Source organism: Maylandia zebra, linkage group LG7 (genome assembly GCF_041146795.1).
Source record: "Maylandia zebra isolate NMK-2024a linkage group LG7, Mzebra_GT3a, whole genome shotgun sequence".
In the NCBI taxonomy this organism is placed as follows: domain Eukaryota; kingdom Metazoa; phylum Chordata; class Actinopteri; order Cichliformes; family Cichlidae; genus Maylandia; species Maylandia zebra.
The window spans coordinates 60,207,695-60,267,484 of record NC_135173.1 but is presented as its reverse complement, the minus strand read 5'-3'; the positions used below and the strand labels follow the sequence as shown (position 1 = coordinate 60,267,484).

Genomic DNA, 59,790 nt, shown 5'->3' with positions numbered 1-59,790 from the left:
CAGAGTTGTATTACTTAAAACAGCTGCCTCTGAGCTATGCTGACTATATGAATGACCAGACAGTACTCTAATTATAGTTAGTGGACTTCAAATATTGAAAAATAAAAAATTTAGGACCACCCTCAAAACCCTCATCAGAAATGCATCAGAGTGTTTTAATTTCATTAAAAAAAAAGATGGCAAAGTGACACAAAGGCACTGGATGTGAATGTGATAACCTGGCCGTGTGGCTTTAGGGCCAATAGCTCAGTGCAAGGCTCTCTTTAAAGTTTTAGACTTTAATATGTTCAAGAATCTGAGCATGAAAAGAAAAACCTTAATGTAGTCAAACTTTTCAACTCAATCTACAGTTTAATTCACCGTGAAATTTCTGACAAAAACGCAGGTCAGGTATTTTGAATCATCCGATACAGGTGGCATTTATAACTCTTTTGAAAGCTCCGTGACATGCAGTGCTCAGGCTGTTTACTAAAGGCTCTTATATCTAAGAAGTATAGAAGCATAGGTTTGCAAAGTTGCATCTGACAACAGGACAAACAACGGGACGTCTGGAACAATGTCTTTGGACATTCAAGACCAAAATGGAGTGCAGCATGTGATGCAAAAAATCAGAAACAGCACCAAAGTATTCTAGAGGTGAATGTGAGATCATCTGTCCAACAGCTAAAGCTTGTCCAAAATTAGGTAATGCCTCAGGAAAGCAACACTGTAGAAAAGGGTGAACTCAAATGTCTGTACAATGACGTGAGAGATTGATAACATTATACAGAGAGCAATTACTTCAAGTTCTTGCTGCTAAATGTGGTTCTACTAACTACCAAATCATAAAGTCTACTTTCACATGACTGTATCGAATGAAATGTCAGCATGTAAAAAGGGGCTGAACAGCATTAATTTCCACGTTAACAACAGACACAGTGGGCTAAAGAGCTGCATATATTACAAATAAGGATTTGGTAGAAACAAAAAAACTAAAGCTAAAGTTGAAAATAAACAAAGCTAAAAAATATAAAATAAACGAACCTCTGAAACAGTCAAAAGGAATGATAACACATGTATTTTCTATTCACAGATTATTTATAGTTTTGATTGATTGAGTTTTGCTTTTGATTTAAAAAACCTATAACATCTTTATCAGTGACCTCTAGCATGGTTAGTTGGATTTAAATCTTTTAAGCCAAAATCTTACTTATTTACAGTTATAGGAGAAGCTCCACATTTATCATACAGATGTGTGTCAGGTGTTGGGAACATTACTTTCAGGAGAGACATTCATGAGCTATTTTTACCAAATAAATCTCTGTTTGAGCCTCAGAATTAAGTTGCTGCATCCTATTAAGTAAATTGGATCATCAGTATAACTAATTGGTGTAAATCAATAAAATCCTTTAACATGAGGCACTACACTGTAGTTGGCACATACTGATTTGTTAACCCTGCATAGACAAGAAATCTGTTCAGGGTGCACCCGGCTGTTTTACAGCTACAATATCATGTTAACAATGTAAAAAACCACAATAATGATAAATAAAATTGAAAATAAACAAAAGAAAACAATAAGACCTCTGGCTTTTGTGAATAATTTATTTGAAAACACTCATCTATATAAAGACTAACATGTCAGCTCAGCACAAAACTGGGTTTAATGAACTGAGAAATGAATGTGAAAGGACAATTCTCCCAGTGACATGTAGCTGCATGTCATTTCACCAGCCTGCTTTTGATAATAATTTGAATCCTACAGACCAAAACCTGCACATTTTTCCCCCAATGAGAAATTGCCTATTTAATCATAAAGAGCAGTAACCACTTATCATAATTATAACTTTATTGTAACATCATTATAACATTTTGTAGCAGTTTTCCCCCCAGTTGGTGAGTCAGCCAGTAAAGAGCTGACGCATGGCTCAGGAGTGTATCTCCCATCAGTAACTTATGTCTGTTTTTGAATGTGTGCATGTGTGATTGATGTGTTTATGTGCACACAATAGATGACTCCAATCATGCTAGTGCCTGGGTGTAACACAAGAGTCTAGGTTGGAACATCCATTCTCAATCACTTATTTAATTCACATGAGCTATATTTAAAGACATCATAAATAAAATAATAGGGTTTCTTTCATCAATGAATAAATCATGACTTTTATCCTCCTATATTTTCCTATTTCTTACTCTTCTGTAAAACATAGTTGGCTGCCTTGGTCTTCATTACAATGGTTTATCACAGTCGGCTAGACGTATGAAAGAGTGTGTTTACATGCACTGCAGTATCCTTTTGTTATTCAGTCTGCTCAGCTGTTCACTTATTGAGTTTGTTCAGTAGCTGGAAAAAATGGCATTCTCCCTTGCATTCAAAGGACTAAACATGACACAAGATTCAGCAGTGTTTAGTATCCTGAGGGAAATGCACTTGGCTAGAACAAGGCAGAAAATAGTGCAGGTTACCGAACAACATGTTATGATTCTGAAACAAAAGAAATCCCGGCATTTTAGGAAATCATGTTATATATCATGTTCCCAAATGAGAATATTAACAAATGGACTGATGAATTTATAATTTGGAATTATCCATTTGATTTAAAAATGTATGGCTCAATAAAGTCTCCCATCTAAGATGGAGTATCATGTTTTATCTCACACTGACAGCACCAGTGTGCTCTCTGACTGAAATTAAACATATGGGTTAAGGCAAAGCACTGAAGTTGCTTTCCATAGATTGGCTCTTTCACACAACTTTAATATTACTTTTGTTACTAGATATCAATGTTAAACTAAAACTATTTGCCTATTATCTCATTTCTCAGTTTTTTGCATATTTGTTAAACTTAAATCTTTAATATCATTAGAATTTTTTTTATATTAGTCAATTGTACAACAAATAAATACAAAATGCATTTTTTAAATCGTGATTTTATTCATTATTGGGAATAAAGCTATCCAAGCCTACCTGGTCTTACATGAAATTAAGTAATTCCGCCTCCTGGTTAAATCATGAATTAACTGTGATTCATTTTTTGGAAAGTGAAGGTCAATTTCACGAGCTACACCCAGGCCTAGGTGAAGTAAGCTAAAGATATCAAAAAAACAAATTATCATTCTACAATCTAAAGAAACAGCTGAGAAACAATGGCATTTATATCTATCAGTCTAGAGAGGGTTACAAGGCAATTTCTAAGACTTTGGGACTTCTGTGAACCACAGTGAGAGCCAGTATACACTAATGGAGAAAATGACAGTGTCTTCTAAAATTACTCCAGAAGCACATCAGTGACTCATCCAGGAGATTACAAAAGAACCCAGAACAACATCTGAAGAACTCCCAGCCTCACTTGTCTCATTTAAGGTCAGTGTTCATGATTCAACAGTTAGAAAGACACAGGGTAAAAATGACATCCACGGGGACTCCTGACCAAAAGAACACAAATGCTCGTCTCACATTTGCCCAAAAATATCTTGATGATCCAAAAGAGTTTGGGGGAAAATATTCTGTGGACCGAGGAGAGAAAATGTTTGCTTTTTGGAAGGTTTATGCCATGTTATATCTGGCATAAACCTGAAACAGCATTTCATAAAAAGCACATCATACCAACAGTCAGACATTATATTATACTAATCATTTTAACATTATATTAATCTGAAACACACCAGCAGGTCTACCTCTGAAAAGTTTTTATTACTGTTACGGTATTTGTACACAGAAATCATTTAATTTTTCTCACTGAAATATGATACAGATGGACCAATTAGCAGATAGCTCTCCCAAAACTGTCAACATTATCTCATGGTCCTTGGGAGAAAAGTTGTTATGTAAATCTCATCAAGGCACACAAACCCCATCTTACGATGAAGATGGGATTTAAAGCTGTGACAAAAAAACAAAAAACCCCAAAAAACCTATGTAAAAGGAGTAAACAAACTAAAAGGTCATGCCACAGTGGCAATCTGTTATATGCTCTTTATGGTGATGTCATGTAGCTATTCTTGTAAATCTACTATTTAAGCTCAGCTTTAACTAGCACCTGGGTTGCCTCTCTGGGAATTACAAATGACTGATGATGCACTGATATGATTAAAAACAAGTGGAAAAGTAAGAAGACGTCATGGTAGAAACTATAATGCAACACACTGTAAAGTAAAACCTTTATAAAACAATGAGCTGAACGGCCAGAAATCATATTCTCATCACAAAAATATATATTTACATTTACCTTTTGTTGTCAGATAAGAAGGTTGTGTCATTTTAATTTGCAATTTCGTTTTCATCTCTTTTTTAGCTGAAGAGTAAAGTTCATTCTGCGTGTGCCTGAGAACAGTCTGATTTTAGATGTAAAATCTACTCCCAGATGGTGGCAGAAGGAAGTACTTAGAGACTGTACCCAGGGATTGTAGATACATCCTGCCTTCTGCGTTGTCTTCAGCTCAGTCTCTTCCTGCAGGTTTAAACTAAATTCCAGTGTTTAGGCAAAAGGTACCAAAAAACGCAAAGATGATGTCTTTGTTTTGGATTATTTACACAATCCTGGCAAGGGACTTATGTTGTTCAACCTTTCATCTTCCTGAAGTTGTGATTTTAATTAGATAGGGCTTCCAAGTTAAAGACTAGTGCAAAGGAATTTAAGGAGAGAAATGTGCTGCTTTCAGCTTTTGTGAGGACTGCAGGGATACACCTGTGTGCAGTGGCGGTCTTAGCCTGTTTGGCGCCCTGGGCGAAAACTTCCTCTGCCATTATCCAATAACAAATCTGCTTACCTGTTTCTTTTGCTCGTTTCTCCTCCTTCTCTTTTCTCGTTTTTCTAAACTGAGGAGCTGATGGCTTTGAACTTTTCTAGTCCATCTTGGTTTTAATTTTGCACTCCAGTATGAACACCCATCCCCCAACCCAAGGATCACCACAACATAACCTAATAGACCTACACCTTAGTTCACAGATTCACTTTGTCTAAGGTGTATTTCTGGGATTTCACACAACCCAGGATTCAAATCATGAATCCATAATGGGCTTGGATTTACAACATTATGAATGAAATGTGCTCTATTTGGAAGCAGCTCTCCCCCCCTTTCAACGGCTTGTGTGTGAGACTTTAAATCAACAAACTGTAAATTATAATTTTTAAATTGTTATTGATCCGTTTACCCCTCGTCCTAAAGCGTATATTTATTTTCTTACTCTTCTTAGAGAACCGGCTCTTTCGGATCTTTCGGCTTGGCTCACTAAAAAGAGCCGGCTCTTTCGACTCCGAACCGGATCTTCAGGTTGTTTTGTTGCTTTAATTGATTTATTATTAACAATAATATAAAATATGCACAAAAGGAATTACTAATGTTAAAAAAAGTGGTTTTATTTATATATGTTTATATATAAATATATGTGGTGGCCCCCAGAGACAAAACACGTACAAACTCCAAAACGCATTTCTAGCGTTAACTGAACTTCCAAAACAGAGCTACTAGATCACTTAAATTACACAATTGAAAGCATGTGTGTATTGTTTGTGTATTTATACACAAGCACTCATATATATTCAAATAATTAAAAATTGCTTGTATAGCCTCTAGGTAACAAAAGCTCTTCTGTTGTCTTTTGTACGTGTTTTGGAGTTTTTATGTGTTTTGAAGTTTGTACGTGCTTTTATGTATTCACTCCACATAAAATGTAATAAATAAATCATATAATACAAAAAACAGTGGTTTTAGTCACAGTTCAACTTTTAACTATTTTAATTTTCAGCTTTTTCCTTTTAAACAAATTTAAAATGAAACAACACAAAACACTGCAAACCACAACACAATTAAATATAAATTAAAATATGAAAACAAAAAGAAGATGCATATTCTCTGTCATATAGGCCTGCATGAATAAACTTTCTGAATCCTTTATCATCCACAATAGTTGTGGATGATTACTATACCTTTCTAAAGTGACGTTGTTCTCCCCGGCTCTCTCTCTCTCTTTCCCTCCCGCTCTGTTCCTGTGCTACTGAGAGTGTAACTACCGCCCCTCCCCCCTCTTCCCAGCGCAAAGCACAAGGCTTGCATGCTGAGTGAAGCGGGAAAAAAGTGCGAGAGAGGGTGAGAGAAGGTAAAAAAAAAAAAACACAGCTCACGATAAGGAGTCGGCTCGTGTCGTTCACGTCAAAGACCCGGCTCTAAGAGCCATTTCGTTCGTGACCGACACATCACTAGCATATAGAATTTCGAAAAAACAAAACATCGGTGCAAATTATAAGTCTGTATCATAATGTCTGGTGTTTTCGTGTTTGTTGGTTTGTTTTTATTTTGCTTTATTTTGCGAGTTGGTTATTAGATGCTGCTCCTGCCAGCCGAGAATACCCCTCCGCCCCGCCCTCTCCTCACTGTGCCACAAGCAGCGGGTGCACCTTGCAAACGGAGGGCGCCCTTACTCCCAGCAAATGGGCGATAGACAGTGCCTATGCCATCCCCAGTATGCGCTGGCATAATGTCGGGGCAGCATGAGTACGAGCAATTTTTTTATTTTGCCGATGGCCGTGATTTACACACACAAGGGGAAACCGAACTAAACATCAATACTATCTACGCACAAAATAACCTAGCTAAACCTAAAATACCCCCCTAACTGACAAGCACATGGTTGGTTCTGAGTCTTCAGGCCTTGGCCACACCTTTTGCCCAGACAGGAAACAGCCAACTCCCCAAACCAGGAAACTTGAAAAAAAGAGAAACCTAATTAATATAACAGAATACATCTTAGAAACCAAACAGTGCTCTTATGTGTGTGTTTTGTAATATCACTGTAGTTAATGAATTATGTTACTGAAATACATGTTTAGCTGCAAAACAAAACTAAGGTGAGTGTGTATGGCGTTATTTTTGTGCCACTATTCTGAGCGCACGTAAAAAAAATTTGCAGGTGCAAGTGTTGCATTTTGAGGAGAAATTTATTTTGAGCGAAGAAAAGCTAAATTTGAGTAAACAAAATTCATTGCTGCGTGCAAAAAATGTATTTCAGTGTTTTCCATTATCCATACACACATTTCTGCCCGTGCACACTCTTTCTGTAAACCTTTATAGTTGTGCCACAAAACCAGCCAATCACAGACTTGGATGCAAAAAAGTCTGATTGGCTGTTTTGGTCTCCAATTAGCTCGAAATGATGAAATGCAATATCCCAGAATCCATTTCGTCCAAAACTCAAACGAGGCAGTGGTGGAGGAACACAGAGTGGCAGAGTTTGAAATATTACTCTTTCTGGGTCACGAAATAAACTTTTAAGATATTTTCATGCGAGAACGGTGCTGTGTAAACTTCAAATATCTGCTCGATTAACAAGGCATGCATATTTGCTTATGCTTTGGGTCCCCTCGAACCAAATAATCATTGTATGAATCTTTCAGCTTACCTGGAAATTGTTGCTCATGCCCATCCCTTCATGACCACAGTGTACCAATATTCTCGTGGCTGCTTCCAGCAGGATTATGTGCCATGTTACAAGTTCTTGAACTTGACAGTGAGTTCACTATACTCAAATGGTCTCCACTGTCAAGAGATCTCAGTCCAGCAGAGTGCCATCAAACCTTTGGGGTTTGATGGCACTCTGCATGGAACTAGACAGGCATCCTGGACATGCAGCTGACAAGTCTTCAGTAGCTGTGTGATACTATCATACCAATATGGACCATCATCTAAGAGGGTTGGTTCCAGTACCTGGTCAAATATATACTGTGAAGAATTAAAGACATTTTGAAGGCAAAAAGGGCTTCCAACCTGCTACTAGTAAGGTGTACCTTCTGTACAGGTGACTTTATTTAGGATTTGATTAATTTGTGATTAATTTAACATTTTCCTATGATTGCTACTTATGGCCAGTGATCTACACACTTTTCTAGTACAGATGTGTGTATAAAGATTTAAATGCTCCTGATTAACTGATGTGGATTTGCACCAGTTCCTCAGTATGATGGGGCGCTTGTGTGGCTGCTGTATTATTCACATTGCTTTAAAAGCATGTCAAACCGATTACAGGAGTTTTAGTAGAAATATCTTGTACTGTCCTACTACCTCAGGAGTAACATGTCAGCTCAGCTGCAGGGAAAACCTCCTATCCTGTATTCAACTGGAGGAGTTGAATGCTTCCTGTACTGGAATTCAGCCAAAATTTTAAGGCTGTCAGTTTAAATAATTGTTAAGGTTAAGTTCTGTAGTTATATTTTATTGGAGCTCTTATGTAACAGGCTCCGCATACATTTTTCTACTGACATTTAAAGCTTTTCAGTTACTTTTTTAGTCAAGTCAAATCCTATTAGCTCTCCTTGATGACATAATTTAGCCGGTGACTTATAAACCTCAATCAAGCCACAATAACTATTCCATCCTCAACATATTTTATCAGTATGTTTGGACTTAAGTAAACTTCAAAAGTCCTTTATTTGGTGTTGACATTTAATTCCCACAGAACTGAATAAGGCTGAAAGCCAGTTACATTTTCACTTTAAATTCATGTCAGCGAGAACCGTAGGTCAGGCTGTGTTTTGTGCAACAGTCCAGAATTACTTCTGCATCTCTATGGAGTGGAGGATTTCTGTAATGCTGTTTTATTTTACCTATTGCCACCTATTTCTTCAGTCATTTTCATTATGCAAATGGAGGAAAGACGTTATCCTGTAAATAACAGCAGCTAAGTTCCCTTCATCATCTTTAGCCCACTAAAGCTACAGTTAAAAAAACAAAACATTAGACCCCTTGCTTGCTTTAGCCTAATACTGCAGGCTAACATCAACTGATTCCAGTTTTTGAATGTCTCCAAAGTAACTTCACTAAAGCCTTAAATTGCACACCGTCTCACTCTTGTTGGGATTTGCAACCATCGTTAATCCTTCTTACACTTCGGCTTGCGGATTGAAGGTGGGGGAGCAGGAAAAGCTGGGAGTCCTTGATAAAAATGGCCAAGCTGGTACGCAAAAGGTCACCACAACAGGATGTATCAAGCAACTGACAGAATAGCGAAACACTGCATAGCTGAAATAGGCAAGGGGAGGTCTGCATGGTATTGTACCACTCTCAGTCACTCACACAAAATCATGTCAAAGATGATTTTATCTTAAGATATTTTATTAATATTTTCAATTGACAGTATCAGCCAAAAAACAAACACTGAAAACCAAAATCCTTTCATGGCAATGATACACAAGAGTTTTAATTGAACAAGATAGTTTCAGGAAAAACAGAGATGGAAAATTAATATCAGCTCCATCACAGATTATAAATGCAATCAATTCAAACACATCTGTCTGCAGTTTTCTTTGACTATATTGTATCTAATGCAAAGTTGAAAAAGCAAGGGAACGAAGGGGTCAGTAAAGCTGGGGTTAAGGTATAGCAGTTATCATCAGGGCATTTTGGTGGCATTAGGGAGACTTTTGGTCAGTTGCAAGTCACGCACAGCATGGGCAGGGATGAGGTCAGAAATGGAAGATGTGGGAGGGTTACTAGAGAGAGCTACAGGGATTCAGATGGGTCATGATTATTAGAGGTAAGGTAGCAAAAAACAAAACAAGGTTTAGAGAAGAAGAGCTGTTGGTGCTGACAGTGCACTTATCATTCAATCTGAACCTGTTACTTTGAGAGAGGGGAGGGGCTTAGGTAATGATTGGGGCGGGAGGTGTCTGGCACATGCACCTGATATACATATGTTGCCACTCAGATGGAAGTGGATGTGGTCTAGGGGAAGAGGGTGGGGCAGGCAGAGCAAATGATGATATGCGAACAGAAAGAAGGAAGAGTCACACAATTGGCTCCCTGCAGAGGACAATTTCCAACTCGCCACGGTAGAGCTTCCCTCCGTCAGATAGGCTCATGATGCTCTGCTTGTAGCCCGACAGATTTGTGGGGTCCACCTCCTGAATGAGAGACAGGGTGATATGATACACTGAGGAGGCCAAAAAGCAACATGTTATGATCCTATAGCTCATTTTGATGAATATTCTCCTACTCTCCTCCCAGCATTAGGTTTTGATTATTTTCAAGATATTGAGGAAACTAAAAAATGTTATTATGTTTCTGACTAGAAACCTGAATGACAGAAAAGTAAATCCAAGGCAAGTTCTTTTGTTTTGATTGTTCTATCTCTTTGAAGTTAAAAGGTTTGGAACAAAATAGTGAAAAGTATTCCGAGTTGTATTTTAAGCATAAGAACTTATGATTGCAATCATCTTTTTTCCTCACTAAAACATTTTGTTTATGGAGCATTTCTGTAATATATTACAAAGACCAGTTTTTAGAGTATCCACATTTGCTTGCCGGAGCTCAGCATATGGCCACTCACTCATCAAAACATCACTCTGTAGTACTGCTGGCGAGGGGGAGAAAAAATCTACATATCTCAGGATAATTTAAATGGGGTTCTGTTGGGCTTGAATTCAAGTGTTTATCTTTCCAAAGAGTGCTTTAAACAGCTTTGGTAGCTAATGTTGAAGGAAAAACCTACTAGGCTTTGTATGGATATACAGCCCTTTTGCTAAAAAGAGCTGAGACACTCTGTAGACTATAAATGTTCCAGTTATGTGCAGTTCATTTTGCTAGAATACTAAATGCACTAAGTAAGATCTTGAAACTTTTCTGTCTCACCCTGGACAGGTTGCTAGTCGCTGGTGTATTCCACGGGACTACCACATTCTCATCCTTAGTCTGTGCTCAGTTTTGATAGAAGTCCACGCAGACACAGGCAGCACATTCAAACTCTGCACAAAAAGGCTTAAGCCAACCAAGAGGTTCAGCTTAGGAAGGGATTTTTTAATTCTAAGACATTAATACTAACCACTGCACCACTGTGCCACCCACATTTAGTTTGATTTAATGTATGCCTTACTGTGATGTCAGCCAAAAAGTAATATACGCTCACTTCTAATTAGCCTAATAAATACATCGTTGAGGGAGGCGATAAACTATTATTACCCTTAAATCAGCACCAGGCATACCATGGACTAGCAGAATGCTCTGTTTAAAATACCTTTTTAGACCGCAAACACGTTGGATTGAAGAACCCAAAATAAAAACTAAGGAGTTCAAAGGCAAGCCACATGTGGTGCATACACATATGCTTATCTTAGTATCCGCCAATCTTCTTCTTTCAGCTGCTCCCTTTAGGGGTCACCACAGCAAATCATCTGCTTTCCCAATCCTTAGCATCTCTCACACCAACCCTCTGCATATCTACATCTACATACTACATCCATGAACCTCCTTTTAGGTTTTACTTTTTTCCTCCTTCCTGGCAGCTCTATATTCAACATCCTTTCTCCAGCTTATCCACTATCCCTCCTCTGCACATGTCCAAATCAGCCTTGCCTTTCCAACTCTTTCTCATGAATCATGCACATCTTAGTCACTCCAATAAAATTCTTAACATCTTCAACTCTGCCACCTCCAGATCAGCCTCCTCTCTTTTTATTAGTGCCCCTGTCTCCAAACCATACATCATAGGATCTTTTAAACCTCCCCATTGCGCTCTTTTCAGTATGCACTAGCAGGCTGTAGGTCTGATCACCTTGAGTGAACACCCGTCTTACCTTCTTGTTTTTTTGGTAAAGGTCTCGTAGCAAAGCGTCCAGCTCCTGCTCATCGATGTAGCCATTTCCATCCTGGAAGGAGTCACCAAAAACATCATGATTGTAATTTTCACTTATAAACAATCATAATGGAGGCAAGTAATTACCGTTAATAATAATGATACTGTACCAAATTTTACCACAGCTTTTGAAAATATAGATGTCACATATATATTTTCATTCCCTTCGTGTAATTCATTCTTTAAAGTAAAGGCAGTCTTTTGTCAACAATGTTTTGATTCAGAGCTACTTGATTTTTCCTTTCGCTGCTGCTCGACTTCATTCATTCAGTATTTTGTGGCAGCAATCAGCAAATCATTTAAAAAAGACTTCCCATTCAAAACTCTGTGTATGGGGTTAGTTGCTAAGTTAATACGGAGCCCCCTTGCTAATTAATGAGCTATGTCTCACAGCCGTGTTTAGAGAGTTTAGGGCCAGAAAATAAGCCCAAATTATTGGACATTTTCCCTTGGCAAGTGGCACAAAACATGTTCTGTTCATCTAGGCTCGGTCTCAAGATGACTTCAGAGCTGAGTGTCTTGCCAGTCTTATATTTTTTTTAACTCTGGGAGATGCTCTTTGATGTTCACAAAGCCAGACTGAAGTGTCCTAGATCTTGGGAATAAAGTGTAAATTCTATTTATTTTCCCTTTAAGGATAAAAGACTCTGCACTCTGCAGCGCTATGGGAAAGCAGAGCAACATCAGGTATGAGCCAGTCTGTCTTCCACTCCACGCCATCTTGCTTTTCAGACATTTTCAAGTCTTGCACAGTGTGGGGCCATGGCACTGTGAGCCACGTTAGTGTTCAGCTGACCGGCCACACTTTGCCCAGCCACTCGGCAGATGCCTGTGTTTCTGCTGCAGGGGCTTGAGCTCATAACAAAATGATGAAACTAATTACACACATAAATGCAAGTGCTCCATATGCAGAGGGGGGACTACATGAATGGACGGCAGTGGCTAATCTATAATTAAACATTCCACCCTGTCCTCTACTAGTGAACTAGAGAGAGTGAAGAGAGTGCAAGCCTTCAGTCTGACTCAAGTCATGAATACGCACGCAACCTCCAACCCCCCCCCTCCCATCGCTGCCATGGACGGCTCTATACAAATTTGCCAACCATACTACTTAGTATGGGACAAAAAGAGAGCACAAAAACACAGAGGTTGAAAACATGAATAGCTGTTTGTTTTTATTCTTTTTCTAATCACAACGTCAGTGCACTGACATGATTTAAGGTCATGGACTTACATGGTGTGGCCTTGTGCTTCAAAGTGAACTTAGTAGATAAACGGGCATTTTGCAGCCCTTCTACTTGTTGCTACAGCAGGGCACAGAAAACTATTTCCAATTTTTATTTTTTTGTTATTGACCTAAAAAGTCCCTGAGTGTCTGCATCCTGTCTTCTCGTGTGTGCAAGGCTGCACGTGAGCAGTGTAGCTGTTCTGTCATAGGATAGAAGACATGAAGCAATTATAATATACATGCTACATTTCAAAGTTTTGCATTTTGTAGTTTCATGTAGTTCACATTAGGATACTGCCCATCTTTTGGTTACAAAGGGGATGAATTTCAGGCAGCAGTTGAATCACTGTTGCTGAAAAAGCAGTAAGGCGCATACTTTAATTTACTGTAATTAATTTACTTTCACTACTCTATTTCATCACTAATATAAATCGGGGGAAAATGAAAAGCATTTTGAACATTAAGGTAATGCTAACAACTGGGCTAAAAGGCACCAGCGCTGTATTACATCAAACTGAATTGTTTATTTCTGCAAAAAACTGAGTCAGCCTTCTTATAGCTACTTAGATTATGGCTGGTCCCTCAGCTGTGCAAAACACACACGATACCATAAACAAGAAAAATGATATAACAGATGCACAGAGCGCTGCTCTCTCCCGTCTTGTACCATAGTCCCTCCCCACCGTTCTACTGCTAATGTGGAAAATATGCCCATTAACCAAACCACTGCTCAGCCACCCTGGGCTGTTTACAAAAGGACAGGTGTGCCAAGTCTGACTCATTTCCCTAGGTAAATGAAGAGTGCCCAAGGTAAAAGACAGAATTTACATATTCATGATTTTAACAAAAAGGGATCTCCTAAACAAACAGCACTGAGTCACCCAGACAGCTTGACTCAAGCTGGCGTGTTTTTACACTGTAAAGAGTCCCACCCTTATTCAGACACACTTCCATTCTGTTTTTCTGTCTGTCTTTGTGTGGACTAACCATTAATTATTTTCACAATGATTTCACGAACATGTAACAACAGCCTGAAGCCTTAAACGTTTCCCCATAGGGAAGACTCATGGGAGACGGAGCTGTCGCTAACAAAATAACTAGATATGATGAGGTTCTCGTGTGTTGTTGTTGCAGATGCCAATCTAGCTCAGAACACATGGAGGAAATCCCCGGGAGAGCTCCCAACGTTGCAGAAAGACAGATCAAAGAATCCATTCTTGCCAAAGTACACTAAAGCAGTTGTTCTGAAACTTTTTCTGACATATCCTTCTGAGACTGGAAAACATGCCCCACAACCCACAATTATTATCAGTCATTAAAAATAAAAATAAAAAATCAAACCTGTTTTTTGATTAAATAAAAGAAGGCCAAATAGTTTCATCACAGTCTTGGTTCTTTTTCTTTTTTGATTTTTCTTTAAAAAAAATCACATTTATTGAATTTCAGTTTACCACTTTTGATAACATGTCACCTACCTTGTCATAGTATGTGAAGATGGCATTGAACTGCTCAGAAGTCAGCTTGACACCCTGTAAACACAAGGTTTCACTTTAATTACAAGACTACAAAAAATCAATAAAGACATGTATATGTGCAACTAACTCAGACCCAGTATACTTTGTTTTCTGTCACTTATGAACTCCTACTGTGGTGCAGAGATGGGCACGCGTTACAAGTAACGCATTACTGTAATCCGATTACTTTTTTCAAGTAACAAGTAAAGTAAGGGATTAATATTGCAAAAATGGTAATTAGATTACCGTTACTTTCCCATAAAAACGATGTGTTACTGCGTTACTAAAACCATGATTTCTTTGCGAGAATGTCTCATGACAGTGATGTAAGCGAGTAAGACATTTGTGACAATAGCTGTGTGCAGATCAACAATGGATCATATATCGAGTGCGGGAGAGAGTATGAGCATTCAGCGTTTAAAGTGTGGAAGTACTGACCTTACTTTGAGTTTGATTCCATAAAAAGTGACATTAGTGTCCGTTGTGCGTGGGAAGAAAACTTCTTTTTACAGCGAAAAAACCCCCTAAACTTCCGAGCAAGCACCGAGTGCGCTACGACGTAATGGGAAACTCACAGAGAAACTCGCGGATTCTTTAACTGATATTTTTATAATATGGTGCATATAATTTAATTTTTGCTTGATGCATAAAGTTAAAAGATTAAAACTAATAAAACAAGTTTTAAAAAGAGACGTTTCCATTTGATTATGATTCTACTTTTTCTGATGGATTATGCAGAAAAAGTAGAATTGGGCTGAAAGATCTATTGCTTTATTACCTATTCAGGTTGTAAATCGTGTTTTTAAAAAGTAACTAAGTAATTAATTACTTTTGAAAATAAAGTAACGGGATTACTTTTTTGGGGAAGTAATCAGTAATTAGTTACTGATTACTTTTTTCAAGTAACTTGACCAACACTGTTGTGGTTTATGCTCATATGAAACATGGTGAAATTTTCAAATAAGGAGGGCAGTTTATAGTCAACTAATTGCTGTTAGCCAAAACCTCAAGCTTGATTTCACACAGAAGTCTTCTCTACATCTGACTCTGTATGTCAGCTGAGGATGGATATCTCTAATATGGTCTGGCACACAGCTCTGTCTCTAAGCAGAGAAGCCCTGCCCACAGCCTTTTCCACCCCGTCGGTTATGAGGGGCAGCCAATCAGATGAAAGTTGGCTTCAAGTGGGAGGTGCTACAACAGCTTCTTTCAGACAGTGGATGAATTGATATGAAGCAGTGAGATCCACTATAATACATATAAGGATTATTTTAAACTGTGAATTATACAAAGCTACTCTTGAAGAGTCAATGAATATCTACTTTAACCATCATCAAAAACAGGACTATGAATCATAAATTTATAAAATGGTTACAGTGTATTATGTAATTCAGTGGCGTTCTCCGAGTATAATATATCATTTCTGTTTTGCTTTTATTTCAGCCCCATGTTTGTCCCCTACCTGGAAATTCAGCAGGAAATTCTCCTGTACAGGAAGAAGCCTGCGGCAGAGAAGGACTTCATTAGTGGACACAATAGTTGTTAAATTATTCACGTTCTTTGACAGTGAATGAGCATCAGCGGGCAGTGTGCTTCAACATTTACACAATGAGCAAAAACAAGCAAAATTACATATTACCTTGCCATCTCTGACAGGCCCAGCTTCCCATCTCCATTCAGATCAAACATCTTGAGCTACAAAGCAGAAGTAGAACAGAGGAGAAAGTGAAAGGAAGCTTTTTATAGGTATACTCTGTCAAAGTAAAGGTACACGTGGTTCCGTGCATTTCATTGGCTGAGACGCCGAAGGAGTAGCCATAAATTTATGATATATTCACCACTTCTTTTTTTCCTCCTTAATACTACATGTCTAACAGAGGAACACTAAAAGCAGCGGTCTATAAACCTTGCTTCAGTTTTTCAGCCAGTATGGCAGGTTTTCCTTATACAATAAGTCAGAAGGTTTAGAAGAGAGTTACACTGGAGGAAAAGAATAATAAAATGGAGACTTACCCACTCTTTTACATCGAAGAGTGTTAAATTATTTATTAAATGAAAACCTACACACAGTAAAAAATGCCTAGAAGTTTTGCACTGTTGTCACATGCAATAAGGCATCTTGATGCCACTATGGTCTATGCAAATAGTGATGAGCATTTTTATTGGCTGAACAATTAACCCAAAAAACAACTGACGGATCACTCAAACTACTTCGAGAGGTAGCGTGGGATGCATTTGACAACATGTCTGTGGTCTAATTTGTTCTGAGTAACAAGACAGGAGGAAAATATGTCACCATTGAAGGTTTGGTGTTTTTCCTGGACCCTTTTGGAGGTCAAAATTTGGACTGTACATATGTCATAACTAAATGTAATAAGTGTGTGCATAAAATCTAAGAACATTTGGTCAGCTTGATTCTTTGGAGACTGAAGGTGACACAGATGTGAACAGCGATGTGTGAATCTGATTGCACAAGTAGAGATCATGCATGGGTATAATGCCCGTTGTTGCTGGCAGTACTGTATTATTTCCTTTTCATTACAAGACTAATTTTAGTCATTAGTTTACACCTTACTTTTCATAAATTAGCAACACTGCCTGCATCATAGCAGTATGCTGATTAAAATGACTCATTCTTTACATTAATCTCAGCCTCTGTTTTTTGCTTTATCTCTAATATGTCCCTCTGCACTAGATGAAGTAACAATAAATTTGTCTATGAAGAAACTGCTTCAGAAAATTAGGTCAGCTCAGCTCTGGGGCTTCCAGGAAGAAGCAGATGTTAGCACATCTGGGCTGCAGTCTCACAACCTGCAGGACATGATGGGTCACAACCAGTGAGCCGCACAGGGCTGCAGCCACCACTATAACAGGCCAATGAGTACCTCCACAAATTGCTAGACATTTGCCTTTTATCAGAAATGTATACAGTTTAGTTTTCTTCAAGTGAAGCAACTTCTAAAGATTGTCAGCTTTTTGTTTGTCCAGTGTAAAGTTTGTCCAGTTAAACTGAGCTTGTGTGATTGAGCGTTCGAATGTGCAAGAGAGCAAGTCTTACTATGGTCTGTGTGTACTCCTGCAGCTTCTGCTCGTCGTAGTGTCTGTTAGCTTTCTCCAGCAGGTCTGACAGAAAGCCCTGAGGACAGAGACACACAGGGTGCTTTTCATTATGCTAACTTGTGCTTCCTTGTATTCTCTCTCCTCCCATGAACCAAAAATCATTGCCCATCATGGAGGATCTTGCAGTGCCCTAAAATGCAAGTCTGGGTGATGAGGAGTGACTGGAGAGAAGGCTTTTGGAAAAGCTTTTGCAATTAAACATATGCGCATCCTATATGGAAGAATTTTATCAAATGCCGTGACATGAAATTACACTAAAACTAAGCATTCAGCAGCTTTAGCTCCTCCGCCTTTATATCTCTTCCTTTCATCTCTCTCTTATATCCAGGAGGAGCTAGGAAGCGAGAAAGAGACACGAGAGACTGAAGCGAAGAGGCATAATGAAAAGCACCCATGGATTAGTAAAAAGAGCCAGCGGCTGTGCCTGGTCTTTCATTAAGCTGAGGCAAAATGTCCAGAAAACAAATACAGAGATCTTAGATGAAGATGCATTTACATTTACTTAACATATGCTAACAATCTGAAAAACTTAAAACACTCAAAACATCTGCAATAAGCCCTGGAGAATATAACCCTAACATATCAAAAAAACATAAACTTGCAAAATAAAGTTATATTCATGAGTGTTGAAGTTTGGGCTGGCTGGGTTTTTTTCTTTACCATATTTGACAAAGAAAAAATGTGAAAATTAGGTATGGAGAGAAATGCAAGAATAAGAGAAAGAAATGACGAAAACGGGACAAAAAAGGAAGAAAAAAAACGAGACACTGAATTATTAAATTATATTTTGATTTATTGGTTTATCTGGTGTTTTGTTTTGAAATTAGAATTGAAGAGTACATGTAGAGCAGCAAACACTACAATTCCTTCTGAACTTAGCACAGTATAACATCTTCTATAAATAAAGTACTCCAGTAGCATTAGACCAAAGGTATCAGTTATGTGCTACTTGAGTCAATATTTTCCGCGCCTGCTCACAATTATCTGGTGAGACACATGTCTGCTTCCTGAGATCTCATCTGCACTTTTTCTAAAGCTTTCAAAAAGCCACACCTGAGTAACTCATCTGCACCTGGTCAGCTGGAAGAGATCTTATTCCCACAACTACCCGAGCAGCCAAATCTGTATACAACGAGTAATCACTGACCCCAATTAATCCGCAGCTTGCCACTGTGGTGCACTTTCCTTTATATAATTTGACAAAACATTTCCTAGAAGGGTTTTAATGACTAACCTTTGTGTAATCAGTAAAGCTTTTTTTGTATCTGAATCCTCGCTACATAAAAAAGAAAAAGAAAACACTTGAGGTCAGTGGGGAATTTCCTGTGAAGCAGACATTTATCTCTCCTGAGTCAAAAGGCTCATCCATATGCTCACAGATGACACACTGAAAATATTCAGTGGCAAACAATTTATACGTCTCAAAAGAATGCCACATTCAGTTATAAGAAAAACATAAATGAATGTGACATTTCTACTTCTATCAGGTATTTAAAGTTATGTGCTGGGCAAACAGTACCTATGTTTGCTTCCTAAATGTATGCTAAACTGATTATTAATAACTGATGGCGGTTCGAGCTTCTGGGCCATTTGACCCAGCGTTTTGAATTTCCTGTGTTTTGGTGAATATGCTTTATGGTGATTTAAGGTTCATTGGTTAGTCTTGAGTTTATTCTATGTTCTGAGTTCCTTGTATTCCCAGTTTAGTTTCTTGTCTGTTAGGTTCCCCTTGTGTCTTGGTCTCTCCTCTGTGTCCTCTATGTCTGTCATGTCATCTACGTCTCTCCTCTCTCTGTGTCTCATTTCCTTGTTCCCCAGGTCCAAGTCACGTCTTTGTGTTTTGTCTCCCTTTTCTGTTTACATGTGCCCTCCTGATGTTTCATTCCATTCTCCCCTGTCTGTCATGTGCAGTCATGTATGTTTTCCCCAACCTGTCTCGTCTCTCTCTCTCTCTCCCTCTGTGTCTCGTCTTCCTTAATTGTTTCCGTGTTTCCCTTTTTGTGTCACCTTCCTTTGCCTCCCCCTGTCTGTCTTGGTCTCCTGTCTGTTCTTTCCTCCTGGTCCTATGTGAAGCTGCGTACTTGTAATGTTTCCTGTTTACTCTGACAGTGTCGCATCCTGTGTTCAGTGTGTTCGGTTTTGCTTCATCCTGTGCCATTATGTTTATTCACTCCAGCTGTCTTCCCCTTGTGTTTCCTCTTCCCTCGTTACCCTGTTCTGTATTCATGGTGTGAGTTGTCATTCGTTCTTTGTCAGGTTTAGTTATAGTTTAGCTCACTTCAGCCTTTTCGTTACTCTGTTCAGCCTATATGAAACAGCTCCCCTTTTGGTTATTCACATTTCACGCCTCGTTTTGTCTGCGTTTGGGTCCACACCACTCACCGGCCATTCAGCCTTGACACAGTGAGTGTGCAAGAACGAGGGCTGTATCCTTTTCTTTAAAAAAAATTAAGCCAAAAGCTGTAGTTCCTCTTGTGGCCACTTGAGGCTGGCTCCAAAAGTGAGTCAGTTTGATCAAAAACTGTTTTGGTCTCTTAGCTTATTTCCCCTTGATCAAAACTATACAAAGATGAATTTTGTCAAAATATATGCAGGTAAATCAAAGTTCATCTTGTTAGAGATGTTTATACTGACAGGCTGTAGCTGTTAGCTATTTACTCAAGTTAATTCAGGTGACTGAACAGGATTTCTCATTATTTTAAACTGTGCTCATGGTGCTGCTGCTTTTTGAAACAGTTTTAAATGTAATTATATTGTTTCTTTAAATTGGATTGTGATGCAATTTTGAAGAGTGATACTCTAAAAGCACCTTGATAATGAAGCTAGCATCAGCTCATAACTTTGTATTTGGGGTTTGTTAGCCAAATTTGGTTGCTACGAGCTTCGAAAACAAAAAACAAAAAAGCATTAATAGACTGTTTAAAAACTAGCCATAATCCCAAAATCAAAGCCTAAAACCAGACTCCATAAACAATGGGTTACGCTAGGTACGCCCATCTTTGCTATACAGTCTATGATAATGACACAAATTTTTTCCCCCCTTTGATTTATTTGATACCAAAAACAAAGCATGCAGGTGTAACGCAAAATTGAAATATACATACAAGTATGCGTACACATAAAGATATATTGTATATATTTAAAATGTCAATAAAATGTTGGAATGAAAGGTGTAAGAAAATACAGAGATTAAAGATTTTCGGGACATGTGCAGTTTCCTAGTTCATAATATTTGATAATTACATTTTAGGGGGTGTGCTCTGTTATTGTGTGTGTTGATGTGCAAATGAATGTGTGTAGGGGGAGAAAAGAGAAGAAAATGCATAAAATAAGTATGACAACAGGTTAAAGCAATATTTGTAATAAATGAGACACTGCATGTTACTGGTCACATATGATCAAATGAATAAACATGTGTCAGTGCTTCTTAACATTTGATTTAATGTTGTTGAGAATTTACCTTCAGTTCATTTGCTTCAATGTAGCCACTGCGATCTGTATCATATCGCCTCCATGCCTAAAAAGAAATCAACGAAACAAACTGAAGCAATCGATTGAAAGCGTTTTCTCAGCTCAAAAGCACAGAGAAGCTCGTCTCCAGAGTGATTTACATTCTTTCCCCTTGTATAAATCCTCTCTGATCAACTCCCAGCTTACTCTTTGACTATGCCAAGGGTTTGCCTTTTTTCTCTGGTGCACAGCAGAAATCATTCCAGAGCAGCCGACCACAAATGCCTGGACCATCACTGTAATCATACAGTTTTCAATACAATCCTATTTGCCCACATACAGAGCAAAGGGCAACAGTGGACAAAGAGAGGAAAGAGGGGAGAGAAAGTCATTTTAATGAATGTTTTAATCTAGCAGCTGTCCCTGTCCAGAGAAGGGCTCCTTATCAAAGATGGATGGCCTTCCCCCTTCTTGTTCTCCTCCTTCTCCTCCCCTCTCTCTGCTCCTCCTCTCCTCCTCTGGGTTCTGCAGAGAGGAGCTACAGTGGTGTTATCCATTATATATGACTCTGAAAATAGAAGGCTCCGCTTCCTCATTCTAACCCTTTAAAAACGTCTCTGCCCCCTTCCTCCTCCCTGCACCCTTCAGCAAAGACTGATTAATCTCCCCTCTCTTGTTTTATGCTCTCAAACTTTGGCTCTCAACTTCCCATCGACATTTCATTTACGTCTCCTCTGCTCCTGCTTTCGCTCGTTTGCCCTTTGTATCCTTCTCTCTTTGCACACCTTCTCTTTCATTCGTTTCCCTTCTCTCATTTCATTATTCCTTCTCAATATGACACAAGAGACAAGGACAGCCTCTTCCTCACATGTAATTGGTTTCTAATTGGCTTCATTTTTTCCATTTAGCAGATCTAACATGAAATCTGCCATTTTGTCTCATCTTCTTGAGATATTTGGTAGAATAGATTATTTTCTGTTTCTGCTACCTTTCAGGATATAAATCTATATTGGTCTCGAGGGTTTTTTGCTACTTCTCTTCACCTATTATCCAAAATTCAAAGTGCCACTTAAACTTCAGAAAATGTTTAGTATAAATGGTAGCAGAGTTTCTCCACTTTCCACTTAACCATTTAATAATGTGAGACAAAAGTTTCCCACAAATTTGGGTAAATGTTGATTTCTGTTTCTGGTCTCTATTGAATTTCGACTGTGTGAAAGTGCCTCCTGTTAATTCTATCTGTTAGCAAAAAGGAAGCAAGAAGTATTTTTTTTAGGAACTTTGAATAAAAAATGCAGTTTTTCAGGAGAAACACATCGATTGTGACTATAAGACATGAGATGGTTCTGCCAGAAGTTACACCCTTGGGTTCCTCAAGAGTTCCTCATCCCTGCCAGGTGCGACAGATGGCTGCCCCAACCCCACCATGGATGGTTCTGCTGGAGGTTTCTTCCTGTTAAAAGGGAGTTTTTCCTTCCCACTGTCGCGAAAGTACTTGCTCACAGGGGTCATATGATTGTTTTTTTTTCTCTGTATGTATTATTGTAGGGTCTGCCTTACAATATAAAGTTCCTTGAGGCGACTGTTGTTGTGATTTGGCGCTATATAAATAAAACTGAATTGAATTGAATTAAATAGATGCTATTAGCAGGAGGAATGGGGATGCAGCAAGCATCATCACTGATAAGACAAATATCCAATGTCTTCATATGTTTCTGTAAGATAAGCAAAAGTTGTATGTTTATTATTTTTAAGTGTCTCCAGAAAATAATCCACAGTTAGTATTAGCCTTTTACGGCTCAATTTTGTTAGCATTTCAGTTGCATACTGTGGGGGTGATAGTTTTCCTTCCTGTTGGGCATGGTTTTCACCATGAAGTTACTAAAGCTTTTTCCAGTTACTAAAGCCCTCTGAGGCTGACTGACTCTGGCCTATAACTTTATGGTTGAGTGAAGTACCGTAATTGTCGGGCTATAAGCCGCTACTTTTTGCACAAGCTTTGAACCCTGCGGCTTTTAGTCAGGTGCGGCTTTTCTATAGATTGTCCATGATTTTTGTGATATCGTAAGACGATTTGTTTTGTTTGTTCCGCTGTTGTACGGCACTACGTTGCCTGGCGGAAGGATCGGGGTTCAAGAGTGGTATGTTGGTCACATGTCCATCCGCCAGGCAACATAGTGCCGTACAAGTAGCGCGAAAAACAAACTTCAAAGTAGCGCTATGCGTTCAGCGGGAGTCGTGGATGACGAGCGGCGATAAACTTGCGAAAAGCAAGTTGTGCTCAACTCTACCGGTGGATTCTGACAGCGTGGAAAAGTGTGCAAACATCCACGATCACCAACGGATTTCGAAGGGCTGGACTGCTGCATGATGAAGAGGAGGACACCGCCACGGCCCTTCAGAGGGTGTTCGACTCCGACACTGACAATGACAATGAGGATTATCTTTGGTTTTGAAAGTGACAACGAAGGAAAGAAGCTGAGAGTGGATGACGAAGCCATCCTGAGCCTGTTCGTTTCCGACACTGGAGAAGAGGACTTTGGTGGTTTTAGTGCGCAGGAAGATGGTGGTGAATGACTGACTTTTCTTCTTGTTAAAGCCGTGTCACTGCACCTGAGCCTAAAAGGTAGTCTGAATCTATTTTTCTGGTGTGCTGTAGGTTACTGTTATGTACTACATTTGTTACTCATTTATGAAGCACAGCACATGTGCAAATATGTACCCATAACTTGATTTTCAAAATATTAATAAAAGGGGTGTGTCTCCAAACAGCCATCTCTTTCCTGACAATTCCCTTTGTGCATATTCTCTTACATATGATAAGTCAATATTGAAACACCTGCGGCTTTTGGTCAGGTGCGGCTAATGTATGTACAAAACAGGATTTTCCCCTGATTTTAGCTTGTGCGGCTAATATTCAGGTGCGCTTTGTAGTCCGGGAAATACGGTAAGTACGCCCTGGCCAATGTTAACGGTGAACAAGAACCTCCTGTGCAAAAAGTTCAAAAGTGCCTTAAAGAAGAGATCAAATAATTAAGTTGGTCAAGAGGAGTGGCAGGTTCTTATGAAAAAAATATATGACAGATATTCTCAGGAACACACTCTTACCGCCATAAACTCAGCGCTGGAGCTGACAAACTGTCTGAAGCAGAGCAAGAAGTTCTCTTCAGTTGGAAGAATCTGGGCCAGCTAGGAAAAGTGACAGGGAAATGGGAGTGGTGAGAACACAAGATGGTACAGTTGATATTCTGGGAGAGACTGGGGAAGCTTTTTGTCTGCAAGGCCTCAAATGGGCAACTCAGCATAAATAATAGAGAGCCACAACCTCAGAAGCACAACTATGCCTAAGTTAGAAATATTTATTAAAATACATATTTTTAGCTGTTCAGACAAAGACTATAAACTGCATGTTCACACAACCAAGTGGACTGCACACTCATTTACTTCTCTGGCAGCAGTGGATTATTGATATTGCAGAAGCCCTATTTCTCACAGCTTTGTCAAATCACTGTGAAAGTGGTCAAATCGAGGAAAACCAATATCCCAAACTGATGGTCCATAGAGAACATCACGAAGACCGCATTTATGCAAGCAGTTAAATATTGACCAGACTTCTGGGGTCTTTATTTTTGGATCTCTGAGTTATCTGAGCTCTCTTTTTGAACCTTTTCTCATCACTCACAATGAGCAGAAAACCTTCACCTTTATTTTGCAGTCTGTTTATGGTCTGATATCCAATGCACAAGACTCATATACGGTGTGTCATGTGAGCTTCTTGCCCCCAGCTTTCCATGTCTGCACATGTAAGGGCAGTGAGCTTCCACAAGAAAGTCATTCTGCCAAATGTAAATGACTGGAAATAACAATCCTCCTTTGACTGTGGCAGTGCTATCTGAACTAAAGGTTTCCCAGATCAGTTAAAAATTCAAAAGATCACATGAAATAGGCCTAAAAGTGATCACAATAAACATGCAATGTAAATGTAACGCCACAAATTGTTGTTTTCGGAATTTTTACATACTGAAAAAAAATGACAGGTGAAGCAAGAAACATTAATTATGTCATTACAATGAAATGTTCTGCTGGGAAACTTTGGGCCCTGGGTCCAAGAAGTGCTGCATGCGTATGTTACTTTGCCAAGTAGTAGTCAACTAAACATTGTTGCAAACCAAGCAACGCTCCATATGGCGCTCCCAGTCAGCAGCAGCCACTGCCAGCAGAACAATGTGCTCCACCACACCACAGAAACTATTCAGGAATGGTTCAAGGAACAGCTCCTTGAGCTGTTAACTTGGCACCAAAATTTCTTGGCTCCAAAATTCCCAGAGCCCACTGTGATCGAGAATTCACAAGAAGCCCCACCTAGCTGAGCCACAACACCAAAATGATTCCGTGCTAGAAACCACTGGACACTCATGGAGATTCTGTGGCCTCGGTTTTCTGGGTTAAACATTTTAGGCATCAGAAGGGAGACCTGCATAATATTGTGTAGGTGGTTTAAATGTTGTGGCTGATTAGTGTATCCTATTTAAGTGACCAGTAATTACTCATGCACTCTATGCTAAGTTAAGCTAACTGTCAGCGTAGTCAGTGTTTGGCTATTTACAGTAAATTTGTCAAAAAAGAGAATGTGAAATCATCCTGTCGTCCGAGCTGACAGTCGTTCATTATTGGACAGTCTAGGTTCTCATTGTCTTCTTCTTGTAAGTGGGTACCCACCCTCTTTGCATTACTGGTAGTTATATCTTTAAGCTAGGCTAAGATAAACGACTTCTTTTTGTTTTATGTGGGAGCAATGATCTTCTATCTTAATCATTGTAAAGAATGTGAAAAAACCCATACATCTATCCATTTTCTGCTGCATATCTGAGTCCAGGTTGTGATGGTATATTTCTCAAAAAGTCAAACCAATCTTTGGTGGAGCCTAGCTGTTTCTAATCTTTATGCCAAGCTAAACTGTGAAGCTCCATATAAACGTTTTGTATCAATCTTTTCATCCAAATCAGGGAAAGAAAGCAAAAATGCATATTTCCCAGGCAGTCGAGCTGTTCTGTTAAATAAAATCTATAAACTAAAGAGGTCCTCTGAGGCCTTACCTCTGACATCTCAATTCGTCCATCTTTGTTCTTGTCAAACTTCTGCATGAACTCCTTCATCTTTTCTCTGAATGTAGGATTTGTAGGGTCCTAGGAAACAATTTTACTCAACATAAGTGAAGCCTGAGTTGTCAGTGTGGAGATATGTGATTAATTCCTGGCCCCTGAACTCACCACCCCCGCTCCTCTCCGAGCCATCTCCAACTCCTTGAAGAAGTTCTCCAGCTCCTTCCCCTCGATGTATCCATTACCTTGGAACAGAGAGACCATAATTGCATGTTAATGCAACATCACAAATGGCATTGTTTTTCTGTTTTTTTATTTTTTACCAGTAATGCTGATGTGCAAAAAGTTCCCAAACAGAGACACGGTCACAGTGTCAAACAGATCCCAACGTGGCCTGGGTTTGCCCTGGTATTGATTCAAACACGAGCCTTTCAACAGTAACTCTCTTCCTCTCCTTCTAAAAGATTTCATTATTGACTGCCACAGTGATCGCTCTTCAAAAGACTTTGTGTTCACAAGATTGGATGCCAGGAGAGGCTATATATGGGAAATAACTTTTCTTTGATATTCAAGGTGATGATTCATGGGCCACTTCGGTTATTCAGTAGTGATCAATACTGCATTCAGTGGCAATCTGGCAGATATTAAGCAGACGAAAATAAATGGTTAATTTAGATATAGTTCTAGCCTATATATGCTTTTTTATTTGAGATAACTTAAACTCTGAAAGTGATATTTTGCCAAGAACAGTGTGGCTTTCTACAATCCTTTAGAAAATATCTTAACCTTGGTTTGCTGTGTGCCACCAGTCATTTTGACAAGCTGTCATAATGACTGATGGCATGAGTGTCATTTTTTGCCAGGCGGCGCTTAATCTGTGATCGTGTCAATCACACTTTTTTGATTCTTTAATGACAAATTTATCTTGCGGTGGCCACAGAGTTGATTTTCATTTTTCTCTCATCCTATTTTATTCTTGTTCCTGTTGTTCTGTTGCCCTGACAGTTCCTATTCGGAGGACAAATGAGGGTGCCCGCTTCACCCAGGTAGTATGTGAACCGGTGCCAATATTCTTTCAACACTCCTGCTGAATGGCCGGACAGATGGCTCCAAACGATGTGACTAGCTGCTTCAATAAAACCCTGGAAGGCAGTGCTGCCTCATTAAACGCTAACAAAGATTATTATGCCATCCACTTCCTTCCGCCTCTCTCTAACTTTCTGTCTCTCTTTTTCTCCCTCTGTCATTTTCAATCTAACTCCTTCTCTCTATTCAACTAAACTCACAACATCTTTTATCCAAGGAAATTGTGTGTGCGTGCGTGTGCATTCCTCAGTGATGTTATCAAAACTCATGAATACAAACTCTGCTGTTTTAATGAAAATGTGGGACAGTGAAATGCTCTGTTGCTGTCGAGCCTCCCTCCTGTGCCTCTTATTTGACATTTAGCACTGTAGAGAGAAATGGCCCGCTTGGTAATTAAACAGAGTAAGTATGATGTGATTAACTACAACACGAATGGCATAAAAATGTAATAAAAACAGATATATGAAATGATTGTTTGGGGATGCGCTCATATGCTCAATAGATGCAGCAATAGACCCATTCATTTGTGCAAACCACCATCTGTTAATGCTTTCACACTCTGTTTATTCAAAAGCAGGATAAGCAAGTTCTGTTTCAAGCAGCCTTTAAATAACAACAGTATGTTTAAGGTATGAAATGCTGTGTGTGCTGCTGACTAACGTCAGTATGTACGGATTGTATTGAAGTGTCCCAATTCCAGTGTAGACATTTAGACCAAATAGCAGTATGTGAATGTGCATCATTGCCAGCAGCTACATTTTATGGCTGATTTCACCTTACTCCCAGATAATTTTGCTCAAATGTCAAATATATACTTTGCACAGCGCAATGAGAACATTCCTGCCAACTTGTACTTTTGTATTTCTGCACACGCACTTAAAGTTTGTACCTAGCACCCAGATACTGTAAAAGGTTCACAAAAACCACTTTAGACCCAAATAAACACTTTTTCATCACTAGTAAACATTTAATGCATCACTAGACCATTGGGACAAGCTGGTAAAGTGATTTTACTTCTGGTTATTTATTCTATAATCCAACCCCGACCGGGAAAAACTCTCAAAGGGGCCAGTTGTGCCAACTAAGTGCATATTTAAAGCTTATATAAAGTGCATTTGCCTTTCAAAGGAAAGTGGAGCCCTGTCTATTCAAATATTTTGTGTTGAGCTCACAGCTGGGTCAATTCAGGAAGTAGATTCTGCTTAGTGTTCCAAATTGTTTTTATCCAGGTCAATAAGAAATAATTGACAGCAAATCTGCTATAATTAGCAAACGAAACTGCAGTTGTTTCCTTTTCCAGCTTTGAAGTGACTGAATTGAAAAGGCTTGAAGGAGACAGCAGGGAAAGATGAGAGGGACGCTTGAGCAGAGGAGCTGCAAGAGACGCAATCCAGATGAGATTTGATCCTGGGCCAACCAGGGGAATATGTGGTTTCATCATCTCTAGGTGCATCGCCTCTCATGTATTTTTATCTCGAACTCAGAGATATTTACTCAACCTGAACAAACAAATTAGCTCTCGTTTCTTTCTGCTGAGCCAGAAGACACTCCCATTAATGAGTGCAGAAATCAGACTCAGTAGCCAAATCTGTGGAAGCGTACTGGTTAAATTTGATTTGCAAAGTGGCTCACTGCAGAGCAAAATATGTAAAATACCACCGCTTAAGAACTTAAGTACCTGGGTGGTTGGACTAATATCCATACGCTGAAACCATGATGAGCAATAAGAGCCATAACAACCTTCTCTGCACAGCGGCTCATATGGAGGAGCTCAGCTGTGGAACCTCTCTCCCCCACCCGAAATGTCCCTCCACCTTGATTTCCCTATGGAAAGCAGTTCAGCAAGTGTGCCAGCATCAAAACACATCATGGTGACAATAAACTCTCCGGAGGATGTGTTTAAAGCAAATAGGTGTGGCACACTTGCCTCATCTGCAGGTGTGATATGGACATCTTGGAGAAGTAGACTGTATATTTTTAAAATAATGGCCAGTTGTAGCCTCATCATGTTTACATCACTGCCAGAGATTCATGAAAAAGTGAATGAGATGACAGATCCTGACTACTATTTTCAACAGGGTTCGTAATATTGTCAGTTTGATATTAGATCCCAGTTATGTGGCACATTAAAGCACACAGTGACTCTATTTTAAAATCTAAAAAAGACTCTAAAAACCTATAAAAGAATAATTTATAGGTTTTACAGGCAGCAACTGATGGTCTTCTTATCAGACTGCTGTATAGTCTATCCATCAGTTTGCAGAAAGCCTTCAATCTGCTGAGGAGTCTGCAGACCTTCAAATGGAATGAAAGCATCTCTAATCAGGCTTATAAAACTTTCACTACTGTGGTGACATGCTGATGAATTTGTCATAGAGACATCCACACACAGACAAAGAGTGATATAAAGAGCACTGAGACAAGAAGGTAAGACAGCACTGAGTCATTTGATGACAAAAAATGCGTAAGGGCGTATGTTGGATATTAATGGGAAAATAAATTGTCAGTAACAATTTTGAAGTTTTCAGGAATGGCACGTTCATCAGTCCATCAGCTGTGATCGGATACAGCTCAGTGGAAGCAGCATCGCTCACAGATGAATGCAGTTTAAGGACCAATGGAAGCACAAGTTGCTGACTGCAAAATTTCACTTAACACAGGCGTTTAAATGAAATGCCTTCATTTCTAAAAAGCGGCGCACTTCTCTGTGCAGCATGCACCAGAATTGCGCTTTAATGACTTTCACATGGTGTTAGTTTACCTACCATTTAGATTGATAGATTTATCAGAGAACCAAAAACGTAAAACCGTGCGTAACTATAACTGTGACTATAAATAGATTCATTGTAAATCCATGCAACCAAAATGTATTTCTTGATTTAAAAAAAAAAAATCTATTCTGAAGTTGTTAAACACGATCTAACCAGAAAATGTCTCCTTTGAGCTGCTTTATCCATCAAACAGGCAAACGACGAAGACAAAGAATAGACCACAGCTTCGGGACCAAATGAAAAACAGTCCCATATTCTTAAAATCTCACTTTGTGAGCTGCAAAGATGGCTCATAAGAATTTCAATTTCTTCTTCTTCTTCCTCTTCTTCTTTTAATTTTTTTAATCTTTCACATCTCTTAAGTGTCGTTCTGCCTGCACAATCTAACTTTTGCGCGAAAATCTTTTTTTTTTTTTTGCTAAGCTTAACGGTTTTAGGCTGAAAAGCATTTCCAACCTTTTCTTCGCATTTTCCATCAGTCATTAAATCGATGACTTCACACACCAGTTGTATCTAATCAGCCTATCATTTAATATTTCATTAATTTAGAGTTAAAAATAAACTTTTAATTTCTAAGGAGGGGAAATAAAATCCTACCATCACTGTCGAAATGTTTCCAAATGTCGAGGAACTGGGACGCGGTGACCTCGGCCAGGTGCAGGTGAGGAGGCTGCTGAGCTTTGTTTGCCATGATGCTCTCGACCGATGCTGCTGCAAGTCAGACGCGACAAAAATCCGCTACTAACTTTTCTGTGTCTTCTTCAAACACGCCCCACACTGTGGCCCCAGTGCGCCGCCCGCCGCTTTTTAACCTCGGCGCAGGAGCGGTAGCACCGCTGCACGACCACTGGGGGCGCACTGCCACCGACAGTGTACATCTGACTCAGCGTCCCAGCGTATGTGCTTCCAAGCTTGATGTAGCTGTGTGATAGGACGTCTTGGGCACTGCAGTAGGCTGATGAGTGTGTGTGTATGTGTGTGAGAGAGCGGGGAGAGAGATGCAGATAGTGAGCAGATTGACTTTTTCGCCATTGTATCATCATTCATCTCAGATCCCATGTGTGTGTTTAATCTGTTGCAATGCATACATGCGAGCTCACGCATTTCTGTATGCAGGGGAAAGGCATACGTGTGTGTGTTCTCCTTCCCAGCGTGCAGCTCCCCGAGCCTGTCTGTCAGCGCGTGAGGCTTCACAGACTTAATTAGAACTCACACACTAATCACATTTCCCACACCACCTCCAGCCAGCGGTGATTAGCCCCCATAACAAATGTAAATTCTGGAAAAAAAAGGGGGATTTTCATTAATGGCCAGTCTTGTGTGCAAAGCAAGACCACAGATCCTATTAGCGGAATGAGGCTTGGAGGGAAAAATGGACTCTTATATATTTCTTTAACTATTTGCTGCAAAAGGGGATAATATTCAAAATGAACTCATAACACCATAATGAGCAGGAGGGCAAGCATCCCCAGAAGCATCTTCATGCTGCTGGATGAAATGTGTAAGAAGAAAGCTTATGCACATGAAGTAAAGAATATTTCCCTTTTGTACTCAGTTGTGCTTGAAATCCTGTAAGACATGGGTCCTTCGAGCCTTCCTGGCAGATGTCAGTCAATACTTTAACAGCTATTATTTTTAAACTGTAAAGTAGTCAGTAGATGTAACTACAGCATCAACAATGTCTCTTTTTCATCTTGTTGCCAAGTGAGTCATGCCAATATGCAAGCACAAAATAAAGCTTATGGGGCAGAAATAATTTAAAAGACTGCAGTCTAGTTAAGTGATTAACGGAACTTTTCCTTTTTCCTGCTAAAACTTCTTTAAACACTGATTCAATGAAAATTTGAATTTGAATGAGGATCTTTTTCATATCAGTTAAAAAAATAACTTAATTATTTATTATTTTTGGTCACTTAAGGACTTTTTCAAACAGGAAACTGATATATAAACACTCTTTCAGTATCTGAAGTATTTAAACAGATAGCAGATTTATTACAATAATAATATTCATCTAACATCCCATTTTGTGCCACCTTTGGATACTTTGTTACATATTCACTCTTCTGTTTGCTCTTCTGTTTGGTTCAATTCATGTCAGTGCTATTGTTATAGTGCCAATTCACAACAACAGTTACCTGACGATGCTTTATAATGTAAGGTAAATGACCCTTACATTGATAAAACCCTGTTTTCTACAGTCATTGGTCTCCACTGATTCCAAATGGAAAGTTTTGTCTCCATAGCACATAAATGCTGCATTAGGTTTGCTGGCTACTGATATTATAGCTTATTAATCCTCTTTTTTAAGAGTCAGCTGAGAAGCTTGAAGCTGTCCAGTAGCTATGAGCTTCAGACTGGGAGCTGGTGATTGAAGTAATTAGTCGAGTGTAGTAAAAAGACTGGAGTTATAATAAATGGACAAAAGCATTACATCACATTCTTCATGTCTGCTACAGAATCTGATGTCATGAAGCACTGAGCACACAGTTTTTGTGCTGATGTTAATGTCAGAGCAGGTTTGGAAGTAGGAGACGCTGCTTTATATGGGATATCTAGGAGGGATTAAATGTCCCGCACTGATTTGTTACAATGAGGGCATAGTATTACAGTCCTACACTTGAATTTCAGTGAGCTCTTTACAACGCTCAGGTCTTTCACAAGTGTTTGTGCAGGCAGACTGCACTTGGTTTTTGATACAGCTGTGGCAATGGGCTAGAAAACGCCTGAATTCAAAGATAAAGTGCTGGAGCCCAACACTTTTGTCCGCGTAGTGCATGTGGAATTAACTGGCCTGACTGGTCTTTCTCTAGAGTCTAAAGTCATTTCATCCAGCAGCATGAACATAAGTCCTAATCATAATTTTAAAATGCACTAAATAACATTTTTAATTAATTTATGGCATAAGTAGGCAAAGGAAAGTGCATATATTTGTTTATTATTTGGTTCAAGGTACCTAGCAGCTTCATATGATATAATGATCCCCACACTGTAGTAAAAGGGGAATACCAGAGGTGTTGGTAGTTGAATATATAGCTAGTAGGTTCACCTTTTTAAAAATATTTACATGATTCCATGCAAATTTAGAGGGTGTTGTCTTCAGGGTTATTCAGTTTGCAATTTTTTGTGCTACATTTGAAGTGTTTTTGTCCACAGGTTGGGTAGACCTATTTTCTATGAAAATTAAATTCAGTGAATAAGGATCCATGTTTACTTTTACACAAACGCTTCAAACCATATTCCAGACTCATAGTCTCTCTCTCTCACTCTCTGATCGACAGCTTTATTAGTAGAGCTCTGCAAGGTTTTGCCCTTGTGGGACAATTTGCACATTACAGTGCTGTCTGCGCTGTTTGTTTGAATTTTGTTGCAATCAATCAAGACCAGTACACAACTTGAAGCTCCAGATAAACTGAGATAAACCACGCCACTAGCTGCAGCGCTGAGTTTGACCTGTCACATCCCCACAGAGTTGGAGCAGTAATTTTCCAGCTCCACCCTGCACACTGGTACAGTGCTGACACACTGCTGGCAGCTGACACGATTTGGAGACAGCGTGTGAAAGTCAGCAGAGACATTCCCTCACTAACGCTGTTCCTCGGGTTTGTAAGAGTCACATTCAGTAACAGGACAGGAGGGGCACTGCTGCCCCGATATGAGCACAGGTACATGACAGTCTATAAGGGCACAGGGTGTGTGAGTGAGACAAAGGCTGAGTGTGTGACAATGTGTGACAGTGTTTAAAAGTGTCAACTCAGCAGAGCTGTCCCGCTCTATTTCCTCAGCTTCTCTTTTCACCCTATAATAATCAATAACGAGCCCCAGCCTCAGTTGGCACAGCAACAATAGATAGATCAACATTACATTACAGATGAAGCCTGTCAGCAGCCGTAGGGACTGAAGAGTCAAAGCACTTTGTTCTCCTCTCTTATTCTCTTTTAGTCGCTCCCATCATCTATGCTTTTCTGTGTCCCGTTTCCACTTCCTCTCATCCCAAAGCAGAGAGAGAGCTATTTGAATCTTACATATCTTTGAAGATGTCTTGTGTTTTGCTGTGCAGTTAAGTTGCGACTCTTTTTTACGAGTATGTGCAAATACAATCAAGCTCAGTGGTGTGTTGTTTGGCTCTTGGGCTCATTTGTATTAATATTTCAGCTCCACAGACGGCTGCACGCTGTATGTAGATGAATTATATAAGAGAGTGGAGAGGTGGGGTGGACGGAACAGCCATTTTCGCTTTATCTCAATCTGACTCTGACCTCATCTGTTTGAAGTATGTTTAGAGTGAAGGATTGAAAGAGTGTGGCGCTGCAGACAGAGAGTGTGTAGATGTGTTGATGAGGTGTGTGCTTTGTTTGGGGCTATGTTTGCCTTTATCTCGCTGTTCACTGAACCTCATTATCGTTGAAAGAGGAAGAAAGTCCTTTTCTCCTTGAAACTGACTTCCATATTGATTGATTTTGGGCTGTACCCCTGTAGTAGCCTGCTTACACACACACACACACACACACACACACACACACACACACACACACACACACACACACACACACACACACACACACACACACACACACACACACACACACACACAATGACCAATGTGTGCAGTCACCCATGGCAAAGAAAAAATGCAATTACCCAGATGTCATCTCCAAATTTTTATTTAATAGCAGCAAAAGCTGGTGTGGCAAATAATTGCTTTGCTAGAGTGCATTGTTATATAAGTGAATACAATTCTAACCTGAGACCTCAGTACTTTAAATAAGATCAACAAACAACACATAAGGGTTAATTCATCCAATAAAGTACAACCACAAGAAAGACCAGAAAACCGGAGACTAAAACAAATTGCCAAATTTGGACTGCTGAGCTTCTATTTTTCCGGCCTTTCCAGTGAATGAGATGGTCAAGACAAGCTGGCAGGCAAACTTGTTCCAGATGAGCACAGAAAAGATTGAAAACTGCAGGTATTCCAGCCCTCTCTGATGTTACAGTGTTAAGGCCTCACAGTGTGCAAATAAAGCAGTCCACTAAAGAAAAAAACCCTCACACATCACAACCATTTAACAAGACTGCTGGTATATCTTTCAGACTATACCGTGTGCTTTTTGTGTGATTAGTTAGATTTCTCTCTATGTATGATATATGTATGGTATAAATATATATATATATAACTGTAACGGCTGATCTACAGTAAGAGATTACTAAAACCATGTGCTTTTCATTTTTTGACAAACTTTTAAGAAACTCATTGATTTCTTCTTTAAATATTAGGAATGATATCAGAGATTGGCCTATTTATTTGTAGGCCAGTATTATATGATAAATACATTGGATAGATATGTCGTCTGCCTGCTTAGAAATATAAAACTCTTGATTAAAGTGTATAATAAATATGCCCACATTGATTTACAGGTAAAATAATTATTAAAAGTGCATCCTTAACAAGAAGAAACCACTAAATAATGCCAGTTGATAAGTCCAGTCCATAAGCTAGCAGGGTTTTCCACATGCACCTGAAACAGATAAATGGTGGATTCATAGGTAGTAGATGCTCGCATTGCTCTCGCTAAAGACAAACTGCAGCATGCATGCATGCAGCAAAAATATGAGTGGGAGAGAGGAAGGAAGGCGTAAACTAACCATCAAATCTTAAAGGTTTGGATTCACTCAGATACTCAAGTCTGGTTTTCAACAAGGACCCAGATTAGAATTTGCTGCCACTGTGATAATAATAGGGAGTACAGGGAAAACCCCAGCTACCCTGCGGCACTTACATTAGGAGAGAAATGCACACCGGTGGTTGTAAAAGTATTACTATTACAGTTATTTATCTGTGATATCTGAGACTGTGGAAAGTTGAAACATTGGAATGGATGCATGGATTCAGGCTTACGTTTCCTGGATCACATTTGTTGATTTGTGCAGCTCTTGCTGAGGTAGTGCTAAATCCCTTAAAATCTTAAACCTTATAACTTCTCCTAAATGTCCACTTTACCCAATAGCAAATAATAATCTATCCCACAAAGCACCATTTTTACCTTTTGTTCAAAGCTATGATTATTCTGTCACCACAAATTTGACTGTAAGGCCTAAAATGTTCAATTGGTCCATCAGATAGTAGATGATGTTACTAGAGGTTGGCTATGAGGTGGCTCACAAGATTCTGGAGCTCCTGAGTCCTGCGCTCAGTAGTCTTCAGCACTTCTGTGTGATTTGCTTTTTCATTGCTCTCATAATCTGTCACAACCTTGTTGGTGATGAGGGACAGGCCCAAGACACGTAAGCGACGGTCAGGAGCCACATCCTCCTGGGCACGTGTGCCACAGTGACGAGCCACCACCACCTCCGGGACTGTGCTCATACCTAGACAGAGGGTAGAGGTTGACATTTAATTGAGTACATAAAAACATTCCTTTACATCTCAGTTAGTACTGAACCTTGAAAGAGACACGTTAAAAAGAAAAGGTGGTTTGACTTCAGCACTGTGGTATAGGTCACACAGGATCCTTCATTTCACAAAATGCAACTTTATAGCAATTTCTATTAGATCATCCCTGCTTAATTAATCTCCATGGCTTGGCTTTCTCTTATAAATGTGTAGTTACCAACCCAAATCAAGCTAACACCTCACAGAACATGACGAACATGCCATAACAAGTAGGCTTAAACTTAAGTGTAAAAGTAGTACTAAGATAGTTTTAAAAAATTGTGATAGTGGCCCTCCTCTGAGCAGCAAAACAAGCCAATATGACTATATTATTAAAGTCATAAATAAACATAGGTATATCCAATGTTTTAGCAAACAGTTGCTTATTAAGAATTCATTTGGAGTCATTTTCTTATCGTTATATGATGTATTTAAGATCCTAATTAACTTGTCTGCCATTTGTTGCTGCGTCTGTAGCATAAAGTGTTGAATTTTTTTAAAAGGATTATGGCAGTGAAAGTTCATGAACTTAGACATTCATTTTTATTAGCTATCTTGTAATAACTATTCTGTCATAAATGGCATATTTTCCTATAATTTAGCAACTACTCTGGCTGTGAACTGACATATGTAAAAGTAAACTATAGTAAAACTCAAAAAGATAATGAACCCAGGTAACAACTTTCAAAATGTATCATCTTTTTCTGCCAATTTTACTACACAGAAAATATTTACCATTAAACATGCTACATTTACTGCAACTGATCTGATGTAGTTAAAACTGGTTTATATCAAGTTCTTGCTTTGTAGGACATGAAAGTCTAAATCACATTATGATGCATAATAACACAAACAAAACATCAATTGCTATACAGTGAAAAAAGAGTAAGAGGGTGTATGCTGTGATGTATATGATGTGAACCGGTGGTTACAAGGATGAAAAAATGATCTCTGATGATAGCTGATTTTTCAAGTTGGTACTGAAAAAGGTGCACGTGAAACTGATTTAGTGATGAGGTGTCTTGTGTTGTGCCCCTTAAGCGGAGCAGTAAGTGTTGGAAAGGAGTTATTGGTTTGAATTTGAAAGTAAAATTTAATGCCATTATTATCTGTGTAAATTAAAGAAAGTCAGGGTACTCGATCCATGTGCACAGGTGGAAATGAATCATATGAGCTCTATGATGTGTTCTTGGTTCAGTAATATCTCTTGTAGTGAGGGAACAAACTGAGAGGAAGTAGCACAGCAAACTGGGAGGCAGTGTTACGGCTCCCAGTTTGATCTCCACCAAATTATTTAGAATTAGAATTTATTCATGGATGGATCTAAAGAGCACAAGTGAATAAAACTGTAATGAAGGCAAACAATAAGCAAGTCCAATCACGTAACATAAACCTCCTTCTGTATTGTCATAACAACAAATCACAAATAACACTACTCAGATAGTTTTTCTGATTTGTTCCAGTCATAGCCTGAATCCAAACCATTTACTGTTGACTTGTAGACTCTGCATGTATAAATTATTATTTTAACCACAGAGCTGAATTATTTAAATAAGAAAACAGAGCTTGTATTTAAACCAACTTCACCTTCAAAAACACAAAAGTATTGTGCAGTATAATTGTGTGTAACTGTATACTACCACATAATGTGCAAAAACAAGTGTGGGGGGAAAGAAACAGGGGAATTAGAAGAAGCGTTTTCAAGAGTGAAGAATTGCAAAGTCATTCATACTGTATGACTTTGTAAAAACTGGAGGTTATGTAATAATAACAGGAGAGCCAGGTGCCAAGTTGGTCTGTCAATGATCTGAACAAATAAGTAACAAATACAGACTCATACATAATACATAATAGATCACTAGGAGGACCAAATGAAAAATACTATCCTTTATACAAAACAACATTTTGCATGCATAGATTTTGAAGTCATTTTTAGGTCTTTAATTTAGTTAAGCCATCATATCTTGTGTACCTTTAAGTCTGGGGTTCAATATCGGACAATTGAACCAGACAGGAAAACTCTGTAGTATCACATAAGCTTGTTTTTGCACTGTCCTGTGAATCAGGTGAAAACTGATGCTTTTTTCCCATATGGAAAAGAAATAGTAAAAACTTGTAAAAGACTTGCATAAGATGTGGCCTACTTCATACAGTGAATCATATAAGGCTTATATGATTTACTCATGAAAGTGGCCACTTTCTCATTACTTTTATATATTGTTTTAGTAAGTATCCAAAACATACAAGTCTCATTTATATAATTTTTTCAAGGGATCTTATATCTGTTTTCACTCAAGACAGATACAAACTTTATAAGATTTATATATATCTTTTCCATATGGGTTAGCTTCCACTAGTTCCAACTGTTGGGGTAATATTACTGCAGAAATTTAACTGTTGGTACATCTTCAAAGTAATTCGTCTCTCCGTATTCATATTTTTTTAATGTCTGTATGGTGGCTCTTGTAGATGTACTGTTATGAAGTTTTAACCCTTTATGGTACCTTTTAAAAGGACACTATCTGAACTGAGGATGAAGGAGCTGTACTAACCCACAGCATCAGCCCCCAGCCTCTGCAAGAGTTTGCACTCAGCAATGGTTTCATATGTTGGGCCAGCCAACATGCAGTATACCCCTTCCTGCAGGAAGCTGTCATAGCCCAGTTCCTTTGCTGTTTTTCTGGTCAGGGCTCTCAGGTCACGGTCATATGCATCTGACATGCATGGGAACCGCACTCCAAACCTGCAGGGATAATTAATGCATGAATGAGACACAGGAGTAATGTATAAGATACAGATTTTCCTTTCACTGCCCTGCCCGAGTGTTTCTGTACCTCTCATCATTGTGCCCACACAGAGGGTTCTGTCCTGCAAATCCGGGCATGTTGATGTGATCTTTAATGAGCATGATGTCTCCCACACTGTAGGTGTCATTGAGTCCTCCTGCTGCATTTGTCACAATCAGAGTGCTCACACCCAGCAGATAGAAGACTCGCACTGGGTAAGTCACCTGGAAAGATAAAAATTGTATGCTTCAGAGACAGCAGCTGTCACTCTTTTATGGTCTCAGTGTTTGTCAGTAAATTACAGAAGGAAGTTACAGGTAACCTGGGAATAATAGCAAAGCAAACAATTCATCATATGAAGCAAACATTATAAAAGTGCCAGCTTCTTTATGCACTGATGTCAGTAAGATTTTTATTACTGTAGGTTTTTGCGCATGTGTGGTACAGTGGTGGTTCTGTGCTAACCTTTATATGGCAACTGATGGCCCATAAATGACTGTTGCTACTTTTCACTGCAGTCACATTTAGAAATTGTTTTTTTCTATTTCACATTCCCCTAGAGATTGAATTGCCTATGAAAGTGCTCTGCTAGTTAGTGCAGAAATGTTATCGAGTAGCTTGCTATCTTGATAAGGTCAGTGCTGTCACTTTGGAACATTGGTATGCTTGATATAGGATTTGCATATTATAAGCCCACAACAAACTTTGTTCCATGGACAAAATTTAAGCAGAGCCGTGTGTAATAACAGGACTGCAGAACCTCTAAAAGCAAACGAATGATATAATGTTTGGTGGAATACTTCTTCTAAAAAAACATATTCATTGTATAAGACAAAGTAATCAATTATAGGCACTTATTATTGCTGGTGTAATCTTTACTATACTAAATGTTTCAGATGAGTGTATTGCCATGGTAACAATAGCTGATCTGCCTAACCACAAGACAGTTGTGATAAGCGTGTCTTTAATTTGGCAGATATTCTGTCATTAAGCAAAGTACTGGAACAATTAAAATGTGCGGACAAACATCAGAGTGACACTGAGCCATGCAGTTACTGTACATGGTTAATAAAAACATCCCATCTAATGTTATCTTGGCTTTATTTTTTTCAGGTTGCCAAGTAGGACTTAAGGACCATAACACAGGACAAAGTCCAGTACATTCTGCCAGTGCGCCCCAGGGTGGCTGTGGCTACAATGTAGCTTGCCATCACCAGTGTGTGAATGTGTGTGTGAATGGGTGGATGACTGGATATGTAAAGCGCTTTGGGGTCCTTAGGGACTAGTAAAGCGCTATATAAATACAGGCCATTTACCATTTTACCATTTACCAGAAAAGCAAATTTGTAGTAGAAAATTTTACTTAAGCTGGCATAGGTGGGGGGTGGCATATGCAGACGATTCATCTAGAGACATTTAAAATGTTGTTTGTCTATACTTCTAACTGGATATAAGAGGACTATAAAGCATCTGACCTTCTGTTACTATAAAAAAAAATGTGTCTTTATGATTCAGGGGGGTCATATGGAGAATTTTATGTGGATATGGCATGTGAAAGCGGGTAATAAAAGTCAAACCAGGATACAGTCTCCACAGGCCAAAGGGCAATCCAATGTGACACACTGGTTGTCATCTCAGCACTTCAGCTGATCATTCTACAAACTTGGTAAATTGTTACCTCAAGTTGTACCTATCCTTGATCCTTGATGTCATACACCCAAATTTCCCCTTGTGGGACAATTAAAGGATTATTCTATTCTATTCTATTCTATTCTATTCTATTCTATTCTATTCTATTCTATTCTATGTAAGTGCTTATTAAAAGTCACTAGGCTATTTGGGAGAAAGTCTTAACCCTCTCAAGGCAGGCGTTGCCGATTTGCAACAGTTAAAAACTAACAACCTGATTACCCCACATACATATTTTATGAGGTTTTTTTTTACTCAGAAGTACCACTGCAGGACTTGGTTGTGCATTAGCAACAAAAAGTTTAATTTGAGCCTGAGAGGGTTAATTGTCTCAGAGAACAGCTTTCTCTCATAGAATATAAGCTTTATGGAAGAAAGTCTGATTTTGACTCATCAATTTAAAGAGCAACAATCTATTTTGACGGCAGTTGGAACTGCATGTTTTTCTCAGTGTGACTGACTATGTCAGAATTTAAACTGCTGGCTGAATTCTACAGTACAGTGCATCGTTTGCATCAGCAAGGTCTCAAGACACAGAAGCGAGTTGGGTTGTGTAATGGAAATGTTGTATTTGTTCCAGAGTTGCTTGTTTTTTCACAGCACAATAATGCTGATTCATGAGTTATGAAACTATTCTATGAAACATGATTGATACAGTCTTGAAGACCCTGAATGTTCTGCTGAGGGAACGACTACACCATATGAATGTGAAATGAGTACACCACTTCGTCTGTGTGCCGAGCCAGAGTCTCAGTCCCATATGCATATAATAACCTTTTTAATGAAAACTCTGAATGATGACTGCTTTTTATTTGTCTTGTTCTTTCGTTACTGGATTTCTTCTGTAATTTGGGATAGAAATTGTGACAGAAAGCTGCTCATGAGGCAAAGCAATAACAAATAAATGTATATCTTTGCACATTTTCACATGGAGGCCATTCAAAATGCAGTTAGATCAAATATAATCCCAGCAGAGCAGAGCATGGAAGTGGACAATTAATGGGTTACATCCCAAAGAGTAAACACCAGGTATCTGCTACTCACAGTAGCTCAAAGAAAACACCAAGCTTTCTTAACATAAGCAGAATACGCAACTAAAGCTCCCCACACAAGACTGGTCCACACACTGACTAACCAGCTCTTCACTTGCTTATATGCTGCTAGGTGGCTGATTGCTGAATAAAGCCAGCTGTCCACTGGCTCCTCGGGCGAGCTGGGTGGAAGCTAAACTACTGGATGAGAAAAACGCACCCACACAACACACAGACTTGCTAGGGCTGTAACAAATATAAAACTCATATCAGAGACATGACTGTTTTTAGCCATACTAGCCTCACTGCTATTTAGATGATTAAAAACAGTCATGTCTCTGTATTTACTGCAGACTGAAATAGTTTAACTTTTGCTTTGTGTGGAACCAACATTTTCTTAGAACTGCAGCTATTTATAATTGTAATCCCACAACGCCAGTTTAAATATTGGTAATTTATTACTTATTTTTATTGTGAAATAACTATACACTCTATATAAGATGGCTGTAGCCAATGTGACATCAGAAAAGAAAAGGATGGTCTAATCTGGGTAATAAAAGGTACCACAAGCAGTAGATTATCTCTACATACTGCTGCTTACCGTTTGTATGTTGTAACCCTCGTAGAAATGGAATCTCCCCTGCATACAGACACACTCGCAGCCATTCAGCTTGCCAAACACCAGCTGCCCTGCATGACCCTGCACTGCACAGCACACGTGTAGCATTAGCCATTGCTGGCATGAATATGCACACTGTCCAGACAGTAATAATGAGTTTTAGGAAACCGCTTACCAGTGCTGGTGGGAAAATGTGGAATATCCTCATATTTGAACACTGTCTTCTCCTCCAGCAGATCAGCTAGACCGCCCAGGCCTGAACCACAGATGATGGCCACTTTGGGACGCTGCTTTGTACGGTTAAGCAGCCAGTCCGCTGTCTCCTTATAGTCTTCATAACTGTATATGAAAGTGTTAAGGAACATAAACAATATCAAGTCAACATGTGCAGCTTTAACTGAGAATACAAAAGTAAGACATTGTTGAAAACAGAAGAACCAGCAGAACAGCTTCAACTGAAAGTTGTTTTAACTTCTATAGGCAATCATTAAAAGTCAGAACTCTAAAAAATAGAAAGATTAATGAGTTTTGTTCAGTTAAGGCTTTTCTGTGTGGATCAACTAGCCTGACCTGTCTATCCAGCTAAAGTGTGTCCCTTTGTGATGACAAAGTTTCCACAACTCATGTAAAGCTAATGCTCATTGTCTCACTGATTGCACTGGTAGAGTTACCCACTATTCAGCAAAAGCGATGTTAAAAATAAGTGAAAAGATCATCTGGAGGAGAAATGTGGGAGTAAAAACCCACAGAAATGAACACTGTAAAAATATGATTCAATGATGCAGGGTGCAACACACTGAAGGGCTTTTACTTTGCTATTTTGAGTGCACCAGGCAAATTATAATTCAGGGGTGCTGATTTGATTGGGAATGCCCCAAGGTACTACATTATATAAAGCCTGAACCAGTCTGTAATTCTGGTTATAAATGTGGTAGTAAAGCTATAACCTTGTTAATGTTCCCTCAATGCCTCAAGTCAAGCCTTGTTGTTAAAATACAGGGACACTTCAGGCCGTGGCCTTTACCAGATCAAGCTGAAGCAGGGGAAAGCCCAAAGACTCTAGAAATCCCATCTAAGATATATGCTATATCTGATTAGAATTAGATGTTCTGGCTTATCTTTTCCATATTCCACCTGTTTCTTTGCTAAAAACCTAGCATGGAATTATTTTAGCAACAGTAGACGTTTTGGCAACTGGGATGGAGAGTTCAGTCAAAGTCATAAAATTTCCATGAAGTAAGAAAGTAGGCCAGCTGCCAAATATATCAGGGGCCTATGCATCAAAAATGTTATCCAGAAGAAAGAAACTGAAAGTAACTGAATCATTATCCAGTCTGTCAGTTGCAATTGTGGCTCTATAACTAATTCTTCTAATAATAACTAATTTTCAGCTTTGTACAAGAACACCAGTCAGGAAGATTAACACATGGCTGTACAAACGTCTGCTGGATTAGAAGGTGGAGAATAAATGACAGCATGTCAGGTTATTTAACCATTGCATGTTTTTTTTTTTATCAGTGATTTATAAACCCAAGCAATGGAAACATGGAGACATCAGCAGGGGTGTATAATATGTAGCATAGCAATAAAACCATCTCTTATTCAGCAAGAACATGATGACAGCTCTCATTCCTGTAATTCTGCTGTAACCTTTTATTTAAGGGGAAGTAAACTTTCCCCATAAACAAGATGAATTTACTTTTGAGTAGCCAACTAGACTTACCAAATAACAATTATAAGAACTTGATGTTTAGCCATCTTTGTATGATGGTGTTAATCTGTTAGATTATCCTGTTTTTTAAATTACATAATAACCTTACAATTTCTACTATGTGTTAGCATTTTAAAGTCATGTCAAAATGACAGCTTGTAAAAAAACTGTGAAAAACTCAGTACAATCCATGTTTCATTAGCTAAACCAAATTTAGTTGCAATAAGTTAAAGTAGCTGTTTTCCGTGTCATCCTCTACAGTAGCTTCTAATTTTACAGAGCAGAATCTTAAAAGCAGAACCTCTATAAAGCCTTCTGCTTTTGTAGAGCTAATAACACCTGGATGTTATTTACTTTTTTAGTCCTGTGGCAGTAGTTTTTCACAGCTACCTAGCAACATATAGAGTAATATATGGGTAAGCCAGTACATTTTATTTCGATTTTTCTCCTACCTGCCTTTCAATTGAGCTCAATGTTTATCTAGGTTACGTTTGTCTTTGAGCTCACTTTGTGATTATGTTCAATTATACAACAGCAAGCAGGAAGTGAGTTTGTAAGGGCTCTCCTTCCCTTGAACTGGTGGGCTGGTATCGTGTGGAGCTGTCCGTGGTGCTGCGGGAAATTTGTATTCAGGCTCTGAAGCCTGACTGCCACATATTTCTGGCATTCCGAACACAAAGTCCCGAAAACACAAAAGGCAGCTTGACTAGTCGCGGTAGTTGCTAAGCCCCAGGCTTTGAATTAGACACACAAGACAGGCCTGTAAAGTAGGCGAACATGCAACCAGTCTGACTAGATCATTATGATAGATAGCAATGACATTTGCAGTTTTATATATTAACAATGCAGGTTATTCTTCCCTCACGCTGTAGGTAAAGGCTTCCACCTGTCATATTATGACAAGCTCACTTCATAAGAGGAAAACCCTCATTGGCTGGTCTAATCTTCAGAAATAAGCGTCCTGTCACTTTTGCCTTCATTATACGTTTCTCAAAACGCACAAAATGCTTTATGTAAATCTTAGGATTTATTCTTTAGACCCTCTTCAACACCGTCCACATTCCAATTAGACAGCGTAGTGGCCTTGACAATCATTAGGCTCTTTTCACTAACATCCAGCCTTGTCATCCAGCCTTGTCATTCCTACCTGCAGTGACTGCTGGAGGGGTTTGCCGCTTCCATATCCGACGATGGCGACGATAAGGTCCCGTTTAGTGTTTATTTTCACAGGTGCTTCCCGTGTATGGTAAGCCAGTTAAAGCCGCCGATGGAGACTCTTCTGCTTGGGTGGACGGAGTGCGGAGGGGGTGTTGCGCGTTGACGTCAAGACATTTCGTAGGGGATGGGGGCGGGGCTTACACAGAGTGCCGGTCGCACTTTGAAGAATACAAAATCCAATTTTCCAGCCGACTGGGCAATTTACTGATCCGTTTCTCATGACGAGACAAGACCGGGAACAGAGGGAGAAACAGTGAGAGGGCGACAGAGAAGAAGGGAAAGGAAAAGATAAGGAAATAATAATAATAAGATAAAATCTAAACAGTAATGTTGTGGATTTTTTTTGTTATTGTTTTTTACCCCACAAATATAAACAAACATTTCAGATTTCAGATGTTCCATTGAACACCAGTTCGGGGAAATCCCGCATGTGTCTGAAGCATGCTGTACAAATAGTGGCTCTGACTAACAATTCAAAGTGCTGACTCAGGGATTAGTAGAAAAGAATGAACGTGAAAACACACAAAAACCTAATACAAAGCAGTGACACAAGGCATAAGAAAAGGGGAGCAATGTACTGCATGTAATTACAGAGACAGGATAAAGTAAGGTAAATACAAAGCTTATTTGTTTAATATTTTATCTTAAAAAATCACGAGTTTACAATTAACAGGTCTGGTTATGGATTAAAGCCAACAAGTCATAAACCATAAACATTCCAGAAAAAGTGAAAAATAGTTTAGTATAACATTTCAACTTAAATATGAATAGTTCCTATTTAATGCAACTTCTTTGCATTTATTTTTTTTCATTTATTCACATGGGACAAGTTAGAAACAAAAACATGTCATGGTGGTGTTGTGTAGCAGGCTGGAGTTGGACCCAGATGCAAGACTCGAACACAAAAGAGATTACTGAAAGAGGCAGCTTTTATTTGCAGCAACAAAGCACTAAACTAAATACATGAAAACAAAACCTAACATTGGAAACTGAGAACTGAAAACTAGAAACGTACAATAAAAAACTAGGAACTGGGGAGAAAGCAAGGAGAAGTCAATGGCCAGCGTTGGTATTGGCGTGGTGTGGCGTGGTGGTAGTATCGGACGGAGGCCCTTGGGCGGCTTGAATGGTGGCTGGTATTGACAGGGATGGGAACCCTTGAGCAGTGCAGGATTGGGCAGTGCAGTGACCACTGGTTCAGGCAGAGATAAACCAGATGGAGCAAGGACCTCTGGTGGAGCAGAACCAGAAAGTGCAAAGAGCTCTGGCTAGCTGGAGCTGTGCAGGGTACACAGCCTGTTAAGGGTGCAGCGGCTAGGGCTACACAGCACATGAGGCTTCGCAGGCTCAGGCTGCAATGTGGAGACCATGGCTAGCTGGGCAAGCTCGCCTGACCCCCAGCGGAGACAGATGACTGGGACGCCTCAGCTGAGCCCCCAGCAGAGAATGAAACGAGAACCTCCGGGGGACCAGAACAATCTAAGGCCTCAAACTCAGTCTCTGAATTCCAGTGTTGGGTAAGTTACTTTAAATTAGTAACTTAGTTACATTACTAGTTACTTCTCTCAAAAGTAACTCAGTTACTTCAAGTTACTCGTTACTTTCAAAGTAACTAGTTACTAGGGAAAGTAACTTTGGTTTTACTCAGAATTCTCTTGTTAATGTGTTGCTTCCGTAACTGGATACCCAGCGAGATTGCCAGTCTTCTAGCTTGCTTACTTGCCAAAGGTGCACTGTGCCACCTACCAATAGAAAGGAAAAAATAATGTGCATATTTCCACGAGTGAAATCCCACACCTGGACCATCATTGACCGCCGCCATGATTCTAGCCTACGTCACAGTGTCACGTGCGCTTTTTACATCCAACACGAAAACTGCAGTTGTGGTGCTTTCGATTGTACTCAGAACTCGGAAATTCTGCCTTCCGAATAGGAAGATGTAGGCAACACCAGACTGCAGATGAGCTGCATACAGAGCTGGACTGGGACAAAAAATCGGCCCGGGCATTTTGACTAGACAACAGCCGCCTATCTAAATCCCAGTAACGATTAACGCGTTCCTGATTTTGGCATAATAACTAGTTACCGTGCTCATTATCACAATAATAACGTAGTTACTGTAACGCATTACTTAATAACGCGTTAGTCCCTACACTGCTGAATTCCGCCTGGGTAAAGTTTCAGTTTGTAATTGGCCCAGTTTAGCTACACAACAGTTCCAGAAAAACTGTTATTATCCGGAACTGGGTAACAAAGCCTTGGAATAAACAATCTCAAGGCCCTTATCCATTAGCAGCTACTCAGATCGACTCACCCCCTTATCACCACAACTTGGCTTGGATTGACTGGTTTCCCATTACAACCTAGTACTACCTTGTGTGCATGCTTGTCAACATAGCAATGCATCTGCACATCCCAAGACGTCAATAATGTGCGATACGAAGACTAAAGGTGGACATTCAGGCAAGAATATACCTACTGCTTGGTCTGTGGCTTTTCGTCAGACTCAAGGATCACCGCATTTCTTTTTTTTGGGAGCTATTTCCCTCGTTGCTGGGTTTCAAAGATGACGTTTTTGACTTTCGTGAATGAGAAGCTCTCATGACTCATTGAGTGACACTACTGACCAGCCAATCAGTGTCATGCAGTGTGACGACATCACATTTTAGTACCTGCTCGGATCGTTTGGATCTGAAAAAGTACCAGGTACCAGGTACTATGACCTAATGGAAAACTGTGGTAAACTGTGCCGAGTCAATGCGCGAAGGTACTGACAGAAAAGGGGCTATAAAGTTTCCAGGCTTGGGAGGAGTGTGAAGAAAACAGTCTTCTAAATTCTCTGAGCTGGAGTTACCAGTCTCTGTAGTAATACTTCCAGGCTTGGAAGGAGCATGATGAAAACTTTTTTTTTTTTTTTAAATGGAGGAAACTGCGTCAGAATAAACAGTTTTAGAATCTAAACACTCAGATCAGGACAGCTTTGTCTTTAAAAAAAAACTTGGGACCTGGAGGAGGAGAGACATGGAAAATTTCTTCCGCTGCTGCAGCTGTGGTGATATAGGAGACTCCTGCTGCTGTGGTGAGGTAGTAATGGAGGAATTAAGCTGCAGCGCTGTAGAAGAGGAGGACCAATGACCTGGGCCAGCTCTCAGTGCCTCCTTAGCCTGAGTCAGGGAACAGCCAAAATCCTAAGCTATACATGTAAACAAAACCTAACATTGATTGGAAACTGAGAACTGAAAACTCAAAACCAGGATCAGGAACTGGGGAGAAAGCTAAGAGAAGAGAGGGACACAAGGACAGCAGGGGAATACACAGCAATGTGAGACAACACAACAACAGGCAGAGGAAGACGGTGGACTAAATAGAAAGAGACATGACAGGGAGGAAGCAAAACTGAATACAATAAACACAGGACATGGGACTATCAAAATAAAACAGGAAACATGCACACACACTAAGACGTGGGGTTGACACTGGGACTGGGGACGAGACAGACATAGGGACATAGCCAACTGGGGAGACAGAAAGGAAACACAGAAATCAGACACAGGAGATAAACGAACATGAAGACAAGGGAGACTAAACATGAAATGAGGAAAACGGGGGAGGAACAGTATCAAAAACCTAAAGACTAGAACTATAAATATAACCTGAGCAGATAGTAACTAAGAAAACTAGAAATAGAAATGTTTAAACTGGAAACTTAAGCAAAAGCCTAAGACTTAGAAATGCTGGTACCATGACAAAATAAGAAGATGATCAAAGTGTCTCATCTACCAAATCAGTTCAGATATGTACTGTAAGTCATGAGTAATCAGTAAGGGGAATAAAGTAGACCTGCAGATTTAATTGGAGCTTCCTGCCCTTTAATCGTGCTCACTGGGCTTTCAAATTCCTTTTGTGTCTCATATGCCTGCACAATGACCCTCTTGAACACAGAGTGCTCAGCTGATGTTTGGTTTTAATGGATGTGGTGGTGACTGCTTGTGTGTTTGTGTGTAAGAGAGCAGGATTTTGTATTTAATACATAGTATAAGACATATAATCAGAATTATTTTATTGTATCTGTGGGTTATAGAGATACATAATTTCTTTCCCCTTTGAAAACTTGTGAATTTTCAGACGCAGTGAACCAAGCCATACTCTGTGAAACAGGGCAAAGTAGGCTTCTTTAATTAAACTCAAGATCAAATTCAACACACTTCTTAAGTCTTCAAATAGCTTAAGTTCAGATAGCATGTTAAAGTTTAAACAGTAGATCTTAAAGTTCTGTATTTTTATATATATGAAAGGCCTGTATAGCTGTTTGGTATAGTACTTGCACAACACGAGTGTTTGGTGATTTCTGTGCACATTTTTCTTAGTAATATTTGTTGTTGTTGTTTCTTCTTTCTGGATGAAATAGGGAAGTTAAAAAAAATCGAGTGTGCAAAAACGTTTCAGTTCTCTTAATTTGAAGAAATATTAAAATGATGTTAATCAAAAACACACCAACAATCAAAAATTATGTCTTTAAAAACATTTTGAAATAGACCATTCAGCATTATATCAACTTTCAACTGTTAGGGCTTTGAGCCAATCAGCAAAGAGTATATTGGGATGCTGTCGAGATTGCCAGGCAACGAACCAGACAACCATCCTTTTTGTGCCTGATGGAGGGAAAGCTTTGTGTAAAATGAAAAGTTCTCAAAACGTTTAACCTGACCCATTCAACCTGACCAGGCATAAAGGGAAACTCAAACTATATACTAATATATACACATGAGAGTGACAAGGGAAGTAGAAACACATGGGGAACACAGCTGGGACTAAACACAGGATGAGCGAGACTGTCAAAATAAAACAGGAAACACTGAGGGAGAACACACATGGATACACATGACAGACAGGGGAGACATGGGAACAGAAAAGGGAGACGAAGAAAGAGAAAGTGAGCTAGAGAAATGGAGGGAAACACAGACATGACTGAGGAAACATACACAAAGGACATAACAGACTCTCAGATGAGACACAGGAATGAGCCAGAGGCAAGAAAACATGAACTAGAAATACAAAAAACTTAGAAATATAAAAAAAGACTAAACTCCGTACTAACTGTAAAAACTTGAACTAAAACATCTCCAAAAATGCAGCAAAAAGCAATCATAAATACAAAATAAACTCACTGTCAGGTTGCTGGGTCATTGGCTGGACCAACGACCCAGCAACCTGACAGTGTCTGTTTTCTTCTTAATTCTTTAGCTTCGCCTTAAATCACCACTTAGACCTTTGAAACCTGGACACAGCTGAGTCTTTCAACAGGTCAATAATTGCTGAAGTCCTGATTTCAACTCTATTGAATATTTGCAGATTACACTGAAAATCTGTGTCCATACCAGGAAACAACCAGTTTAAATCAACTCTTCTGCCAAGAAGAACGATCAAATATCCAGAGGTTTGATGATGAGTATTAAAAGTGTCTGGTTTTAGGTGCTTTGGTAAGGGACATTTCACGAAATATTAGCCAGACTGTATGTATATTTGTATACTTTTGACCCTGTATGGATTAGAGAAAATCAATACAAGGAAAAATTAGAGAAAAGTACATTCAAACTTGTGCACCTAAGTTTTGTTTTTGTTTAAAAAAAATTATTTTATAGTGTACTAGACAGTCATTCCACCCGAGAAAAAGATCAGTTCAAAGAAATCCTTAAAAGCTCAAAACTACAGTGACATTCATGTCCATGATGAGTGTATAGACACTTCTCAACCCACTTCTAAACATGACTGTAATTAAATAATTTTAATTTTAACAGAATCTGTTTTGAGTTCTTTTAAATGTAGTAATTGGATCCTAACGGTGTCACAGCAATATTGCACCTCAGAAAATAGAGAGCAAACTTTTTTTTTTAATACACCTGTGTTTTGTCCATTTTTTAATTGTCAAGTGTTCTCTGTCTGTGAGGTGCCCACACTTGAAAAAGACCAGACTTTGAATTTCACTCACTTTATTTTGACCAGCTAGTTTGATAGCTGGTAGGTAGATAGATATGTAGATAGATAGGTGAAAAACCGATAGCCCGTCTAGCTCAAAGTCTTCCTCACAGTGGAAAGTGGATTGTGCTTCGTTTGCTGTCCTCTCAGTATGTCGCACCCGGGTCAAATGATTGCTGCATGCATTTTATGGTCTACTAGGCACGCCAGCCCTTGATTGTTCTAATTCAGCTCACCTGGCGGAGCGGCACGCACCAGGCCGTGCTTAGTTGTAGATTGCACACAAGGTCTAATCAGCGGCCACGCGCAAGCAGCAGCACAGAGCAGGTAGTGGGCAGGAGGAGGAAGAGAGGAGTAACAGCCACACCTACTAGGTCAGCGCGACACCTCCCACTCGATCTTTGCTCAGCACTGCCTGGAAAGATCGCACTCAGGTGGGCTGGTCCCTTGCTTGATCTTCCACCGGTAAAAGGACCACAAGATGCCGGATGTCCCGATGTAAGATGGTGCCCAGCTCAGGACTTGTGGTAGCAGATTTTGGACTCTTGATTGAAATGCTGGAACTTGGAGAGACCCTCACATGCACATCTCGAACAATCACTTTGGAATCAGGATTCATGCTGATGACTTTTGTGAGTCTGAATTGCCCTCTAAGGGCATTTTGGTCGCAGAGCCAAACTATGTCTCCAACAGCGATGTTTCTCTCTGCAGTATGCCACTTACTGCGGATGAACAGGTTTGGTCCAGCGAGTTGGCTCCAGGACCTCCAGAAGTTGTTGACCATGGTTTGTATTTCCTTCAGCCTTTTGAAAGGATAATTTGTGAAGTCGATAGTCTTGAAGTCCCCACTTTGCGTGGCTCGACCAAGCAACAGATTATTCAGCGTGATGTAGTCAATGCGATCTTCTCGGCTCTGAATTCTGGCATCAATGGGTCTCTCATTTGCAAGGTTGGCAGCTAGCTGGAGTGCTGTCAGAAACTCACTGAAGGTAAGAGCCTCTGTATTGCCAAGTGTATGAAGGGCTCTCTTGGTAACTCTGACAGCAGCTTCGGCGGCCCCATTTCGGTGAGGTGAGTCAGCGGGAAGAATCTTCCATGCCCAGGTGGTCTCATTTTTGGCAGAGTATTCTTCAAGCGACTCCTTGTTTTGTTGTCTCAGGTAAGCATACATTTCTTCTAATACAGGTTTGGCACCGACAAAGTTTGTGCCAGGATCTGACCAGATTTTTCGGGGATGGCCTCGGACAGAAGTGAACCTCTGGTAGGCAAGCAGGAAGCTCTCTGTTGATAGTGTGCTTGCTAATTCGACATGAATGGCTCGGCTTGCCATACAGCAAAACACAACTCCCCAAACTTTCATGGTCACTCTTCTCTTGACATCATCCTTCACATGATAGGGTCCAAACAGGTCGACAGATGTGAATTCGAATGGTGCAGCAGGATTTGACCTCTCTTCAGGTGACTGTAAGGACACACGAAGATGGTACTACCTCCCACTTTTCTTGGTCTCTGGTCTTGGATCTCATGAACTTTTTGGCAACCCTCCAGACCCACGCCACGGTCCCAATCAGCCTTCTCAGGTTGCTGAATCGTCTTTCGTCGATTAGCTGTTGGGTTGCTACTCCTGGTGGTCTTCTCGACTCTACGTGTGCCGAGTCCTGAGCTGCCTTGATGTGGACTCTGGTAAGGACTGCAACAAAAGTCTTTTTCTGTAGCTTTGTGACCTTTTCTCGAGCTTGGGCAGCAACTTCTTCGGCTGATTTCTTCAGCCACTCATCTTCAGGAAGTTGGAGAAACTTTGGACCCGACTGCCACTCGGAGTCCTCGGTTAGGGCATCTGGACTGGCCCCTCTGGTGAGAATGTCTGCAATGTTTGCTGACCCAGGAATCCACCACCAATCTTGGACATCAGTGCTACTATGGATTTCACCAACGCGGTTTGCGAAGAAGGTCTGGAAACCGTAGCTCTCACGCTGGATTGCACCCAAGACGGTCTGGCTGTCGACGAGGTGGTACCATTTTTTGACCTGGATTCTGCAGTGTCTCTGGAAGTAGGTCTTCAGACGGGCAGCAAAGACTGCGCCACACATCTCTGCTTTAACAGGATCGCCTTTGTGGTTGAGAGGCGTCAGTTTGGCTTTGGACTCTACTAGTCTCACAATGACACTATGGCTGCAGCTCCAGCAAAGGTACATCACTGCACCATATGCATATTCACTGCCATCAGAGAACGTGATGGCACTGGGCTCTGCACAGGGATCTGGTGGAGTCAGGGCTCTAGTGAAATGCAGTTTCTTCAGGTCAGCATACTCTTCCAGAAGCTTTATGGCGTCTTCTCGGAGACCTTCAGACAAGGCTGTGTCCCATGTGTCTTCGAGGCAGTGCTTTACTTTTGCTTCTTGGAAAGCTCTCCTTACCAGGATGGCACCCTTTTGTTTGACGGGAGTCACAAGACCGAGTGGTTCATATAGGCCGGAGACTTGGCTTAGCAGTTCTCGCCTGGTGAATGGATCAGGTGTTTGTTCTCTGACTTCTTCTCTGAGCAGGTCTTGACCAAGGCGCATTTTCCTCCTTTTCTTTGAGAAGTTCACTGCAACCATGACATGAAGCTTTTCATCATTGATGGTGCAGCCAAGGGCAAGGGCTTTGTTGTCATCTTCCGTCAGCTGGTTCGGCAGGATCATAGTCTTTGGCTCTGATCGAGGCAACTCTTTCTTTGACTCCTCCCTCCCACTTTGACTGGAGTAGACCCAAGGCTTTATGTAGAATCCTCCAGCTCTCAGGATGTGCTCGATGCTGGCTGTTAGGCGTCTCAGATGGTCGAGGTCATTGTGTGATGTCAGGATGTCATCGACATAAGCTGTGAAGTGACTGAATGAAGGTAGGTTTGCAGTTTCTCTCATGGCGACTTGGGCTATGCAACCAGCAGGTTTGTCTCCAATGTTGACTCTTGTTATGGCATAGTCTTCTATGCCTGCATCTTCTGTGTCACGCCAGAAGAATCTGTGCAAGTGGACCTCTCGATCTTCCAGCCAGACGGAGTTGTACATCTTGCGGATATCACCAAGGGCGGCGTAGACACCAGCTCGGAACCTTAGCAGGACAGCTCTTATCGGGTTCAGGACATCAGGACCTTTGATGAGGATGTCATTCAGGCTGAGGCCTCTGTACTTCTGGCTGCTGTTCCACACCAACCTCACTGGGGTAGAGACAGAGTGTGGATTTGGCGCGATGAGGTGGCTTATATACCATACTGGCCCAGTCCAACTCTGCAGGATTTCTTTGGACAGCTTCACTGCAGCTCTGCGGTTTACCATCTCATGAACTTGTGCAGCATAGGCCGTCTTCCATTCAGGTTCTTTAGATAGCTTCACCTCGGTTCTGATGAATGTTGCTTCTACCACTTTCCTGTTATTTGGCAAGGTTGCTGGATCTTCTACCCATGGGTATTTGGCATGCCAATGTGGTTCACTGCTGTGGTCATCTCCAGTTGAATACGTCAGGCCATTCCTCACGATCTCCATCTCCCTCTCTTCTGCGAGCGTCATTTCTTTGACCCCTGGCTGGCAGCTCCCACAACGACACCCTCCACATCTCGGCTGGCAAGCGGCTCCGATGCTTTCCCACCTCCACCACTTCAGAAAGTCTCTACTGCTGGTAGCTGTGGTGGATAGAGTCTCAGGGTGATCAGGATGCTGACAGGAAGCTAGGTCTTTAGTGAACTCTTGGTACTTGAATGCAGCAGCTCTCATTGATCTTGCGAAGTGAGTCTTAGAGGTGTGGGCCATCAAAGTGACTTCCTCAAAGAGGTCTGGATGCGTGCCCCCGATTGTTTTGCCAAGTGGACCGTCCCAGAGAACCAGGTCACCGATGGAACGGATCTTTTGGGGCACCAGCTGGCCTCCTTTATGGCTGATTAGAAGCTGGATCTCTCTGGGTCTGATGAGGTCTTGGAGAGGGATGTCAGGGAAGATCTTCTGTAGCTTTTGAGGTGGAACACGTCTTGTCACTTCAGCAATCTTGTCAAGACCATAGCAAACTAACTGGTGAGGCTTTAAAGTTCCTCTTGAGGTGTTGACACGGATCTTGAGAAGGTAGCGCTTGGTTGCCACAGACACCTTCATACCTCCGATACCCTGGATGACAAGCATGACGTCTTCACTACGAAGGTTGAGCTTACTTGCAGCTTTATGGGTTATGTAGTTTGTGTCAGATGCTAGATCAATTAGTGTCCCAATCCTCTGCCCATCATTGGCGATGACGTCAAGGAGCATTAGGATCACAGGGTACTCTTTTAGACCAGTCTCCTCCAGTAGACCTCTCTCTGCTGCCATGGAGTTGAAGGGTTGTGATGAGACGTTGCAGAAAGCTTTCCGACACTGCTGCGCTAGCTCTGGCGATAGTTTAGAGATGAACTCTTCTTGAACCTCTGTGTACCTCCTCCCCTCAGCTCTCGCCGGACCAGACTTAGGCCTTTGTGATAAGGGTCGTGGCAAGGGACAAAGAAGGTAATGATGCTGGTCTTTGCACTCTGGTTTTCCACACAGGTAAGTCGTATTTCTGCAGGGTTCGTCGTGGATCTCGAGGCATCTCTTGCAGGCTTCAAGTTGCTGCATTGCATCCTCTTTCTCCTGTAACTTTGTGTTGGTTCTAAACCGTCTGCAGATGTAGAGCTTTCTCTTGTGCTTTGGGTCCCCACAGATGATGCAGCCTGCTGGATCAGTACTGGATTTAACTGACTTGGTACGGGCGTACTTTATTGGGAACTTTGTTCTCTCCTTGGCAGGGTCGATGTCTCTCAGCTGGTCTAACTGCTCGTAGATGGACTCTTGAGATTGGAGGTATGCGAGCAGCTTGTCAAACCGGTTCTGATGAGTCACAGCATTCTTTGGATCAGCAGCGTGGGTAAGCCAGTCTTTCTTTAGGGACTCGGGCAGCTTGCTTTCAATAGACTTTATTACTAATAGGTTCTTTATGGCATTTGCTTCATCCAGCTCATTCAAATCATAGAGGGCCTTTTCAACTGCGTGGATAAGCTCTATAATTCTTCTAGGCTGGTTGCTACGGACAGGAGGGATAGCTTGAAGCTCCTCAATGATTTCAATGGCGATGGTGGCTTGATTTCCATAGCGGTTCTCAAGGACTCTGAAGATCTCATCGGCCGAGGTGTATGTGGACAGGCGCAGATCTTTGGCCACTTTATCATCGAGGCTATCGAGAAGTTGGAATTTCTTTACTTCCACGGACCTGGTTGGTTCACCTTGCTTTTGCAGAGCCTCCCATTCCTTCCGCCATCTGTAGAACTCACGCTGGCTGCCGGTGAACTTTGGTAAAGCTGTGGCTTTCAATTTTATGGCTGCGACCGGGGCCGCGTTGCGGACTGTGACAACTGCTTGGTCGGCATCTCTTTTAATTCTCTCTGCTTTGATAACGGCTGCCTTCCCTGACACCAGCTTTGGAAGGTAGGTTTCGAGCTCCATTAGTCGACGATCACAATCTCGCCTCTCAGCAGGTGGAGCCCAGCGGTTCCATGTCTGGTGTGCCTGCTTAGCTTTCTTCACCAGTTCTTCCAGATGGTGGAGCATAAAATCATATGCCTCCAGGGGTGTATCAGGCTGAGTGGATGTGACGTTCTCACACGCCATTTCTACTGATTTTAGAGCAAGGGTCAGTTCTCTTTCACCATATGATGTCCACAGTGTCTCTCTGATCAGGTGCTTCACCTCCTTCAACTTCTGCTCACATTCTTTCTCCGTTTTTTCGACGTCCGCTCTCTGTTGGCCCATCAGCTCCGGTGTGCCCTTTGCTTCACACTGCGTGATGTAGGCGGCCTCGAGCTCCTCATTCATGTCAATCACTTTGGAGCCCTCTGCTGTGAGTCTCTTGAAGGAATCCTGCAGCTCCTCTACAGACATATCCATGTGGGTCATTATTATGTGGTTGGTGAGTCTGGAAAACAGTCTCTTTGCAGTGGTTCGCTCTATTTTCAGCTCTTCGAGTGACTTGGACTCAGCCATGCTGCTTTCTTGGTTATTGGTTGGACAGGCAAACGGCAAGTTGCGATTTCCTCCAGGCCCCCAGGTGGAGTCTTCTCCGTCTTTGTGGTGAGCTTTTGTGGAGTCTTCACTGGTCAAGGCCGGTTTCTCTACTGGCCAGGGCGGTTTTTCACTGTCAAGTGTTCTCTGTCTGTGAGGTGCCCACACTTGAAAAAGACCAGACTTTGAATTTCACTCACTTTATTTTGACCAGCTAGTTTGATAGCTGGTAGGTAGATAGATATGTAGATAGATAGGTTGTTGGCAGAGGTATGAAAATGCGCAGTAAAATCTAACGTGCATAGCTAACTTCATCAACGACATTTTGGGAGGAATAATCACACATCAGCCTTCGGCCATTTTTTGATGAACGCATACGCCCCCTAGAGCGCGCTAACTTTATTAACAGCCACACAAATGTAAAGCACACATCAAACATAAATAAACCATTTGACTGTCTCCATAATTGAGAGCATTTTCTCTTCTTATTTCAACACCCCCACTTGCTCTCATATTATGATGCTCTTAAGTAAACAAAAAAAACAACAAACAAAAGGCTTCTTCCTCAGTACTGTATACATGTTCGTATACCATGTTAATGCCCAAACATAAACTTCTCAAACTTGAACAGCTTAACTTTTGTTGCAGGCTTTGTCATTACATCTGCAACCATCTCTTCTGTTGAACAATAATCCAGAGTTATTTTTCCTGCACTCACAGTTGATCTCACAAAGTGGTACTTTATGTCAACATGTTTACATCTCTGTCTCGTCACAGGATTCTTCGCCAACGCAATTGCACCCTGATTATCTTCATGAACTTTTGGCGGTGCATATTTTTGTCCATCAATACCTTGTAACAGTTGCATTAGGTACAAAACTTCTTGTAGGGTCGCAGCTAAAGCCATGTACTCCGCTTCACAGGTAGATAATGCAACAGTAGGTTGTCTTTTGGTTTTCCATGAGATTAAAGGACCATCTACAGACAAGCTTATGCAATAACCAGTTGTACTCCGTCTGTCTGTTACATCAGCTGCCCAATCAGCATCGCTGTATGCCCACAACCTCAGTTCTTTGTTGTCACATTTCCTGTAACACAGTTCTTTCTCGGTTGTCCCTTTCAGATACCTCAGTACATGTTTTACTGTAGTCCATTTGTCTTCAGTTGGCTCAGTAAAGTACTGTGAAAGTTTACTGACTATAAAACTCAAGTCTGGTCTTGTGCATGTAGCCAAATAGATCAGACTACCAACTGCCTCTCTGTACCTTTTGACATCACTCATCTTTTCTGCATCATCAGCATAGTTCAGTTTTTGCTCACAAGGTGTCTGTCTTTCTTTACAATCCTGCATGTTGAATCTTTCAAGTATTTTTTCCACATATTGTTTTTGTGACATTTTTACACAGTTATCACTCTGGTCAAAATCTATACCAATGAAATGTCTCAGTTTACCCAAATCCTTCATTTTGAATTTTGCTGCAAGCATTTTCTTCACAACAGTTAGTTCACTTTCATCACTAGCAGCAATGATCAGGTCATCTACCCATACAATCAGAATCACCTTCTTATTTTCTGTCATTTTTGTGTAAACACAATGGTCAGCGGGGTTTTGCACGAAGTTGTTCTCACTCAGATATTCATGCAACAACTTGTTCCAATTCCGGCCTGATTGTTTTAGCCCATATAGCGACTTTTTCAACTTGCACACCAGTTTTTCATTTGTGTCGGATTTTACCTCATAACCCTCAGGTTGTTCCATGAATACCTCACAATCTATTGGTGCATGAAGATAGGCAGCTTTAACATCCATCTGGTGTAAAAGCATGTTTTCTTGTGCTGCCTTTTGCATCAACACTCTGATACTAGTCAGGTTAGCAGTAGGGGAAAATGTTTCTTCATAATCCACACCTATCCTCTGACTATATCCTTTAGCAACATAACGTGCCTTGTACTTCTCAGATCCATCAACATTGTTTTTGACTGCGTACACCCATCTACCCCCCACTGTCTTCTTACCCTCAGGCAAAGTGGTTAAGGTAAATGTGTCATTTTCTCTTAGTGATTGCATCTCGTCATCCATTGCACTGACCCATTTCTCTGAGTTAGATGAAGTTATTGCTTCCTTGAATGTTTGGGGAATGTTACACATTGCTCTGTAACAATAATCCATGTTTGTAAGTACTTGATCACAATCCTCCTTATCAGTAACATATTCACTTAAATACCCAGGCCTCTTTCTCACTCTGGAAGGATACCTTGCAGCCTCGCAGTCGAGTTCATTCTCCTGTGACTGGCTGCTCATCTCAGACGTGCTTACTGGGATCTGTTCCTGAGTATCTGTGTGTTCTGTACTCACATCAGTCTGTTCTCTGGTCTTGGTGAACCTGTTTGGTGTCTCAAAGTCACCCTCATCATCTGGCAC

The 59,790-nt window shown here is 40.3% G+C and overlaps 2 protein-coding genes across 2 annotated transcripts; both read right to left on the bottom strand.

Moving 5' to 3' along the window:
* Positions 1-9,066: 9,066 nt before the first annotated feature.
* Positions 9,067-30,669, bottom strand: calb2a (calbindin 2a). Its single transcript, XM_004564599.4, has 11 exons — positions 30,471-30,669; positions 26,185-26,261; positions 26,011-26,100; positions 24,023-24,103; positions 20,925-20,981; positions 17,403-17,480; positions 15,984-16,039; positions 15,807-15,846; positions 14,306-14,359; positions 11,544-11,615; positions 9,067-9,875 (listed from the first exon to the last, which is right to left on the bottom strand). The coding sequence occupies exons 1-11, from the start codon at positions 30,562-30,564 to the stop codon at positions 9,759-9,761; spliced, it is 816 nt and encodes a 271-aa protein (XP_004564656.1). The 5' UTR covers positions 30,565-30,669; the 3' UTR covers positions 9,067-9,758.
* A 3,849-nt stretch (positions 30,670-34,518) lies between these two features.
* On the bottom strand, positions 34,519-45,430 carry pnp6 (purine nucleoside phosphorylase 6). Its single transcript, XM_004564600.4, has 6 exons — positions 45,287-45,430; positions 42,604-42,767; positions 42,411-42,514; positions 39,138-39,313; positions 38,856-39,046; positions 34,519-36,239 (listed from the first exon to the last, which is right to left on the bottom strand). The coding sequence occupies exons 1-6, from the start codon at positions 45,319-45,321 to the stop codon at positions 36,007-36,009; spliced, it is 903 nt and encodes a 300-aa protein (XP_004564657.2). The 5' UTR covers positions 45,322-45,430; the 3' UTR covers positions 34,519-36,006.
* Positions 45,431-59,790: the final 14,360 nt, after the last annotated feature.

Coding starts and splice junctions, on each gene's coding strand:
- calb2a (XM_004564599.4), bottom strand. CDS start 30,564: ATGGCAAACAAAGCTCAGCAGCCTCCTCACCTGCACCTGGCCGAGGTC. Junction 26,101..26,184: donor CTCGGAGAGGAGCGGGGGTG/GTGAGTTCAGGG, acceptor ATTGTTTCCTAG/GACCCTACAAATCCTACATT. Junction 16,040..17,402: donor AGGAGTACACACAGACCATA/GTAAGACTTGCT, acceptor TCTGCTTTGTAG/CTCAAGATGTTTGATCTGAA.
- pnp6 (XM_004564600.4), bottom strand. CDS start 45,321: ATGGAAGCGGCAAACCCCTCCAGCAGTCACTGCAG. Junction 39,047..39,137: donor TGTGGGCACAATGATGAGAG/GTACAGAAACAC, acceptor TTATCCCTGCAG/GTTTGGAGTGCGGTTCCCAT. Junction 36,240..38,855: donor GCTGGGGGCTGATGCTGTGG/GTTAGTACAGCT, acceptor CCCTCTGTCTAG/GTATGAGCACAGTCCCGGAG.